Source organism: Sceloporus occidentalis, unplaced genomic scaffold, assembly GCF_023333645.1.
Source record: "Sceloporus occidentalis isolate IW3139 unplaced genomic scaffold, rSceOcc1.0.p SCAF_6, whole genome shotgun sequence".
Classification (NCBI taxonomy): domain Eukaryota; kingdom Metazoa; phylum Chordata; class Lepidosauria; order Squamata; family Phrynosomatidae; genus Sceloporus; species Sceloporus occidentalis.
Genome location: NW_028316986.1, coordinates 40,422,403 through 40,476,121, shown reverse-complemented (window position 1 = coordinate 40,476,121; position 53,719 = coordinate 40,422,403). Strand labels below are relative to the sequence as shown.

The 53,719-nt window shown below is 43.1% G+C and overlaps 1 protein-coding gene across 3 annotated transcripts; it reads left to right on the top strand.

Annotated features, from left to right (window-relative positions):
- The first annotated feature begins 4,200 nt into the window (after positions 1-4,200).
- Positions 4,201-44,393, top strand: HHIPL2 (HHIP like 2). Of its 3 annotated transcripts, XM_089528333.1 has the most exons (11): positions 4,201-4,851; positions 4,929-5,216; positions 5,838-6,052; positions 15,512-16,164; positions 18,101-18,244; positions 19,729-20,060; positions 21,487-21,613; positions 34,226-34,371; positions 36,333-36,414; positions 40,972-41,054; positions 43,467-44,393. In XM_089528333.1, the coding sequence occupies exons 2-11, from the start codon at positions 5,063-5,065 to the stop codon at positions 43,847-43,849; spliced, it is 2,319 nt and encodes a 772-aa protein (XP_089384459.1). In that variant the 5' UTR covers positions 4,201-4,851; positions 4,929-5,062; the 3' UTR covers positions 43,850-44,393. The 3 variants fall into 3 exon arrangements, with proteins under 3 accessions (XP_089384459.1, XP_089384460.1, XP_089384458.1); XM_089528334.1 differs by having other exon boundaries at positions 4,201-5,216; positions 5,907-6,052; XM_089528332.1 differs by lacking the exons at positions 4,201-4,851; positions 4,929-5,216 and having other exon boundaries at positions 5,672-6,052.
- The last annotated feature ends 9,326 nt before the right edge of the window (positions 44,394-53,719 follow it).

Sequence of the window (53,719 nt, the reverse complement as noted above, 5' to 3'; positions counted from 1 at the left end):
GTGTCCTATTTGTACCATTCTCTGGCTGGAATCTTATTGGTTAGTCTCAACTAGGTAGTCCCATTAAATTGATGGTTGACTGGTGAGTCAACATGTAAGTAAGTGCAACAGAGACATTGACTCTGCTCTAGTCAGGATGACCAATAGAATAGGCAATAGAATCTGTCATCAGGATGGTCGGGACCAAAATTTAGCTTTTGCTCGGTTGTGAAAGTATCTTAATATTATTGACATCCCATTCAGCAAGTGAACTGCAAGACTCTTCAGAGTAATTAATGCTGCTTCAATATATCAAAATAGAGTTTCGTTTTGTCTTTCGGTAACCCCAAATTATTATGATTCCCTGAAGCTATGACACATCTTTAAAGAAATGACAATCACTAAGGCCAGGGGCAGTGAAGCATGTTGGGATGATAATAATAATAATAATAATAATAATAATAATAATAATACTTTTTATTTATATACCACCTTTCCAAATGATCAAGACAGTTTACAAATTAGATAAACAAATACATCAAATAGTATTTGATATCTGGGATATCTGTAGTACTAATAGGCAAAATACTTAATCTCTGTTTTCTTGTTCTGTTTTGTTATTCCTGACCTGTTGGTGCTTCTGAGTCCTGACATAAGTGAGACTAGTAACAATCTAATATGCATACTGGTGGATCTTAAATTATTTGTGGTAGGCAGTGGAGGATTACATCTTCTTCATTCTCACTTGCTTCTCAGCTGCACAACAGTAGCCAAGAGATTTCTGATCACAGTTTCAGCCCTCTGGCCACTAGTTAGATGTAGGAGCAGCAATAAATAAATCAGTTGAATTGTAGATTCTGCTAGAGACAGTAGAAAAAGTATGAGATTGATGTCTGAATGTCAATTCAGAAAGGAGACACAACCACCTTCCCCTTACTATGCTTTCATTTAACCAACTTGAAAAAGTGAGCAATTTTTCCCCTCCTCTTTTGACAATCTGGGCTGGAGTCTGCTAGAGATGTGTGTGTGTGTGTGTGTGTGTGTGTGTGTGTGTGTGTGTATCTGAAAAGTTCAATATGAGTTAATGAATGTACAGTAATTGGTTCCTATATTATACCATTGAAAATGGTAACAGTTATTTTAATTTTCTATGTCTTTGTTTTCTCATTTATTTATTTGAAGATATAATCTTGTTCCTGACTAAAGCCCTTATTACCAACCGCACAAAACTTTTTTTCCCTGTTAAATACACACTAGAATAATGCCTGTCTCAGGCTTCAAAATGTGTTGGGCCAGCTCTAATTGTAAAAGAAGCATTGGAAATGGGTGTGAAATCTTGGTTTTACTACATTTCATCCAGTTTAGATTTTTTTTAAAATGTATTATTTCTACCTCTGTATAATGATTGAATCAGTTTTGTATACTATTTTGATACCTTAGGTTGTGCATTTTTGTGAAACCAAGAGACAGTGCATGTACATCACAATGCTTGGGTTGTGTTGTTAGTGTTTTCATATATTGTGACCCACCTTGTGGATTGCCTCTGAAATGGAAGGATGGGATAGAAATACTTTTAATGAATGAAAAGTTAAAGTGTGAAAGCAGCCCTAGTCAGCATCTTGGTCTTGCCAAAAGCAGAGTACTGAAGCTATATTATAGAATAAGAAAATATTAGATCAAACCAAACCAAACCCCTATTTTGTAGATTATTTAGAAATTACATTGGGTGTTAGGCTTGCCAGTTCAGGATTGTCTCAAGCCCTGGGATTTCTTGGCCAAAACTTTTGGACCTAGGGATGATCCCTGGTGGTGGTCATTAAGCATTATGTACCAACCACAGTTGCTCATGAGAGCCAGCATGACATAGTGGCTTGAGCATTGGACTACAGACTCTGGAGATCAGGATTTGATTCCCTGCTTGACAATGAAAACTCACTGGGTGACCTTGGACATGTCACACTCTTGATCTCCAAGGAAAGCAAAGACAAATCCCTTTTAAACAAGTCTTGCCAAGAAAACCCCGTGATAGGCTCACCTTAGGGTCGCCATAAGTCAGAAATGACTTGAAGGCACAGGACAACAGTTGTTCACAACTTGTAATTGAAATACATATCCACAGAACAATCCTGCTTCCATATTTTCCTTTTGGAAATTAGGACAGAAATTGTAGTGAAAGGACTGTTCTCAGATCTAAGTAAAATGAAGGGAATATTTCCTCTCATTTATTTAGGGAAACAAGATAATGGACATTTAATCTAGTTTACTAGCCTCTAGCCAGAAGGTGACCCCTGGCACTGCAATGACTAGAGGAAAGGAGGACGCTAAGTAAATATATAGCACCCCCTCCCCACCAGTCTTTGCAGTAACAGACTGCTGCTCTGTTAGGTTGACATTTGCACACAGTCCTTGCCAGGAGCGGAGCCCCCAAAACTCAGGAATTAGCATCCTTGTTGCTTGTCTGGTGATGATCCATAAAAACTGGAGATTCGGGCAACCCTATATATATTCTTTAGCAACCAATACAAGAGACCTAATATCTCTGGAACTGGAGATGACATACAACTATTCTGATTGCTAGCAAGTGATCGCCTCCATTAATTTATCCAGTCCCTTGGCAGTTGTCATTGCAACATGCAGTAACAAATCCCACAGTTTAATTAAGCACTCGGTTCAGCTTTTCTAGATTACCTAGGCATCTGTTACTATAAAAGTGGAAGAAAGGCCCTGTACAGATGGGCCTAAAAGGCTGGCTTATGCCCTTGAAAGGCCAGATCGGGGCCGCAGCATGAGGTTGCTGCGGCCCTAATCTGGCTAGGAAAGGGGTGGTGTCCGCTGCCCCTTAGGGGTGGTCTGTCAAACCCAAAGGCAGGTTATAAACCGCCACTTTGCGGCGATCTGCCGCCGCCGCTGTTTGCTCCGTAAGGGAGCCGCTGCAGCCAAACCGCGCAGCTCCGTTACGGAGCAAAAAAGAAGCTCCAAAATGGAGCTTCTTTAAGCGGCGCCTCTATGTCGTTGCGAGGTGCCAGGGGCAGACTCGCGACGTCATAGACGCCGTGACACATGCAGACGCACAGCGTCCGATACGTAAATATGGCGGCAGCCGTGTGGAACGGCCGCCGACATATTGTACATACAGAATACGTACTAGGGTTAGGGGGGTGCGGAAGCACCGCCCCTTCCTAACCCTAGTACATATTCATTACGTACTAAATGGCGGTCTGTAACCCGCCAAAGTCTCTTGATCCACTTTTCCACACCATGCAAAGTTTTATACATCTTCATTGTGTTTCCCTTTGCCTGTTTTTCTTTTAGAGGCTAAGGAAGCCCCAGATAGTGTACCTTTCTAATTCCTTTAGCATTTTGGTTGTCTTTTTTGCACTTTTCAGATATGATTTATGCCTGAACCATGGGTTGTCTGGATTAAGTAGCCGAGCCAGAACTGGTGGCTTTTATAGCAGGAGCAGGCAAAGCACAGTTTCCTAGCTATATGCAGCCCCTCAACTACACAGGGGAAATTCAAATTCAACCTGCTGGAAGTTCAGTGGCAAATCACAAAATGTAATGCTGGCAATTGAAAAAGGAAGTATTTAATTTATTTCCAAATAAATAATCAGATGTTTTTGTGGGTAATTATTTTATCTTTTTGAGGCTTATAGGACACTATGGATCCCCCTTGATCACCTGATGGATCTGCAGTGTCACGTTCTGTCCGTCTGCAGGGGTGGCACTACAGAGAGAAGCCAGAAACTCCCTCCTCTGGCAAACAGCCATGGTAGCACAGAGAATCCACTGCATGCTCTGTCCTTGTTTCAAGATCACACTGCCTGTCACAGAGCTGAGTCTCTTAAGCAAAAATTAAAGGACAGTTTAGATTAAGGCTTTATAATTTCCCCCTTCCTAGCAATACAGTACTTCATTGCTGCTATGATGAATTGCATTTGGAAGGCAAATGGTAATTAAGATAAGAACTGCTGCCATCTGGGAAATTTAACTCTCCAGAATGGTCTAAGTGTGGCCCTCCAGATAATATTGGCCTGCAACTCCCAGCATTCATTACCATTGGCTTGCTGGTAGACCTAATGGGAACTGTGGTCCAACAATATCTGTTAGACTACACTTTGCTCAGAGCTCATACTTCCCAAATTTCTGATTAGTATGGCTCAGTTTCATAAATAAAGGTTAGTTTATTTATTTATTATTAGTGTAGTGCTTCTTAAACTATCTGATGTAGTGGGGGCTGCAAGGAACTGGTACGATGGTTGTACTAAGTGATACAACTGCTCCTTTCTATCTTGGAAACTTTCCAGGGACCGGAACTGGTCCACAGACCACCACATTGAGTAGTACTGGATTAGAGTTGATGATTTACTACTTCCAGTAGTAAAACCTACATTGATCTGAATGCTGATTTGCATTATAAATATCTGTTTAGCATATGCAAATATTGGGTGCAGTATAGACATATCTTTCCAGATTTTTTAATGGTGTTTAGGAGTGTTACACTAATTTCTTTTTTTTCCAATTGCAAACAAATCCTTCCATCCCTTCATATTTCACTGCTAATCATGGTGCTGTATGCTTAGATACGCCATGATTAGTATTTTGGTGATGGAGACAGGGCACAGAATGCAAGTTGGGGAAAAGCCAGTTTGTCCCCTCCCTTTTGTAGCTGTTGTTGCTGTTGCTGTTGTTGTTGTTATACTGAACACACTCCTGTTTTGGTTCTGGTCAAATGTAGTGCTTTTGGTCTTGAGGAAAGAAAATTCCTAGAAAAAAATTGTGAAAAGGTTCACCTTAAAAAAAGCCCAAACCTCTCTGTCCATCTCTGAATATGTACAGTATACCCCAAGTTGGCAATAATAAAATAAACAAGTAAGTAAGTAAGTAAGTAAATTACACAAGAAGAAGGAAATTATAGCAGTACTGATGTCTAATTTCCCATTTCACAGATCTTCTGAATCGCCTCTGGCAAGCTGGTTTGTATGTTCCAGTTTCCAGTGGGTAAAAAAAAGACATCTGTTACACTGTAATTTTTAAATACTATTGCAATATATTACATTACTGTGAGTCCAAGGCTGTCGTAATGGGAAATGTATTATTCTGGCTTGCTGATTATCAAAATCCTATTTTTATTTCAGCATTCTTAAGAGCTGGGGAAGGTGACAGGGGGAGAAAATCCTACTTCATTCTTTCAGAACTTGATCTGAGTTTGACTAAGCCCAAGTCAATTAGAGTGGGTACGTAATGGATGAAAGTGATTCATCTTCTTTCCCAACTATTTTGCTGAGTTTTGGTATCTTGACCTTTGTGAATGGGAAGAATAATCCTTTCCTATAGCTAGTCAACCAGATAATATAGAATGCCTGCTATATTTGCAACGTTTGTATAATTTCTGTCTTGGCTGTCTCTCTCTTCCCTCCTCTCTCCCCTTCTTCCTACAGACATAGTAGGTTACTTAGTGACCTATACCTCCTTCTGTGTTCTTCAAGGGGCAGACAGATTTGCAAAAAGGGAGGTGTGGTGGGTTCTGCTGTGTGAGGCGTGGAATAGCAAAGAGGCGGGCTGGAGGGTTGCTTCTTAGCTTGCCAATAGTAAAGTTAATGGGAGAGTGAAAGAGAGAGAGTGTATGTATAAGCAAAGCTGAGCAAACACTGTGATCTGTGCTAGCTGGGATGCTTCATATATTCAGAAGATGAATAATCCTAGCCTTCAAGGTGGTCACATCTCAGAATTCTCTGCGCTCAGAAGGACTCTGGTCAAGAAGACTACTGTTATTGCTCATAAAAGTAGTAGCTTTAGGGTTTCCTTCCATTCTTCCAAATTTATTACTTATATCTCCTTTGTCCTGTTCTGCCAAGCTGGGGTCCTACTGGGGCATCCCCAGTGCCTTGACTATGGGCCTCCATTCCAACCACCTTTTCATCTAGAATTCTGTTCTGCCTACGAGACGTTTGGCTGTTGCGACCAAGACAAGGACAACATGATTGCAGCCAAATACTGGGAGATCATGGATTATATTGATCCCCGAGCCCACAAACTGTGTGGAAGATACATCAAAGATATCTTGTGCCAGGTAAGATAGTGGCTATGTGCCATTTGGTTGGACTTTAGATTATAAACTATTGTGGCATTTTTAATTTTATTTTGACAAGTAGGGGATTCTTTTTCAAATTGGTATACAGTAAAAACTAAGTGATTCATTTTGCATCTGAGATTGTTGGAGGAATACATCAATGACATCTGCTAGAATTACACTCAAACTAAGGAAGCTCCTATTTACAGCCTCACATTATAACATAGCTTTTAAATTAAAAAACAAAAACATTTGGCAAGATTTACATAATTATTAGAATAATTTGAGGTTAATGCTTTGAAGCCTCTTAAATTTGACTAGTTTAAAGCCTCAACATATTTGAATCTAATCTTGAAATGGAGAGAGATGGTAATTTACTTTTCCTTGTCACACATTTGAAGGCATCTCAAAGGAGAAATTATTGCTGGTGGTTTTTGCATTAACTGGCCACTGGTAAACAGATTTTGTGGCTCTGTGAATTGTTGGAAAACCTTCAAAACCTATTGAACAGTGGTAATGATGTGGTAAAAGAAATGGATGTGTATACTTTGAGAAGTAAAGCCTTTTTTAAAGTGCTTTAAAATCTTGTAAGTCTTGGTAACTAAGTGTTATTGGCCAAGTCACTGTTTATCAACAATTTAAGCTTCCCTCTTTGCACAAGGGTTGTTGTGATGCTCCTTACAAACTAAAATACTATATCTCCTAAAAGGTGCAACAGAAGCTATTCATAGTGACAATCTGTTGTTGTTACTGTGTGCCTTCAAGTTGTTTCTGACTTATGGCAACCCTATGGTGGGGTTTTCTCTGGTCTCTAGTCATAGTACAACATTCAAACCACTGTGCCACACTGGCTATCAGGGTGACAATCTAGTTTCACATAAAGAAACAGGGTTGTCCTCTGTTGCTGGAAAGGTAAGGAAAGGAACAGGTTTGTGTCTGGAAACAAAAGGATAATTGATTCTTCCATTTGTTTTGCAAATGTAGACTGGGTCACTCAGCAGCATATAGGTGATGGAGGGTTTTTAACTTTTTTTTTAAAGCGGCCCATGGATCTTAGTGTTTTGATTCTCAGATGCCATGAAAGATCTGTTTAGATTGCATTCCTGCCTAGTGCTCAGCCAAAGTCCTGAAAGCAACTTCAGATCAAACAGCTGGCACTCACACCTCTGGAACAGTCTTTCTTCACTCTCAGCTACTCCTTTCCCTCTCTGCTTTCTTTTTAAAGTCTGCCCATCTGGCTGAAGGGAGCAGGCAGAGCAGCAAGCAGGAAGAACAATGAGTGAATAAAGGGGAGCCCCTTCTGGCCTCCTGCCTATCCTCCTATTACCAGGCCAAGAGAGTTCCCTTTTTAACATTTAGCTGTGGAGGTCTTTTTCAGGCTTGCCAACACAAAGCAGCCAAAACACACACTCTAGGCAAACCAGGAAAACACTAAATATTCTCCCAACTTAGCTTCCTTAGCCCTTCAATATTATCTGTGCATACTGACTATGCCTTCTTTAAAAAAGGGGAACTGTTAAGATTGTGAAGTCAAAATAAACACTCAAAATAGACAAGTTGGGATTCAGTTTTTCAGAATTGGTTTTAAAAAGCACTTTTGTAGCTAAAGAACTCTAAAATTCTTCATAAAAGGATACTGTAGGTGGGGGAAATTGGGAAAAGATAGTCTAAATTAAAACCTATTTTGGTGGGGAACTAAGTGAATAAAAGTGGGGGCTGCTGGCATTATGATAGTTTTCATGAATACTCATTTTGTAGCCAAACTAGGCATAATTTTAATGTGCTTTGGCATCTAGCATGTCTTTTCTTAAGGCATGCTAATAAGGAATTTCTTTCCAAATACTAGCTTCAGAGAAAAAGTTTTCATCAGGATTGTCTGTAGTGAGGAGGAAAGGGTCAAATTCCTTCCTTCTCTGCTCTGATTCAGATCCCATTAATTATGACCTCCTGAAACACTAAGCTGATGTGATCTGTGTGTTTTTTTTTTAAAAAAACAAGCTACCCATTAGAAACTAATGATTACTTGCAGAGAAGGTTTAACCACATATAGTCATGTCTGGTTTGTCCCTTATTCATGCTTGCTATGTCTGAGCAGAACAGCCTTCGTCAACCTGGCACCTCCAGATGGGTTGGATTACTATCCCTACCATCTTCCTCTTTTGATTGGGGATGATAGGAGTTGTCATCCAGTACATCTGGGGGGTGCCAGATTGACACAGACTGGAGGACATTGTACAAATACTGCATAGATCTGTATTAGTATGCTGTATTTTTGGTAAAATGAAGCCTCAGATATCAGAGGTGCTTCATGCATGTATGTTTTTGTTTTAACTGCCCTCGAGGCAATCCTGACTCATGGCAACCCTTATATGAGACATCACCAGGTTCCCCTATCGGACCTATCCTCTACTGCCTTACTCAGATCTTGCAGATTCACACCCATGACCTCCCTGAGTCCATCCATCTGGTGTGCGGTCTTCCTCTCTTTCTTCTACCTTTCCTAGTTTTACTGTCTTTTCTAATGATCCATGCCTTTGCATTATGTTGGCCAAAGTATGACAGCCTCAATTTGTCTTCCAAGGAGATTTCAGGCTAAATCTGTTCAAGGACCCAATTGTTTGTCTTTTTGGCTATCCACAGTATCCTAAGCATCGAATGAGTACAGAAACAACTTACTTAGAATTAGGCAGAAAGGAGTACTAGAGCTGGGTATTATTAGCATACTGGTGATATCTGACCCCGAAACTGCATACATTCTCTCCCGACAGTTTCATGTAGCTATTGAACAGCATAGGGGACAAGACAAAACCCTGAGGGACTCCAAAGGTCAATGGTTAAGGAGTCAAACAGGAATCCCCTAGTCCCACCTCCTGAGACCACCCCTCCAGAAAAGAATGGAGTTAGTGTAATGGTATTGAAAGCTACAGAGCAGTCTTCCAGAATGAAAAAGGACACATTACCCTGGTCCAGTTCCTGGTGTAGGTTGTGCACCAAGGTGACCAAAGCTTTTTCCATAACAAGGCATGAAACCAGAATGAAATGGGTCTAAATTGCTGTATTAAATTTAGAAAAAAATATGTATGACAGTCTAGGTACTTATTTAACTACTGAATATCAAGCTATCTGATTTAATAAGACGACCCCCAACCTTTCCAGTTAAAATATAGGGTTTGGGATATACTCGCCATATAAGACTACCCCTCTTTCAATGCACACCAGATAAAAATTTAAAAAACATCAGATTTGATTTCAATATTGTAATTTTAATTCAAATGCTTATGATATGCACTTACTTAGCAGGAAAACTTGTTGTATACAAAGCCTGCTTGCATTGGTCAGCAATCCCTGCCTGCCCAGCCCTCCCTGTCTCCAAGACTATCAGAGAGGTAGTGCAAACACGGCTCTTTTTTCCATACCCCACAGCCGTTTTTGAGCTCCCCCCACCATATGCTGCGACCGCAGATTCTCCAGTCCAGCTCGGAGGTTTCAGCACCTGCCCTATAAGACGACACCCGGCACATAAGACGACCCCCGACTTTTGAGAAGATTTTCTTGGGTTAAAAAGTAGTCTTATACACCAGAAAATACAGTAATTATTTGAAAGAGCACTGTTAATATCACCCCCATGGCCTGGATCCCTTAGTGTATAGACACACCAGCACTTAAAAGATTCTTTAAAAAGAATTATTACTTTGCAGCCTCAATTGGTCCTGGACTGTTGAATAATGGACAAAGCAACCAGGTGGCAGGGTGGGGGCAGAGAGGCAGACAATCCAGCAATTCTAAGATGTCATATGTGGGTTGGTTTCTCCCCACAAAACTGACAACAGATTTTGGCTCTGTTGAATCCCTACTACCAAACCAATGGGGAAAATCACTATGTCAGCTTCAAATTAGTGTGCTTGATGGGTTTCTTGAGGTAGTGAAAATAGTTTGCATCCAGTCAATCCTGATCTTTCTCTGACCCTTCTCTGACAACCCTCTGGAAAGCCCCATTCAGCTTTGGTAATCTGCTGCTGGATCAACACCCTATACTCATACCTTTTAAGATGTGTATGTGGGTTTAACACTGGCTAGCCTAATCCTAATTCCCTCCAGCAAGCAGGTAACATGAAGAATTACCTTACTCAGAAATGATCAAAGTGTGGCCCTCCAGATGATGTTGGACTATAATTCTCGGCACTCTTCACCATTGTTGTGCTAATAGGTCTAATGGAAGTTGCAGTCCAACAGGTCAAAATTGTTTGATTAGTATATCAGATCAGTGATCCTCAACCTGGTGCAGAGCCAACTGTGCTGGCTGGAGGATTCTGAGAGTTTCCCCCAAAAGTAATTTCCTCATGTTCTGAGGTCCAGGTGTCTTCTACCACCTTAAGGCAACATGATCAATTGGGTTGGAAATTATGGGGGAAATATTCAACATTCTAGAAGGCAATATCACTCTTTATTAACTGATTACAGCCTGCAGTCCTATGGGGACCTGATCTCTTGGTAACAAATAGTATATGCTTCTATAATGCTCTGAAATCAAATGAAGGAATTTATATGAACATTTGAATGCAAAGAGGAGGAAGAGGAGAAGAGGAAGGAAGGAAGGAAGGAAGGAAGGAAGGAAGGAAGGAAGGAAGGAAGGAGAACATGTTTTAATGGCTGATTTATCTGTAATTTCCACTGGTAAATTGGGAAAAACAGCTAATTCTCTGTATCTGTAGGCTAAAGATTATGTAGAAGCAACTTTTCCAAGAGGGGATGAGGTCATTATACATTGGCAGACACAATAGTCATGGGAACTTAAAGACTTCATATTTCATCAGCTCTCTGAGGTAGACGTTGGAACAATTTGCAGTGCACCCACTCATTTGCAATCTGACATTGCTAATGAGTGACATTGCAAATTTAGATAATCTGCTACGTTTCTATAGACCCCAAAACAGCTTTCCTCAACCTAGTACCCTCCAGTTATGATATGCTACAAGTCCCAGAGATCCACAGAAAGAATAGCCACTCTAACATATGTGGTAAGCACAAGGTTGTGGAAAAAGAAATGTTTTAAGTAATATTTGCAGCACACAGCTATTGATGCCACTTTCTCATGGCTCCATTCTAAGGAATCCTAGGATTTACAGCTTTAAAAGGTACTAGGATCTGTATCAGAGAATTCTAAATGCCTCCCCAAACTGCAGGTCCCCAAAATCCTTAGAATGGAGACATGACATGAGATTGGTTTCAAAATGCTATGTGGTTACTTTAGACATTTTTACCTTCAGTGGATGGTAGCTGCATTCTTTAAAAAAGTAACAAACGCAGAGATGTCTCTGTCTTTGGAGGTGCTTTGTGTGTTCCTGTATGGCAAGGGGTTGGACTGGATGGCCAATGTGGACTCTTCCAACTCTATGATTCTATGATTCTGTGATTCTATATGGTCTGGACCTTGGGAACAGATGGGAGAAAGGTCCTTTTTTTCATCAGAACGACAAATCGTCCTTCTTTTGTTGACTTGTCCTTCAAAGTAGCACACTGAGAATTTTGAGGACTCCCAAGGATTTAGCTAATTTCTTGTTCTCAAAAGATACCACTTGTAAAGCTTCTTAAATTAAGGCCTTAAACAGACCGGCACTTTGTGCCAGCCTGGGACGAAAAGTAGGGCTAGATAGGGCTGGGTGTCCATGTGCGTCCAGCCCTATTTTTGCCTCCCATGTGCCATCATGGCGTCCCCCCGTTTACATGGGGCATGCCATGATGATGCATGAGCATCAGAGTGTCCAAGCAGCGCTTCGCAGAAGGGGCTTCATGATTCGTGAGCGCCATAATGGCACCCCTTTCAGGAAGCTGCTTTTGGCAGCTTTTTTTTTGTTCCCGAGAGGGAGCGGATCTTTGCCACGGCATGTGGTCGCCACGCAACGATCCAGATCAAAAAGGGGTGGCTGCAGGCTGCCCATGTGTCAAGCCCCTATGTTGTGGCTTAAAAGAGCTTGGAGGGCTTATAGCAAAATATCCTCTTGGGATCTGCATCTGTCCTAGCCCAACACATTTTTCTGTCCAAGTCAGAAAAGCAAATTATATTTCCCCAAATCCACTGAAGATGAGGTGTACCATTTCCAAAGCCAGCCAACTTATTGTGGCATGGGAGGCAGAGAATCCCATAGTTAAAAACAGTAATAAATTAACAACCTGCTGCCCTTCCATGACACCCATATCGCTTGCCTGAGGTGGCTGCCTTATGCTGCCTGATGCCTATAAACTATGGTTTCACTTATGACTCTTATATCTGCCAGTGGACAGTTTAAGGTGGCAACCTGAGGCAGCAGAACATGGGTAGTTGAGAGCCTGTTGGGAAGCAGAGCTATGTGTGTCCCTTGACCTTCGCTGCATCCCAAAAGGTAGCCTGTCTGTACCAGGCCAGATTAGTCATGGCAGTGTGGGGATCACAAAAAGAAGCCTTGGGGCCCACATTTGCAGAGCCATACTTTGTTCATTCTTATCATTCAGGAGCTTTTGAGAGAAAGAGGCGCTGTCTCTCAGTCACTGAGGCTGCATCTACACTGCACAAATAATCTGGTTTGACACTACTTTAACAGCCATGGTTCAGGCCTCAGAGGGAGAGAAGAACCACTGGACCACATCCCCTTTCCCACCACCATTCCCTTCTCCTTTTGTGTTGTGTCTTTTAGATTGTAAGCCTGAGGGCAGGGAACCATCTAATTAAAAATAATAATTGTAAGTTGCTCTGATAGCCATTAGGGCTGAAGGGCAGGGTATAAATACCATAAATAAATAAATAAATAAATAAATAAATAAATAAATAAAGTGCCCCAACAAATTACCATTCCCAGAATTCCATAGCATTGAGCCATGACAGTTAACGTGGTATCAAACCAGATTATTTCTGCAGTGCAGATGCAGCCCAAGTGTGAGGTTCATGGCTGACTGCAGAGGCACAAACCCCAGTCCTTGTCAACAACACCCTTGACTCTTACATTCTGGGTGAGCCTAAGGTCCTGGCTGCCTGGTAAAGACAAAGGATAAGTGGATGCCTGTTTCCCTGCCATTCTAGGTACAAAAGCCAGTTGAATCTTGGCAGTGGGAGCCTGAAGTGAGCACAGCACTTTGCCTTTCAACATGTTGCCACTGTGTGGAAGTTTGTATAAGAACCATACAAATTTTCTCTAATGGGGTCATTATGCAGAGGGAAAGAAGAAGAAGAACATAACTACACATGTTACCCTAGGTTCCTTGGAAGAAGAACAGGATGATGATGATGATGATGATGATGATGATGATGATGATGATGATGATGATGATGATGAACCAAACAAACAAGGCACATGCCCTTTTACTTCATATGCATAACAGAAAAAATCAGTCTATGTAGCTCCCATGAAGTTGGCAAACCAAATGCCCAAGTTCTGGAACCTGGATCTACCTTCTCACATCAGCTCCCTCTAATGTCCTGATCTTTTCTTCTTGTGATACAGTATTCTCTTCTTGGTCTTTCTACCTTGGAATGTGGTTCTTTTGCATATAATACGAGGTTGGCAGCATGTTTTCTTTTGCAAGGAACTCTGAACTGTGGGACATTTAAAACTACCCTTAGACGCATTTCTGGGAAACTCAAGATCATTATTCCATAACACAGATTCCAATTTTTATTAAGCCATACTTTTTAGAAAATCCTACCTGGAATAATTGTTATTTCTATTTTATCCTTTCTCTTGAATCTAACCTAAGGCCCCATTCTCACTGGGGAATTTGCCCTGGGTAGAACTGGGATGAATTTGGTAAGCTGGTACCAAATCTCCCCGAAAAGAAGTTCCCACTACCCTTTACCTTGATTGATACAATTTGCCCCTCTGAAGTTCACATTTGCAGTAGCGCTTTAAAATGGAGCCTCCTTTGTTGTCAGTCAAATTCACTTCCGCTTTTGTCAAAGGTGATATGTCTTATAACAATTGGCCAACAGAATGGGTGCTTTCCTCCCTCCTTTAAAAAAAAACAACTGGCAGCTGCGTTCGCATATTCTGTCAACTTGTCAAGGTGTGTATGTGCATGGGCTGAGTGCCTTTGGGTACTTTCAGATTCCCTCTCCTTTGCATCCTCTGCTTTCCCTCCATTTCCCACACATATGTAGCACAAGCATTCACACATTGTATCCATTTGCCAAATTTGAAAGGGAAAACATGTAGTACAAGCATTCACATATTCTGTCACACACAAAAAACCAATAATTTTTTAAAAATGCCACTTGCAAAGTGACATGCTGTGCCAGCAGCAAGCAAACAAAAGGGAAATGTAGCACAAGCATACATATTCTATCAATATGTATCAGTCTGTAGCACAAGCATTCACATAATCTGTCAAAAATAAAAATTACAAAAAAGAGAGAGAAAATGCCGCTTGCAAAAAGCTGGTGCGAGAGGGGAGGCATGTTCCGCCCACAGCCCACCCTCTGACCTAAATCCCTCCCCTGAACTTGACTCGATCATGACCAGGACCAAGTTCACATTTTCCGGCAGCAGGGAAAAACCTGGTATTCCAAAAAGAAACAGGAAATAACCCACTTTCGGAAAATTCTCTCTAAGGGAGATTTGCCCTGGATCTGGTGTGCAAAACCCTGATCCGGATGTGTAAAAACCAGCGCCAGTGGGAACTTCCCACTTTTAATCCAGGTTACAATTCGGTGCAAAAGGTAGTCTGAATGGCCCCTAAATCAACTAATTCCTTGATATTTAATATGTAATAATAATAATAATTTAATAATTTGTTTTATCTATATACCGCTATTCCAAAGATCATAGCGGTGAACAGCAAGTAAGCTAATTTGCCCCCAACAGTCTGGGTACTCATTTTAGCGACCTCGGAAGGATGCAAGCCTGAGTCGAGCTTGGGCCCTTTTGCTGGTCTTGAACTCGCAACCTTGTGGTTTTGAGTGAATGGCTGCAGTACAGGCATTTAACCACTGCACCACCAGGGCTCCATACATAGTGTTTAATGTTTTCAAATCTAACAATTTAAAGCTAAGTTTCTACAGTATTTACTTGATGACTTTTCAGTTACATGAGGGTGACATATTTTGCCTGTGTGTACACTGGATTAGAGTTTCAATGGGTTTAAGTTAGCCAACATGATTAGCACAACTAAGTCTGGACTCACCTCAGTGATTCCTCCTACATTTCCCCTTATTGCAACAACCTTTATTGCAACAGTGGAGAACTTTTGGCTTTTCAGATATTTTGGACTACAAATTCCCCAAGCCTACTAGCCATGTTGGCTGGAGTTTCTGGTAGTTTGAAATCCAGATGATCAAAGGATTCCTACCCTGCTTACAAAAGAACAGAGTTTGGATTGCATTGTCTACTTGGGGGTGTCCTTTTACTGCTCTGTTTGCAAATGTACAAGCCCAGACAGCAAGCACACAGGGTCAGTTTCACTGCTAACACAATGTTTTTAACCCCCTAACAGGAATGCTCACCTTATGCTGCTCACCTCTATGATGCTGAAAACCCTCAGACACCCCTTCGGAACCTCCCTGGTCTTTGCTTTGACTACTGCTCAGAGTTCCACCTCTATTGCCATTCTGCGATCACTTTGCTTACTGATGACAAACACATCCAAGAATGCTGCGAGAAGAATAAGACCCGTTTCTGCAACCTCCTCAACATCCAGGATGAAGACTATTGCTTTCCTGATGTACTGAAAAATACAGATCTTAATCGTAACCTGGGCTCTGTGGTGGCAGACAGGAAAGGCTGCCTTCAGCTGTGCTTACGAGAGGTGGCCAATGGATTGAGGAATCCGGTGCTGATGGTGCATGCTAATGACAACACCCACCGCATGTTTGTAGCTGAGCAGGTTGGCATCATCTGGGTCTTTCTTCCAGATGGAAATCGTCTAGAAGAGCCCTTTCTAGACATTAAAAACTTGGTCTTGGCAACCCCCTGGGTAGGGGATGAGAGAGGTTTCCTGGGCATGGCCTTCCACCCCAAATACAAAGAAAATGGGAAATTTTACATTTACTACTCTTATCAGGACAAGAAAAAGGTGGAAAAGATCAGGATCAGTGAACTGAGAGTCTCTGCATCAGACATCAACAAAGCTGATGCGAACACAGAAAGGTAACATTTATCCCATGGCTTGCTTCTTTGCTGAGATAGTTTCCTGCTTTATTTCAAATGTTTCAGGCACATCTTCCATTTCTATCCTCATAACCATTCTGTTATGTGGTTTAGACTAAAATACAGGAATACAGGAAATACAAATCCAACCCAGGCATTGGGAAACATAAGTCTATATGGTATTGAACTCAATTTCCCATTAGACCCAGCCATCTGGCTAAAGATCATGGATGATCAGAGTAGTGTTTTTTTTCTCTTGAGGCTCATAGTTCCCAAGCTATTGGGGGGGGGGGGATACTTGGACCATTTTAGCCGCAGGAAAGTCATTTTTAACAGCAGGAACTGACCAGTCTTTTTCTCAAACACAAAGTGACATCTGGTCAGTTCCTGTTGTTAAAAATTGCTTTCCTGTGGCTAAAATGGTCCAAGTATCCCCCCCCCCCCCAAAATATAACAAACTATAACACGTCCCCTAGAGGGCATTGGGGGCAATTATGATTTTTTAATTTTATTTTTACTGTGCTTTGAACAATCACAATGATGGAACTCCAAATAACATGTTTCAAATATCAATTTTCAAGATGTACTGTAAGAAGCAGAGCACAATCTTGGAATTATCATCATATATAATAAACTATCTTGAGCCTTTCCTTGTAATATCATCATCCCACATGTTCACATGCAATTTAAGAGAGGCAACAAAGGTCCAAAACACACTGCAGAAATAATCCAGTTTGAGACCACTTTAACTGCCCTGGCTAACTGCTAGGGAATCCTGGAAATTGTGGTTTGTTGTGGCACCAGAGCTCTTTCTGATAAAGAAGGCTAAATGTCTCACAAAATTACAGTTCCCAGAATTCCCTAGATTGAGCCAGGACAGTTAAAGCAGTCTCAAATTGGATTATTTCTGCAGTCTGTTTTGGACCCAAGTCAGTTGAATGATTAATAATAATCAATAAAATGAATTAATAAAGTAAATAAAAGGAATAGTTTTTTGTGGGTTTTTCAGGGTATGTGGCCATGTTCTAGAAGAGTTTCTTCCTGACGTTTCGCCAGCATCTGTGGCTGGCATCTTCAGAGAATGCTTGCCTGGAAAGGATTTGGGTATATATAAGGAGTTGGTACCCTGGTTTCCCAGCAGACAATGAGCACTAATCAAGCAGACACTAATCCTCTTTTGCAGACCCTCCCACCCTGAGGCCTGCCATTAGGAACAGAATAATCCACATGCAGCTCCCTCAGGCCCTTGAAATTGTCCACCCTTGCTCTAGAGTTTATAGCCCATTGTACCAATGGCTTCTAATAAAGAAGCTTCCCGAGATCCTGTTATAAATATTCCTTCAAGCATACTTAACTGCTGAAGATGTACAAGGAAGCACAAGGAAGTACCATTGTACACTGTACATTAGACACAGTGCATCAGGAATGATCTGATGCAGAAGGATATTACACAGAAAACACTCCAGACTCATACATACAGCAATGATGTGATTCCACAATCTTTCTCTTTTTTGGCTGTGACTTGGCACTGCAGGATGTACAGTCTTGTGAAGGGCAATGACTTCTTAACAGTTTAACAGACACAAGCCTGTAATTTATTGTCCATCCCATAATCACTGATACACCCATGATGATAGAGACAGTGTCCTGACATGTCTTATCTCCTGAGAGGACAAGCTGTGGTGCCAGTGATGTACTCACGACAGCCAATACATTTCATCCTAAGGACAGAATTAGCAAAGGAATGTTAAGGACCTTTTTTGCTTAGTCTAGGAAAAGTTAAACATCAAACATTATGCAGATAAGATGTTCTACTTAATGAGTAATATGCTTTTGAACTCAGAAAGGCCTTGAAATTCATCCAAAAGATGCAACTGTCTGCCACCCCATTCACTTCCCCATGTTTTGTGAATTGTTTCCCCCCCCTCCACTTTAGGACCCTCTTAGAGATCGAAGAACCAGCTGCAAATCATAATGGTGGACAGATTCTTTTTGGCCTGGATGGTTACATGTACCTGTTTACAGGGGATGGAGGGAAAGCTGGTGACCCTTTTGGTAGATTTGGGAATGCTCAGAACAAGTAAGTCACACAAGTACTGTTTGTTCTTTTTAAATACGTTTTTGTTACATGTAAGAAGCAGCTAGATTTGTTTTCAAAAGCAAATTATGTTATTATTTTTTTACATGCTCTTTTAGCAATTTCTGTTCAGTTATTTTATTTTGCATCTCTGCATTTATTTAGAAAACTGTTCTTTAAGCTGCAGTATTATCACAAAGATGGGATGTGAAGCTTTTAAATCAGAGATGATGAACCAGTGTTTTTTCAGATGTATTTATTTGCTTTATATTCAGTCTATCTTCCAGTGTGATTAAACATAGCTTAAGGCCCCAAGTGTTGGGATTGTAATTCCTAACAACCCTCACCATTAGCTACCAAAGAAGGAGACTCCACCACTCTCTGAGGGAGTGTGTTTCACTGTCAAACAGCTCTTACTATCAGGAAGTTCTTCCTAATGTTGAGATGGAATCTCTTTAGTTTGCATCCATTGCTCCATGTCCTAGTCTCTGGAGCAACAGAAAACAGGCTTGCTCCATCCTCAATATGACATCCATTCAAATACTTGAACAGGGCTATCATATCACCTCTTAACCATGTCTTCTCCAGGCTAAACATACCCAGCTCCCTAAGTCTCTCTTCATAGTGCATGGTTTCTCCCTGCACAATGGCAAACTTTTATTATAATTCTTAACAATTGACAAGAATGTCCTCAACACTAGGAGTGCCAATAGCGCCCAACTCCAATTTCCCCTGAATCTTCTGCTTGCTCACTCCCTCAGGTGAAGTAGAGCTGGTTGACATGTTGAAATAAGATTCAAACTACAAGAAAAGAGATTTCACCACAACATCAGGAAGAACTTCCTGAGAGTGAGAGCTGTTCAGCAGTGGGAATACTGTGTGGCGGAGTCTCCTGCTTTAGAGATTTTTAAACAGAAGCTGGAAAGCCACCTGTTGGGGATGCTTTGATTGTGAATTCCTGCATGGCAGGGGACTGGACTGAATGGTCCTTGGGGTTTCTTCCAACTCTGTGATTCTATGATTTATCTGCCAGTGTAACTTTATCCTGGATATGGAGTAGGATGCCATTTTGTTTTTTGGTTTGGGGTTGGTTTGTCTTGCCTCATGCAGCCTTTAGTCAGCCATAGTAATTTTGGTAAAAACCTCAAAATGATCCATCTTTAAGCCCTTTTAACATTCACCCCTCTGTGTCTTCTGTTTCTTTGTCGCTGTTCATCATTCTCCCACATGAGAATGTGCTCCCATCAGATTTGTGACAAGTTCTCAGTTTTGCTGCTTTTAGGAAATGTCTGAACACATATCTTTTCTTCAGCCTGTCCTTTGAAATTGTTTTGATGCTTACTGGTTCTTAATTTTACAATTGTTATAGTTTAATTTCCTTTTAGCTGTTAGCTGCCCTGACGTCCTTTTTTCATGATAAAATGTAATAGAATAAAAATAAATAAATGAAATTAATGGTCTTATGCCTTGATTTTTTTCTCTCTCAGGAGTAGTTTATTAGGAAAAGTTTTGCGAATAGATGTGGATGGAAGAAGCTCCGATGGGAAGCCTTACCGCATCCCCCCTGACAATCCTTTTACCTCTGACCCTAAAGCTCTACCAGAAGTCTATGCCTATGGGGTGAGGAACATGTGGCGGTGTTCGGTGGACAGAGGCGACCCACTCACTCATAAAGGAAGGGGAAGAATATTCTGTGGAGATGTTGGCCAGAACAAGTTTGAAGAAGTGGATATCATTGTTAAAGGTGGAAACTATGGCTGGAGAGCTAAAGAAGGCTTTGAATGCTATGACATCAAGCTTTGTCACAATTCATCCTTAGGTAAAAGATTTACTGGTTCCTTGAAACCACCTCTCATCTTTGTAAAAGTATTTGGCCAGCTGTTATACTGCACCTGTCATTCTTTTACAGCTTTGTGCATATGTGGGAAGTGTATAGGCACTTAATACATATTATTATTACATACACTCCAGTTCTCCAGAAAGCCAATGAACAGTTGAAAAATGAGTGTGGGGAGAGATTTGGATTGAGGAAATCATGCCTGAAAAGGAATTAAGCATTTCCCTCTCCACACATTTGAAGTGTTTAAAATCCACACCATCTGAAAATGGCTAAAAAGGAAACAGTCAAACAAGGGGCCTGGGGCATTATATATGCCCCTCCAGATGTTTTGGATATCAGCTCCCAGTATCCCCAGCTGGCATGGACAATCATAGAATCATAGAACCATAGAGTTGGAAGAGACCACAAGGGCCATCGAGTCCAACCCCCTGCCATGCAGGAAATCCAAATCAAAGCATCCCCGACAGATGGCCATCCAGCCTCTATTTAAAGACTTCCAAAGAAGGAGACTCCACTACACTCCGAGGGAGTTTGTTCCACTGTCGAACAGCCCTTACTGTCAGGAAGTTCCTCCTAATGTTGAGGTGGAATCTCTTTTCCTGCAGCTTGGATCCATTGTTCCTGGTCCTGTTCTCTGGAACAGCAGAAAACAAGCTTGTTCCCTCTTCGATGTGACACCCTTTCAAATATTTAAACAGGGCAATCATATCACCTCTTAATCTTCTTTTCTCCAGGCTAAACATCCCCAGCTCCCTAAGTGGTAAGGGAATGTGAGACTTTCAATCCTAACACATTTGGAGGGGCCAGAAAGTTTCTTGCCCCAATTATATGTGTTAATGTGTAATGCAGGGATGGGTAACTGTGCCCCCCTCAGATAGTTTTGAACTACAACTTCCATTAGCCCTAGCCTCTATAGCCAATGGTGATGGATTATTGGAATTGCAATCCAGAGACACCTGGAGAGCAGCAGTTCTCCACCCCACACTCTCACCAATGTAATTTATATTTCCCCCCTTACTTTGTATGGTCCTGGTGGCCTTGAGCTCTCTGGAATAAAAATCAGGTGCAAAATAGGTTTAGCAAATGTCAGATTTTAACATACAAGTCATATGAAAACACTTTTCTCTTTTACTCAACTATCAAAGAGCCAGAAGCCTCGTCCTCTTTTTTTTTAATATACTGTGTGTTGTATGGACTGAAATAACAGTATGAGAGACTGAGGAAAGGGTTGCTTAGAATAGTCAATGCAGATGATATATATCTTGAAGCACAATCTCCTTTTTTGGTGGAGTGGGGATAAAGATCTCTTCTCCTGATTTGTTTGCTAGCTCTTCATTTCTGCACACTATCTCTAGGTTATCAAACAGTCTTAATAGAGTAGACTGTGTATTCTCTATTGCAACAGATGATATACTTCCGATATTTGCCTATGGACACTCTGTGGGAAAATCAGTCACTGGAGGATATGTCTACAGAGGGTGTGAGTCTCCAAACCTCAATGGCCTCTACATTTTTGGTGATTTTATGAATGGGTAAGGAAGACATTTGGTTCTATTTATATTTAAATAAGTTATACTGAGTTCTGATGTGCAGTCAATTTTTTTTTTTGGGGGGGGGGTCTTCAATGAATTCCAGAAATTCAGGGTTTTTTTTACCTTCATTATACACTTGTTAAATTCTGTCCTTTCCACCAAATTTCAAGAATTAAGTATTAGGCCTTTTTTAAAATGTTGTTAGTAGGTTTTACTGATGGCTGCCTAGACCAATGTAGCCTTCAACTTTTTCAAACCCATCTTTAATCCAAGCGTGCATTTTGCCAAAAAGCTAGTAAAGTGTGGGCTAGAGTGTGTGACTATTAGGTGGATTTGTAATTGGTTGACCAACCAAACTCAAAGGGCTGAGCAATGGGTCCTCATCCTGGAGAGAAGTTACAGTGGGGTGTCACAGGATTCTGTCCTAAGCCCAGTGCTATTCAACATCTTAATCAATGCCTTGGATAGATAGTCATCTTGAATAGAGGACATGCAGATGACAACAAATTAGAAGGGGTAGCTAATACCTCAGAGGACAGGAGCAGAATTCAAAATGACTTTAACAGATTAGAAAGCTGGCCCAAAACTAACATAACTAAAAATTAACTAACTAACATAAAACTAACCTAAAATGAATTTCAGTGGGAAGAAATGTAGGATACTACACCTGGACAGTAAAAATGAAATGCACAGATATAGGTTGGGTGACACCTGATTTGACAGCAGTACATGCAAAAGGGATCTAGGAGTCTTAGTGGACCATAGGCTGAATATGAGTCAGCAATGTGACAAGGCAGCTAAGAAAGGCTGCATCTATCAGAAAATAGTGTGTAGATCGAGGAAAGTAATAGTATCACTCCATTCTGCTTTGTGTTCTGGAATACTGTGTCCAGTTCTGGTCCCACAATTCAAGAAGGATGTGGACAAAGTGGAGCATTTCCAGAGGAGGGTGACTAAAATGGTGAAAGGTCTGGAAACCATGTCCTATGAGGAGAGTCTTAGCAACCTCGGTATTTTTAGCCTGGGGAAGAGAAGGTTAAGAGGTGACATGATAGCCATGTTGAAATATTTGAAGGGATGACAATACCAAAGATGGAGCAAGCTTGTTTTCAGCAGCTACAGAGACTAGGAGATAGTGGATTCAAGCTACAGGAAAAGAAATTCCACCTAAACATTAGGAGGAACTTCCTGACAGTAAGAGCTATTTGAAAGTGAAACATGCTTCTCAGAGTGGTGGAGTCTCCTTCGCTGGAGGTTGTTAAACAGAGGCTGGATTTTCATCTGTTGAGACTGCTTTCAATGTGTATTTTCACATGGCAGAGGGTTGGACTAGATGCCCTTGTGGTCTCTTCCAACTCTGATTCTAAGAAATGTTATTACTTTATATTAGTATGTTTGTGCCACAACCCAGTAGTGCAGGGATAACCTGCTGCCCCCTGTATATATGTTTTGTTGGACTGCAATTCCCATAATTGTTGACTCACTGTCCATGCTGGCTGGTTCTAATGAATTCTGTAGACCAAAGCTTCTTCTTCGTGGTCTCTGCGAATCATACAAATGGGTTTCACTGCGCCTGCGCAGTGCTGCTCGGAACCTACTGGAATCACTGGGCAGAGTTTTACTCTGCAACATATTGAAACTTTTTGGCGGTAACTCCGCCCACCCGTTATAAGGCCCCTGCCTTCCCGCTCTTTTCCCCAGTTCCTTTTTTCCGCCGCGCTAGCTGCTTCAGAGGAACCTTCGCTTGCTTTGCTTGCTTGGAATCACTTTCGTTTTGACCATTCTTTGTCTCCTGCCCCTGGTAACTTCGGACCTTCGGACTGTTGACTTCGTTTTCGGATCTCCCATCGACTTGGCGACTTTGAAATGCCTGCGGCTTTCAAGAAGTGCGACATTTGCAAGGGCAAGATGCCCGTTCAGGACCCGCACTCCACCTGCTTGCTTTGCCTTGGTCCAAGCCACGATCCCAAGGCCTGCGCACTCTGCAGATCCCTCTCTTCCCAGGCCCGGAAAAACCGTGAGTCCCGGCTTACTTCGGCGATTGCCCTGGGGAAATTGCAAGAAAGGGGTCCGCGGTCTTCTTCTGTCCCGCCTCTGCCACCCCCCGCTTCATCTTCTCGGGCAAGTGTCTCCAGCGTGGGATCGGGGAGAGCCGCCGTCCCCAGCGTGGTGTGCGTCCCGGCCGGGACTCCTTCCACCACCTCCGATGTGGCCCGTGGCTCCAAACCGCCCAGTGCCACCGACAAACCCTCCAAGCGCCCCCATAAGCCATCGGGGACTGAGGGTACCGAACGGGCCTCCAAGCCAAAGGAGGGATCGGAGTGCCCCCGTTCCAAGGAGGCTCCCAAACCGGAGGTCCATCTCGCCTCGCCTTTGTCCTCCAAGGCATCCAAGGGATCACGGCATGCGATGCCTAGCGACCATACCGAACCGGTGCAAGGAACAAGGTCCCCGAGGCCTTCGTCATCGACACCGACTGCTGTCCTCCTGGACCTCCCGGACAACCCTTTCTTCCCATCGGAGGAGACTCCCAAGCCTGGGAAGAAGAGGCACCATGACAAGGCTGACCGTGATCCGGCCCCTAAGAAGGCCAAGCCCTCCAAGGACCGGCCCACCACCGACCCGCTGAGGGCAAAGGACAAGGAGCGCTCCCACTCCAGACAGGCCCGCGCCTCCGCCTTGCCAGCTCCATACCAGGAGCCGACGCCGGTAGACCAGGGGACCCCAGTTACATCCCTGCCTCCCCCGGCCTTGGACTTCATCCACGGGACGGATGACGCCCCTCGCTCTCCTGATCATCGGTCTCCTTCCCATCCGGCGACCGATGATGAAGGTCACTCGGCCCACATACAGGGGATCCCGGACCTCTTCTACGACGTGCAGTCGCGCCGCTACTACATGTCGGTGCCGGAGGACAGAGCCCTGAGGGAGTTCACCAGACTGAACCCCCACCCCGTAGACCGAGCCGACCCGGCCAGATCGGTTCCCACCGTGTCGGTCTACGAGAGGTCATCATCGCCGCCCCGTAGACGCGAGAGGTCGCCGTCTCCACTCCGTACTCGTGAGAGGTCGCCGTCCTCAACCCGCAGACGCTCCCGATCATCAGTGGACTTCGTCCGCCCGAGATCCCAGGTCAGGGTGACGGACCCCCTCTCCTCCGACCTGGATTCTGAGGACGAACCGCTGCCACCTTCGGAGGCACCCTCGGACGAGGATGTCCTCTCGGGTTCGGCCTCCCCTCAGAGGATGCACAACCCAGGGCCGTCTTCGCCGTCGGACGACGTCAGGGCCTTCACAGAGCACGTGGTCAGGATGTCACGGGCCCTCGACATCGAGCTCGCAGCTGCGGAGGACGACGCAGAGGACCCGGTCGAGCGTAGGGTGCATGGACGGGTCCCCACTCCGCCATGCCTTCCTCTCCTCCCCTCTCTCCAGACCATCGTAAAAAGGTCCTGGGATGCTCCGGCCGCCCTATCGGCACCCTCCCGCAAGGTCCAATCCCTCTATAGGGTCGCCCCGGCGAGTTGCTCCTGGTTGGCAGAACACCCCAGACCAAACTCGGCCATTGTGGAGGGGGCCCAGCACAGCTTCGTTCCGAAGCAGGCTACTTCCCCTGTCGACAAAGAGGCAAAGAAGATCGATGGACTGGCAAAAAAGGCTTATTCGGCTTCGGCTCTTGGGGTCAAGGCCGCCAACTACACCGCCTGCATGGGGGCCTACATTCAAACCCTCATGGAACGGATCTCTTCCATGGTTCCGGACGTCCCAGATGACATCCAGAGGCAGCTGGTGGAGATCAGAGACGAGGCGCACTCCATCGGAAGCTGGCTAATCACCACTTCCAGGAACATGGCGGACTGCTCCGGGAGGTCCATGTCAGCTGCCATGGCTCTTCGGCGCCACGCGTGGCTCAGGGCCTCCGACCTCAACCCGACGGTTAGAGCGGCCATTGAGGACATGCCGCTCGACGGGACCGGCCTCTTCCACGCCGAGACCGACGACCGCCTGAACCGCAAGTTCAGGATGAAGGCGGCGGCGAAGAAGCACGGCATGTCTTCAGCACCAGCTTCTCCGTTCCGGAAGCGACAGCGCCCGTGGCAGCCGCAAGGTCAGTCACAAGGGATCTTCTCCCGGGACCGACAGCCCCAGCACCAAGGCTCTCAGAGACAGCGCTTCCCTTCGCAGTCTTCCTCCTCCTCTGGCCGTCGCACCTTCCCGCCTCGGTACCGCAAGTCCCGCCGGCAGGATACCGACCAGGGGAAGAAGAGAGCCTGAAAGGACGCAGCGCGCTTCGTCTCCCCTTCACCCCTCTTCTTTATGGACATCTTGAGGCCCTATTTTAACGCCTGGGCCTCTATAACATCGGACTCGTGGGTTCTTAACATCGTCCGTAGGGGTTATGCCCTCGAGTTCCAAGAGCTCCCTCCAACTGGAGCCTTCATGTCCACTCCCCCCTCGGACACCCTTCTCGACGAAGTGCGCACCTTGCTTTGTAAGGGGGCAATCTCCCCTTTACCGCCCGACCAACATCCTCGGGCCTTTTTCTCCAGGTACTTCACCGTACCTAAAGCTGATGGGGGCGTTAGGCCCATCCTGGACTTGAGACAAGTGAACTTGTTTTTGAACTACCGTCGCTTCCGAATGGTAACCATGGCCTCCATTCTGCCTCTCCTCCACCAGGGCCTGTGGTTCGCGACTGTCGACCTGAAGGACGCCTATTTCCACATCGGGATCCGAGAATCCCACCGGAGATTCCTCGCCTTCGCTGTCGGCTCCGACTCGTACCACTACAACGTGCTCCCGTTCGGCTTGGCCACGGCCCCACGAGTCTTCACGAAGTGCATGGCGCCGGTGGTGGCATACCTTCATCAGAAGGGCTTCATGGTTTTTCCCTACCTGGACGACTGGCTGTTTGCAGCCGAATCCCAGGAAGAGCTGCACGAGGCAGTCTCATTCGCCTTGCACCTCTTCGACTCCCTTGGGCTGGTTGTCAACAGGGAAAAGTCCCACTTCACGCCGACCAGACAGGTCAAGTTCATCGGGGCCATCCTCGACTCCGACAACTGCCTAGCCTTCCTTCCTCCGGACCGGTTTCAGGCCCTGGCTACATCCCTCAGGCCGTGCATCTCACACAGAAGGATAAGAGCCAGAGACGTCCAAGTCGCCCTGGGCCACATGGCATCGACGACATTCGTCACCCCCTGGGCAAGACTGCGTCTTCGTCCTCTCCAATCCTGGTTCCTCTCCGTCTTCTCTCCGTTGACGGACCCACCTTCAAAGTGGCTCACGGTACCCAGACCTATAGCCGCTTCCCTCAGATGGTGGCTAGACGGCTCCAACGTCTGCACCGGGATGCCTTTCCATCAGCCTCAGTCACAGCTGACGCTGACAACCGATGCATCCCTGGAGGGATGGGGCGCCCACCTGCTCGACCTTGTCGTCAAGGACAGGTGGTCCGCACAAGACAAGCTCCTCCACATCAACGCTTTGGAGATGCTCGCAGTGGAGAAGGCTTTGAGGGCATTCGAGTTTGCTGTCTCAGGAAGAGTGGTCCTCCTGAGGACGGACAACACCACCGTAATGTACTACATCAACAAGCAAGGTGGTACCAAGTCCAGGACCCTGCTCGACCTCACGCTCCGCATCTGGAACTGGTGCATCCAAAGACGTGTCCTCCTCCAGGCGATTCACCTTCCCGGAGAGGACAACGAGCTGGCAGACCGCCTCAGCAGATCTCCATCGGTGTGCCACGAGTGGAGGCTCCATCCCGAGACGGTCAGCGACCTCTTCGATCGGTGGGGAACCCCCCGGATCGACCTCTTCGCGACCAGCTGGAACAGCCACTGTCCCCAGTTCTGCTCCAGGAAGCGATTCGACGGATCCCTTGGAGACGCATTCGCTTTCCTCTGGACGGGGGAGCTCCTCTACGCCTTCCCTCCGTTCCCTCTCATCGTCAGGGTGGTGTCCAAAATGACAATGGACCGCTCGCAGGCGATCCTGATCACCCCGTGGTGGCCGAGACAACCATGGTTCGCATCCCTTCTCCACCTCTCCGGGAGATGCTTCCTCCGTCTCGACCCGCGTCCGGACCTGCTCTCGATCCAGGACGGACGAATTCTCCACCCGGACATCGAGAGCCTGCCGCTGGTGGCCTGGAAGATCCGGCCCTGACCGCCTTGCCGGAATCGGTTAGGACGGTGATCCTGGCTGCCAGAAAACCTTCCACCCAGCGTTCTTATGCCCTGAAATGGAGGAGATTTTGCCTCTTCCTTGACCAGAAGGGCTTGTCTCCTGCACAGGTTTCCACTCCAGTGGTGCTAGAGTTTTTGATGGCGCTTTTGAACGGAGGGCTGTCCCTCACATCCATCAAAGGCTACCTTTCTGCCATTTGTGCAAAATATCAGTTCGGGGGGAGGGTGTCTTTCTTTAAGGATCCCTTGGTGAAGGGCTTTCTGAAGGGTTGTGCCAACCTATATCCTCCTGTGTCGGTACCAACACCGGCTTGGAGCTTGGAGTCGGTACTGTCCGCTCTCCAATCCAAGCCCTTTGAACCCATGGCCTCAGCGGACTTGAGACTGTTGACTTGGAAAACCGCTTTCCTTGTGGCCATCACCTCTGCCCGCCGTGCGGGCGAACTCTGTGCCTTACGGAGGGACGAACCATTCCTGAGGTTCCACAAGGACAAGGTGGTCCTCCGTATGGACATCACCTTCTTGCCAAAGGTGGTGTCTGCTTTCCACATGTGCCAGGACATTGTGTTGCCCACTCTAGCATCCGATCCGACGTCGGACGAGGAGCGACGCCTACACTCCCTTGATGTCAGGAGGGCGCTGGCGTTTTACCTGGACAGAACTGCTGCCTCCAGCCGGTCCGAGAGACTCTTCAATGCTACTCGGAACCGAAGAAGGGGTTGCCCGTGTCTACGCAGAGGTTCTCCAAATGGGTGGCCAGTACCATCCACCTCTGCTATGAACTGCTGGGCAAACCTCTCCCTGGCAGGGTTCGGTCACATTCCACAAGAGCTGTGGCGGCATCCTCAGCATTCCTGTCTGGGATTCCTTTGGAGGATGTCTGTAAGGCTGCTGTCTGGTCCCAACCTCTCACTTTTATTAAGCATTACAGGTTGGACACCAGGGCCATCCGAGACGCAGCTTTCGGGAGGGCTGTGTTGGTTTCAGGGTTGCATTGATTGCACTACTGATGTATTTGTGTTATACAGTTTACACTGTTTATACTGTTGAATGTTGATTTGCACAACTCCTATGGGATCGGTCTTGCATGACCTCTGCTCCCTTCTCAGGTTTAGCAAAGTTGTTGCTGTTTTATCTATGCATGAACAAAAAGACTGACTCTTTATGGTTCAGGATGTTTATTTGTAATAAATATACCTTTGGTTTACCATAGCTTTGGTCTCAGGACACTCCCTCCGCCACATACCTAAGCTTGTCAGTCTAAACCCATTTGTATGATTCGCAGAGACCACGAAGAAGAAGGACAGGTTGCTTACCTGTAACAGTATTTCTTCGAGTGGTCATCTGCGAATACATACAAATCCCACCCGTCCGTCCCCTCAGTGTCCTGCTCTCATTGGCTCTCTTCCTTCGCCTGCTTGGCGGAAAAATTGCGGAACTGGGGAAAAGAGCGGGAAGGCAGGGGCCTTATAACGGGTGGGCGGAGTTACCGCCAAAAAGTTTCAATATGTTGCAGAGTAAAACTCTGCCCAGTGATTCCAGTAGGTTCCGAGCAGCACTGCGCAGGCGCAGTGAAACCCATTTGTATGTATTCGCAGATGACCACTCGAAGAAATACTGTTACAGGTAAGCAACCTGTCCATCTGGAGGGTACCACATTGCCAACCTTTTCATTATTGGGTCTCGATACACTTAGCAATAGAAAAAGAAAGTACATTTCTATACTGCTTATCAGTGCACTTAAGCGCTCCCTAAGCAGTTTACAAAGTGTAAGCTAATTGCTCTCAACAATCTGGGTACTCATTTTCGCAACCTTGGGAGGATGCAAGCCTGAGTTGAGCTTGAGTCCTTTTGCTGGTATTGAACTCGCAACCTTATGGTTTGTGAGTGAGTGGCTGGAGTATAGGCATTTAACCACTGCGCCACCAGGGCTTGAAGACCAATTGCCTAGTAGAGAAATAGGCTTGGTGATATTGCTCCTAAAGCCTCTTGTTTTTCTGCTTTTGGTTGCTTTAATTAAGCCACATTCCCTAGCTTTGGTCTTGACAACATTAATTAATTAACTAATTATGGTATTTATACAATGATCATGTAGGAAAGCAGGAGTGTCTGGGAGTACTTCCATGTGCAGATACTCAGGTAGCTCTTTTATAAGATACTGGGAGTTATTAGAGAGTGAATGACCTCAGGTGCAGGCAGATTTGATGTAGTTCTACCTTTTAAAACTTTTTTACCATGGAGGAAACCCTTGGAAAAAATATTCAGCCCTAAGGGACCTCTGTATAAAATTTATTGTATCTACAGTACAAAAAAGTATTGCTCCTCCCACTCAGTCATGATCTCACCCAGAACCTTTAGCATCTTCTCATGGAACCATAGGGTTTCAGGGACCCCGCTGGATGAGAGATTGTTAAGTAGCTGGTCTAGTTAAAGAATCATAGAATCATAGAGTTGGAAGAGACCACAAGGGCCATCCAGTCCAACCCCCTGCCATGCAGGAAATCTCAACCAATCTCATCCCCGACAGATGGCCATCCAGTCTCTGTTTAACAAAGACCTCCAAGGAAGGAGACTCCACTACACTCCGATGGAGTGTGTTCCACTGTTGAACAGCCCTTACTGTCAGGAAGTTCCTCCTAATGTTGAGGTGGAATCTCTTTTCCTGGAGCTTGCATCCATTGCTCCAGGTCCTAATCTCTGGAGCAGCAGAAAACAAGCTAACTCACTCCTCAATGTGACATCCCTTCAAGTACTTAAACAAGGCTATCATATCACCTCTTAATCTTCTCTTCTCCAGGCTAAACTTTTCTAAGTTTACTAAAATCAGCTCCCTAAGTCGTTCCTCATAGGACATAGTTTCCAGACCCTGCACCACTTTAGTCGCCCTCCTTTGGACACATTCCAGTTTCTCAACATCCTTTTTGAATTGTGGTATCCAGAACTGGACACAATATTCCAGGTGGGGCCTGACTAGAGCAGAATAGAGTGGCATTATTACTTCCCTTGATCTAGACACTATACTTCTATTGATGCAGCCTAAAATTGCATTGGCTTTTTTAGCTGCTGCAATGCACTGTTGATTCATGTTCAATTTGTGGTTTACTTGGACTCCCAGATCCCTTTCACACGTAGTTTAGTTCAGCCAGATGTCACTCATTCTATATCTGTTCATTTCATTTTTTCGCCCTAAGTGCAGTACCTTACATTTCTCCGTGTTGAAATTCATTTTGTTAGCTTTGGCCCAGCATTCTAATCTATTAAGGTCATTTTGAATTTTGATCCTGTCCTCTGGAGTATTACCCACTTCTCCTAGTTTGGTGTCATCTGAAAATTTGAAAAGTATGCCCCCAATTCTTACATCCAAGTCCTTGATAAAGATGTTGAATAGCACTGGGCCCAGTACAGAGTCCTGTGAGACCCCACTGGTCACCTCTCTCCAGGATGAAAAGAAGCCATCATTGAGCACCCTTTGGGTTTGGCCAGTCAACCAGTTACTAATCCATGTAACAGTTGTCTTGTCTAGCCCACATTTCACTAGCTTGTTTGCAAGAATGTCATGAGCAATCCTGTCAAAGGCCTTACTGAAATTAAGATATACTATATCCACAGCATTCCCTTCATCTCGCTTCTGGGCCCAATACAAGGTGTTGGTTGTGACCTATAAAGCCCTAAATGGCTTGGGCCCAGAGTACTTGGAGGACCGCGTCTCCCCATACAATCCACCCCGCACACTCAGGTCAGGGGGGGAAAATCTCTTGAGCGTTCCTAAGACTAAATATGTATCAACAGCGCAAAGGGCATTTTCTGTGGCAGCCCCGCAATCTTGGAACGCTCTCCCTGAGGAGCTCCGCTTAGCCCCCTCCCTGGAGTCGTTTAAGAAGAACCTGAAGACTCATTTATTCCGTCAAGCTTTCCCTCACATGTCCTGACTGTATTTCCCCTATGTACTGTGTGTTGCATTGTATGGATTTTTAGATTGATTAGAAATTTTGATTGATTCTATGTGGATTTTAATGATGTATAGTTATGCTGGTTTTAAGTGGGGTGTTTTTATTGTGAAGTTTGTTTTTTAACTTGTATTGTACTGCATTTGTATTGCTTGTAAACCGCCGTGATCGTGGGAACGGCGGTATAGAAATAAAATTTCAATCAATCAATCAATCTACCAAGCTGGTAATTTGATCAAAAAAATGAGATTAGATTTGTCTGGCATGACTTCTTTCTCTGAAACCCTTGTTGACTTTTTGTGATTATGGCATTGCTTTCTAGATGTTCATAGATGCTCTGTTTAATGATCTGCTCTAGAATCTTTCCTGGTATAATGTCAGACTAACTGGATGATAATTGTTGGGATCCTCTTTTTTTCCCTTTTTGAAGATGGGGACAACATTTGCCTTCCTCCAATCTGCTGGGACGTTTCCTGTTCTCCAGGAGTTCTCAAAGATTATTGCCAATGGCTCTGATATTACATTTGCCAGTTCTTTTAATACCCTTGGATGTAGTTCATATGGTCCTGGAGACTTATATTCGTTTAGATTAACCAGATATTCCTGTACTATCTCCTTACTTATTCTGTGCTGAAATTCCCCTATTCTGTCCTCTGCTCCATTATCCTCAGATTGAGCTCCTTTTTCCTTTTCTGAGAAGACTGAGGCAAAGAAGGTGTTGAGTATTTCTGCCTTTACTCTGTCTTCTGTTAGCATTTTGCCATCTTCTCCACGCAGTGGCCCTACCGTTTCCTTCTTCTTCCTTTTGTTGCAGACATATCCAAAAAAGCCCTTTTTGTTGTTCTTAACCTCTCTAGCAAGCCTGAGTTCATTCTGTGCTTTAGCTTTTATGACTTTATACCTACATGTGCTCGCTATTTGTTTGAATTCCTCTTTGGTGATTTCCCTGTTTTTCCATTTCTTATATATGTTCCGTTTAAAACCTAGCTCAGTTGAAAGTTCCTTAGGTGCGTTACAGACTGCCTGAAAGTGGTGGTCTGCTGCCGCCGCCATTAACAGCGCCGAGGAGCCCCAGCGGCCAAACTGTGATGCTCCCCGACGCCGCAAAAAAGAAGCACCAAAATGGTGCTTCTTGTTGCGGCGTGCTAATGATGGCACAAGGCACGAATGACACACTCGCGTAGAACGGGCACTGCCATTCTGTACATCCCCAGGACGTACTATGGTTAGGGGCATGCGTAAAGCACGCCCTTTCCTAACCCTAGTACATCCTGGGGACGTACTTTATGCCTGTGCGGAATGGGCCTTAGTCATCCATCCTGGTTTCTTGAGACATCTCCAATTTTTCTTCCTTATTGGAACTGTTTGAAATTATGCCTTCAGTATCTCCATTTTAAGAAACTCCCATCCATCTTGAACTCCCTTCTCTTTTAGTATTCCTGACCATGGGATCACCCCCAGTATTTCTCTAAGTTTACTAAAATCAGCTTTCCTAAAATCTAGAATGCGTGTCTGACTATGCCTGGCTTCTCCTTTCCACTGTATAACAAACTCCAGGAAAACATGGTCATTTCCACCTAAGGATCCCACCCCTTGCACTCCATTAACTAGGTCATCCCTGTTGGTTAGGATCAGATTCAAAATAGCTGATCCCCTTGTTGCCTCTTCCACCTTTTGGACAATGAAATTGTCTCCAAGGCAAGTGAGGAATTTGCTAGACGTTGAGCATTTTGCTGAGTTTGACTTCCAGCAAATATCAGGATAGTTGAAGTCACCCATCACTACTACATCTCTCCTTTCTAGATGTTCTAGAAAGACATCATCCAATACTCGGTGTGTGTGTGTAGGTGCGCACATACACAGGCACGCACATTCACCTCCAAGGTGCTTGCAAATTTATTGTGACTCCATGAATTTTATAGCGTATTCTTAGTCAAGGAATAGTCAGAGGTGGTTTTGCCAGTTTCTTCTCTGAAATATTGCCTACAGTACTGGGTATTCATTGGTAGTTTCCCATCAGGATTAACCCTGCTTAGCTTCCAAGATCAGATGGGATTTTGTGCCTTTAGGGTTGTAGGAGGCAGAAAATACTGAGGAGGGAAGACCTGAGTCAATGGATAATGGGGTAGGGCAAGGACAGAGAATCACTGGAGCTCCAGTTGTTGATGAACACCAACTCCAATTTACTAGAGTAAGCAATCAGGGATATGGGAGCTGCATAGGTTTCTTACCCCAGGGTAGTGGAATAGGGTGCAGGACTTTAAACATTTTCTAGCAATGAGAATTAGTTAAAAAAAATATGTTAGAGCCACTGTTGATCAAGCTTACTTCTGCTGAAGGACGTTAAGATAGAGGCTGGGGAGGGATCCATCATCATTTCCTTCCTAGGCATGTATCAGCAACATTTTCCCCTCATGCTTAAGCTCCATGGAACTATGAAACCATGAAACATAAGATTTTGTTTTTTCATCCAGTCGACTTATGGCTTTGCAGGAAGACGAAAGAACAAACAAATGGAAGAAACAAGACATTTGCATTGGCAGCACTGTAGCCTGTGCTTTTCCAGGGCTGGTCAGCTCTTATAGCAAATATGTTATCTCCTTTGCTGAGGATGAAGCAGGTAATGTTTGCTGCTCTGTCTCTTTGCTTAATGAAATTGTTTGATGGAGAAGATTGTAATAGCAGCCCTACTGCAAGCAGTATAGCTTTATGGTGGTGGTTCTTTCTTTTAAACAAAACAAAACATAAACCCAGAAGAACTTAGTAAATTATTAAACAGTATTTCCAAGCCTATTTATTATGACACCAGTGGTGTGATCATTAACAATCAACTCTTGTTTTTCTCCTAAATGTAAATACCGTAATTACTCGTCTATAAGTAAAAAAAATTATGTCCAAAAATTGATCCCAAAATCCAAAGTCCACTTATTTACAGGTCAGTATGGTAGTGTGATAGCAGCTCTTTCATATTTCCTCATGTTGTGCAGAGAGCAGTGTCATTCTCTCTTGAGCCAAGCAGAAAGAGTCCTGGGTGATTGATTGCTGTTAAACTAACAGAGTTGTTCTCCTGCCTACGCTGCTGCTGTTTCAGTGAAAGTTGAAACAAAAGCTGAAACTCTGAAGCAAAAAGTCTCAGTTAGAGTCCCTCTTGCCACATGCACACATACATACACTGAAGGAGCCTCCAAGTTTTACCCTCAACTTATCCATGGGTCATGGCAAAATCCATAATTTTGGCCCCAAAACCTGCCCTCGAGTTATACACGAGGTTGACTTATGGCTGAGTATATACAATAAGTGTGGAGGTAAGTGGGATAGTCTTTGGCATTACAACATGTGCGAATGGAGGAAGGTAAGGTTTCCCTCCCATATTGCGATTTCATTAAATATTGCCTTCCCACCCAACTGGGGGGAGAACCTCCCATTGATGCCAGTGGGAGGCTCTCTCTCACTCATTGCTGCATGGTGGTGGTGGTGGTGAGGAAATATTTTTATGGAAATCGTAACAGAGGACAGCTCCCTTCACCATATCTTGCGATGCCCACCGTGCCTATGTCCACCATGGTTATGCAACTAAATACTAGTTCTTGGGAGAAATCATGGGCAAGAACTATTGTCTCAGGACCCACATGTAGATATCCTAGAAACATCTAGCTGGTCATGGTGGGATGCTGGAGATTGAACCTAGTGGACCATTGGTCAAGTCATTTGTTACTGTTATGTGCCTTCAAGTCAACTCTGACATAAGGCAAATCTATCATAGGGTTTTCTTGGCAAGATTTATTCAGAGGAGATATGCCATTAAGGCTGAGAATGTGACTTGCCCAAGGTCATCCTGTTGATTTCTATGACTGAGTGGGGATTCAAACTCTGCTGTCCCAGAGTCTTAGTTCATTACTCAGTGTACCACACTGGCACTCAGGCTCTTCTAATGTGCATATCACATCAGGTCTGCTCAGCCTAAATCCTATCAAACCAAATACAATTTACCAGGCATATAAATTGCCCTACCACAAGTTGTGTAAGGCTTCTGTTTTTATGCTTGCCTGAAACTGTAGAAACAATAGAATGTCAAAGAAATAGATGCTTTTCAGGTTATAAAACATGGCTGCATTTACCTGGGAGTTTACAACTTGTGCCAGCCTTGATGATATAGAAAAGAGTTGGGCAACAGGGTTGGTCAGAGAACCAATGTTCTGAGGCCAAACCATGCCAAAAATGAGAAAAACAAAACCTGAGGTAGACTATGGGTTTTGAAAAATTGGTATTGTTAAATGGTAAACAGTGTGTGTGTGTGTGTGTGTGTGTGTGTGGGGGGGGTGATGTTGGGAGCTGCAACCTATTCCAAGAGGGAATTACTGCTCCTGGAGGCTTCCAGAAGAGAATGCAGTGGGGGGGGGGTGTGCAGAAAAAAGGTGGTCCAGGAAGTTTGGAAGGATCAAGGGCTACAAAAACACTCTTGGAGAGTGATACTTTGCCTACCTCTGAGGTAGGGGAAATGCAACCTACTCAACTATTGATTGAAGTTTTGCCTGAAATCATTCATGTCACTGGCTTTCTCTCTTCTTCTATTGCCTCCAGGTGAACTATATTTTATGGCTACATCTTACCCCAGTGCCTATGCTCCACATGGTTCAATTTACAAATTTGTGGATCCTGCAAGGTTGGTACTCATAGTATTCCTTAGTATTCATGATATTCCTATTAGGCAGATTAGGCTGAATGTTGATAGGTGGCCTAGTGACACTCAGTGAACTTCCTGGCTTAGTTGGGATTTGCACCTGGGTCTCCTGAAACCTACTCCAAAACTCTAACTAGACTGTAGTGTTTCTTTGAAAAGAAAAGAAAAGCAACAAGAACCACCCATGTACGCGGAACTAAGTATGTTCAGAAAATTGTTACATTACTCTTTCACAGCATAATGATTTATTTATTGGAATAACACTTAGGCTAAACCCAATTGTCAGTGTGAACAAGAGTAGAATTACTGAATCAAGAGAAACTTTGTATCTGTGATTATGTGCATTCCATTGACTCAATGGAAATAGACTACTTGGACCTTATTGGGCCTTAGGCTGCAATCCTGTACCAGCAACCTTGGGAAATAAGCACCATGGAACTTGATGTCTACTTAACTTTGACATGACTATTTGCTATGGGATTCTGGGAGTAAGATGGCCTGCATGCAGTGCACAGAGAGTACCTCTTTCTGGGTTACTATAATTAAATATTGCAAACAGCATCACAATTTTAAGTCTCTCTCTCTCTCTCTCTCTCTCTCATATATATACACAATACCACAGATTGTATATTAAATTTGAAACATAGGTATTGTTCAAAAAGTTTTATGCATCTGATGTGCAAGACTTGATTGAAAGACTCTTCTGTCTGCCCTGCTCATAGTATTGCAACAGTTGGATGCAGTCTTAAAGCCATAATAATAATTTTAAAAAACCCAAATTAGATGTAATCCCTCTCTTTCTGAATTCAGCTAGCAGGTACAGCTCCTTCCCTAGGACTTCCCCACCCACTGGGTCAAACCAATAATGCATAGTGCTCCTTGGTAGGGTGAGGAAAACAACTTGCCTTCTCGACCCTTGCCCATCATGGCTGGCCATCCGGGGGGGGTGCATTGAGGACGTTCCTTATGGATATCATCAGTGCGCTTTTCAGAGAAGGACATATTCCATCCTGTTTGAAGGAAGTGGCTGTTAGGCTGCTTCTGAAAAAACCTTCCCTTGACCCCCTGGATATGAATAATTACAGGCCAGTCTCTTTACTACCATTTTTGAGCAAGGTGATCAAGAGGGCGGTTGCTCTTCAACTGTCTTGGATGAAACTGATTATCTAGACCCATTTCAAACTGGCTCCAGGACAGGCTTTGGGGTTGAGACTGCCATGGTTGCCTTGACCAACGATCTGTGTCTGAGCATCGACAGGGGCAGTGTGACCCTGTTGGTGCTCCTAGACCTCTCAGTGGCTTTCGATACAATAGATCACGGCATCCTCTTGGACCGCCTGAGGGGGTTGGATATCAGAGGCACTGCATTGCAGTGGTTCCGGTCCTTCCTCTCGGGCAGTTCCCAGAGGGTGCTGCTCGGGGTCAGCTGTTCCAGTAAAAGGGAGCTCACGTGTGGGGTTCCACAGGGTGCTATACTGTTCCTGATGTTATTTAACATCTATATGAAGCCACTGGGTGAGATTATTCGGAGTTATGGAGCTGGGTGTTATCAGTATGTTGATGACACCCAGATCTATTTCTCTGTGTCTCATTCGTCGGCCTCGAATTCTAATGGCATCTCCTCTCTCAATGAATGTCTCCAAGCAGTAATGGGCTGGATGAGGAAAAACAGATTGAAACTGAATCTGGACAAGACAGAGGTGCTCACGGTAGCGGCCCCGAAACCAAGAATTGGATTGCAACCTCCAGTCCTGGATGGGGTCACACTCTCCTCTAGTGACTGTGTTCGCAGTCTGGGGGTACTCCTTGATTCGTCGCTCCTGATGATAAATCAGGTAAATGCGACAGTCAAGAGCGCCTGTTATCAGCTTCAGCTGATACGCCAACTGTGCCCTTTTCTGGAAGTAAGGGATCTCGAGACTGTTGTACACGCGCTGGTAACCTCATATCTAGATTTCTGTAATGCGCTCTACATGGGGCTACCCTTGTGCTTGAGTCGGAAACTGCAATTAGTGCAGAACATGGCGGCCAGAGTAGCGTCAGGAACTTCAAGGAGGGACCATATTATTCCGGTATGAAAGTCCCTCCACTGGCTGCCTATTAGTTTCCAGGACCAGTACAAGGTGTTGGTTATCACCTTTAAAGCCCTAAATGGCTTGGGTCCAAACTATCCCAGGGACCGCCTCCTCCCATATAATCCTCCCCTCACACTCCGGTCCTCTGGGAGGAATTTGCTACAGCCTCAAAGATCTAGGCTTTTGGCGACCTCCCGGAGGGCTTTTTCTGTTGTCGCCCCCAGATTATGGAACGACCTGCCAGACGAGATCCGTCAATTGACATCTTTAGACAGCTTTAAAAAGACTGTCAAGACAGATCTCTTCTGGCAGGCCTTTCTGGGATAGATAACCCCGGCCTCAGGAACCCTCTTCTCATGAGAGTCCCCAAGGTCCTCCTTGGATATGCCACCGTAGTTTACTATTTTGTTTTGTTTTGTTCTGTTTTGTTTTTGTCTTGTAATAATGTGTATGTGTTAATGTTGTTTAATTTGTTGGTTTTAATTATAATTGATTTAATAATTTTTTAAGGGGGGAGGGAATTTTGATGTACAATGTATTGTATTTTATTGTTGTTAAGCCGCCCCGATTGACCTCAAAGGGAAAGGATATAAATATATTATTATTATGATTATTATTATTATAGTGGTTACAAAAGCAAAAGTTAGGATTACTGTGGAGCATGAGAGTATTCCTATATGGCAGTCTTTCTCAAATAGTGGGGCGGGCCCCCCAGGGGGGGCGCGAGGCTCCGTAAAGGGGGGCGCGAGGCTCTGTTATGCAGAGGTGTACTTATAACAATTTTATAGACAAATGATACTATTTACAGTCGCGCGGGGGGGGGGGGCGCGCGAAATGTTTTCTTCTTCCTAGGGGGGGCATGACAGAAAATAATTGAGAAGCACTGCTATATGGCAAGGGAGGATAATAGGAATGGCTACACCTAAAGCTCTATCTCTTCTCGATGTCCATGACCACTGCTTCCACTTATTACCAGTACTTGTCTTACCAGTTTATCAGTTTGTGGATACTGAGGGAAACCTGCCTAGGGCCCATCAAAATTTAGAGGAGGATTTGGACAGATGCTTATTTTGCATTTCATTTACTCTGAGCAATCCTTATTTTCCTTATGCCTGTTTGTACATATATAGCCAGTCAGCCTTGCCAATTATTCTAATTCCCATCACATCCAGCTGGTATGGTACATGTGAAAGGTGAAAGTTCAAAAAGGCTGCAATGGGGAACCCTGTCATTTCTCGTGCTCAAGGAAAGTTGGCTCAAGTGTACCTTCAGTGTACCTTCAGTGATCCACAGTCTGGAAAACAGATGAAAATGCATCTTTGTGTGGCACTTATTTTGGTTTTTATTTATTTTAAAGTTGAGACAGAGCATAGAATTCGGCTGAAATTCAAGAACAAGTCTAGTACAAACATGAAAGCTGTTGACAGAAGTTAAAGAGTTAGAGGTTCCAAGTAACTGCAGCCACATTACAAACATCAAGAACAAATCATATTTCATATCCTCTATTTTTGTATTTCTTTTTGTCAGCGGATATCCAAAAGACTAATGTATGAAGCGTTATTCAGAGCATAAAATAAGGAAACACTGCTCTCATCTTTCAGAGAAATACTGAGGCTTTCCTAGTACAGGAAATAACCCAGGAGATAAATATAGCCTGTATTTATGGCATTACTTCCCTGCATGGTAGATGGCTCTGTCCCAGGACTAAGGCATATTTGGTTTTCAAGGAGTTTTGGACTACACTTTCCATATTCCCTTACCATTGGAAATGCTGTTTGAGCCTTCTGGGAGGTGAGGTTTACCTGGAGGGCCCAGGTTTCTCACTCCAGAATGCACAGCTACCATGTATCATATGCAGCTGTGCCCACAAGTAGAGCAACTGAAATATATCAGAACATGGAAAGTTACTTTAAAAACCAATTAGCTATCCACCCACATTAGCTATCAATTTTTAAGAGTAACTCTTGGCTGCCTTGTTACTCAAAAGTGACTGGAAAAATTTCATTTTAGTATTTTTTTTAAAAAAATAACACCAAATGCTCCAAGGTGTTGGCTTGTGGTGCGAAGCATATCTTAGTAGGCCTTACATACCCTGTGGTTATATAAGTAATTAAAACTAGGTTATGCTGCAAAAGAAGTGAAGTATGTGGCACATGAGACAGCATTTGGCAGCAGTGGGGAAGATATAACACACAGAATGACTATTACTTACCTTTCACTTGAATTAAAATTGTGAGTACTAGAGATATGGGTCACTATTATATCAAGGAGGCTACCTATGAGATTTAAGAGAGAAAGTTCCTTCAGGTTTTTTGCCTTTCTTCTTCCATCAGAGCTTCATGATTTAACAGAAAGGTCAGTGTATATGAGCTAGATCTAGAAAGAGTGTGTCTGAAAGAAACCAAATCCCTCACCAAATCTCAGATGTCCACATATGATATTTGTGACTGAATCTGTTTTCTAGGAGAGCTCCACCAGGGAAGTGTAAACAGAAGCCTGTTCCAGTGAAAACAAAGAGCAAGCGAATCCCATTCACCCCACACACAAGTAAGTCAGCAGAGGAGGGTTTTTTATTTTTTGTTTTGATTATGTTGTACAAATATGAAAACACACCAAAAGGAAGGATCTGTTCGTTATTTATTCTAATAATTTATACACGGTCTTTCATCCTTATGGATACCAGACTGATGCACAATTAATACTTTTTATAAATACAAAATGTAATGAAAATATAAGATGAAATCAACAAATATAGGTAAGAGGTAGACAATACAATAAAAGAAACAATACAATAAATGGAACTGCTGACCTTTAAATGTCTGGACAAACAGCTCCACTGTGGAAAAGGAATGGAAAGGGAAAACCTGGTCTAGATGGCTTTACTGCAGAGTTATATAAAGGCATTTAAAGAGGTTCTTGTTCTTCATTTATTAAAGTTTTATACTAACAAACGTATAGGCAGTTAAGATTACAGGTAGCTAGAAGCACACAAGGCTGATATCCATAGCAGATAGATATCCAGTCTCTTGGCTCTTTTCACCACATTTCCCTTTTCAATTGGAATGTAAAAACATTTACACTCAACTACATTAAATAAATAAAATAATACATTTACTTATTCTTGGTTATATTTATCTGAGCCAGACAGGTAGGCAAAAGGAAAATTTGCTACTAAGGGTCCTAAATATAATTCATTATACAGTGGGTGGGAATTGTATGGCGCATGGCTTACATACCATTCTTAGGAGGGGCAGGTGTATTCCCCCCTCCAATTTCCAAAGACCATAAAAAAGCCACCAAGAGCTTTTAGAGCAGGTGGTTTTGCCCATAAAAATTGCCCGGACACTGATAAAACAGCCAAAATACTTTCTAAAATTAACTGGAAGTGGTCACCAGAAATGTCTCATCTCGGTGCTCCCTGCAAAATTGCATTCCCTGGAGTCATTATTTTAGTCAGAAATCACCTTTTTCTGCCGTTTTGAAAATGTTTGGAGAGACTGAGCTTTCCTGGGGCCTTAAAGGGCTCTCTAGGACCTCCAGGGGCCTCACATCATGAGTGGACCCCATGTTTTCCACCCCAGTCATAAAGCTTGGGTTAAAATGCTATTTCCAGCAGCTAGAATAGAAATGGGACCCCAAAGCAGCTGCTCTTAAAGGCTGGCTACAAAGAGGCTTTGTTTGAAAAGCTTATCCCTAACTGCACTTGTAAATGTGTGGTCTCACTTGTGCAAACTGTTCTTTTAAAAGATTCTCCATATGTACCCTCTGCTGATTATTTGAAATTTTGGAAAAGTTTATTCCAATATTCTCCTTTTGCCTAGCAGCCACTATGGCTTGCTGTTGCTGTGTCCTCCTCCTCCTCCTCCTCCTTCTTCTTTTTCTTCTTCTTCTTCTTCTTCTTCACTTTTTTTTTTTACTTTTAACTTTAAATTGTATTTATTTTTTTAAAAATGAAATGCCTGGGTAAACACTTTATACAGATCCTGAAAGGACTGGAGTGTCAATCCAGACATGACCCTAGGACAGTGGTTCCCAACCTGTGGGTCGGGACCCCTTTGGGGGATCGAATGACCCTTTCACAGGGGTCACCTAAGACCATCGAAAAACACATATTTGCATGTAGCGATGAAAATAATTGTATGGTTGGGGGTCACCACAACATGAGGAACTGTATTAAAGGGTTGCGGCATTAGGAAGGTTGAGAACCACTGTCCTAGGAGGCTATCTATACATTTTGCTTAGCAAGGCGAGTATGCAAATAATCTCACTCGCGCATTCCTGATTCGCTGTTCACACTATTTTTTTAAATCGAAACCACATTTATGCACATCTCTGTGAGTAATGTTGCCCACACGTGTCAGCACTGAGAATAAAGATGGAGTCAATAATGTGGATGTGTTCGAAACACGTTCAAGACATGCAGAATTTTATCCTCAGTCTATCTGCACTGGTTATTCACACAGCCAATGGTGTGAATCTTTTAGGAAATCTCAGCCAAACAAACAGACAAACAATCCAAGATCAATTATCCTGGGTTTTGTGGGAGGGGAGGGGGTTGGTAGCCCCCCTAAAAAAAGTTAACGAGATACGTTCAAAATTCATCTTAACAACACAGATTCAACCCACATTCTACTAGGATTATTTACACTGTGAATAACCTTTAAAGCAACTGTCAGGAAGCTTTGGGGACTTATAGAGCAGTCTAGGAATGGTCAGGGGGTTGCAAAAATAATCCTGGGGATCATAAGGTTCTTACACAATCAAGGTGCCGCAGCAGAGAATGCTTTCCTGTCCAGTATGGCTCCTCTTATGACTTTGCTGTCCTACTCCTGGTGGGAAATGGAGGTGCTGGCGAACAGGGAACATTTTTTAAAATGCATTGTCCATTCTGCTTCAAGCTAAGATCTTTGCCATGTGAATTTACCTATATATATTTTGTGGGGGGCAATCTTCTCACAGAGACTGTCCTTGAAGTGCTCAAAGAACGTCTTACGACAACCCAGTCTCCCAGAACAGGCCATAACTCCACTGAATCACCCCCAACTTCTAGAAAGCCTGCATCTCGCAAAGACTCAACCAAACATAAGCCAGAAAAGCCAGCTAAGGCTGATAAAAAGCAGCAAATGCCACAGCTCCCCAAAGCCCAGGTGTCCAAGGCACAAAAGGAGAAGACTCTGCATGCGTCCAAGGCAGCAACATCCTCACCGAAGAGGAAAGGCTCACAGTTAAGGAGAAGCAAAAAGAAATCTCCCCGGGTTCCCAAAACGAGATCAGCAGCTGAGGTGAAAACACAGACAAAGAAGAAAAAGAGAAGGAGGGTGAACCTAGGAAGCACTCCTTGAATTTCCAATGCACATCAAGGAGTCAAATGGTTGGAAGGTAGATGGAATTTCTGGGCAACCCCTATTGCTTCTATTTTCATCTTGCTTAAGAGAATCAGATCAGTGTGTAGTTTTCATTCAAAAATATATACAGTACAATAAATATTCAACCATAGCATAAGACTGTCACCTATAACAGATGCAAGGCATACATTTAATTCCAAGCTTAACTGCCCCAAACAATGTCGAGGTTGTCACTTTCTAGAAATCTATCCCAAAAGTCCATTTTATCAGTTCAATTAAGTAGTCTGGTTACTGTTTACTTTAATGCTGTGACAGAAACTGCAGCTGTGTTAATGGTAATGGGTTGCATCCCTTGTTGATCATCATGGCAAAAAGCAGGGATTTGCATTTGTACAACAAGGAACACAACTGAGAAAACTGCCCAACCTTTTATGTTTTAATTGTAATAACTAGGCAGTTTTAATTTCTCTTATCAGTTGTAACATACTTTCTAAAGAAGACATCTTCTCTCTGTTCATTCAATTAAATATTATTGGATAAAAATAAAAATATTATTGGATAAAAATAAAGATAAGTCTGTTTCTTTGAGTCTCTTGTCAGACAATAATTTTTAATTACAAGAAATGTTCTACTTTCCATCATGAAAATGAATGTGCTTCTACAACACACTAAGGATTATGCTTATAGACTAGTATTTTGCACTTGGCAATTGCAAAGATGACAAGAGAACCTTTCAAATGTTTGGAAAGGTGAATGCCTGGATAGAAAGGGCTCTCCCTTCATTGCTGTTTACTAAACAAAGGTAAGCATCACAACTGAAGCTCCACTTCCCTTCTTATCAGGGTTGGAAAAAGCCCCCAGTTTTTCAAAAACAAACAAAAAAACTTTTGGGTAGGGTTGGGGGGTTTGACTTTTTACTATAGTTTTTTGTGATGTTTTCGGGCTATGTGGCCATGTTCTAGAAGAGTTTCTTCCTGACGTTTTGCCAGCATCTATGGCTGGCATCTTCAGAGAATGCTTGGCTACCAGTCCTGAAGAATAGCAAAATGAGGACTCGGCAAATGCAAATTGGAAACCACTCAGAGTCAGGGGCTTTCCAGCAGATGATGATTACCAATTATCAGACACTAATCCTCTTTTGCATTAGCCTCCCAGCCTAAGGCCGGCCATCAGCACAGAACAATACACATGCAAATCACTCCTGCATTCCCAGGCTCACACAGTATATATATATATACCCAACATTTTCCAGGCAAGCATTCTCTGAAGCTGCCAGCCACAGATGCTTGCGAAACATCAGGAAGAATCTCTTCTAGAACATGGCAACAGAGCCTGCAAACCCCACAAAAAACTATGGATGCAGGTAGGGTTGTCATAAGTCAGGACCTCCAAACTGGGACAAATGTAGGACAAATGTAGGACAAGATTTTCAAATGTAGGGCACATTTTTTTAAATGGAGGACACACGAAAAAATTGAGGCTTTTTTAGAAATGTTAATATAAATGCATGTTTCTTAGGCATGGTCAAAATGGAGGACATTTTGACATTATTCGTAGACAGATCTCAGAAATGTACTTCCCTTTCTGGCCACCCCCTCTCTCCATTCCAAACAGCACATTTGGGCATTGAACATGGCTTTATTTTAACATTGCCTCTTGCATATTTCAGAGGCTTATTCCACAACCAAACCCTTTGGGTTTAACACTGAACATGGGTTAACATGGCTATGCATATAGAACATGGTTAAACAAAAAGTGGATTTGCCCTCGGTTTCAGGTGTCTCACCAAGTATACTTCTCAGAAGTGTGTACTTGGTCAAGGGACTGGTTTTTCTTCATTTTGACTTGTTTTGTCTGTATTCCTCCCGACTAAATAAAGAAGACATGAAAGGGAGTTAATGGGTACAAGTTGTTAAACAAAAAAGTCTTGTGAGACTCTGTAGGCAGGAGGTGCACCATGTTAAGAACTGCATTAAGCACACTTAGGCTGCTGCCACACTACTTTCACTCTCATCACTCCATCCTATGGAATCCTGGGATTTGTAGTTTGTTGTGGTGCCAGGGCTGGGCTTTGAAATCTCAGGCATAAGAGAGGCAAAAGGCTTGGGCTGCATCTACACTGGAGAAATAATCTGGTTTGAGACCACTTTAACTGCCTTGGCTGAATGCTATGGAATTCTGGGAATGGTGGTCTGTTCCAGCACCACAGCAGAATGGCAGTTAAACCCCTGGAAAGCTCTCTGACCAAGGTGACCAATGCCCTCACCCCAAAATGTAGGGCACCCAAGCAAAAAAATGTAGGACATGGCCAACAATAAAAGCTAAAAACACCCATGTAATTATAAATCCATGCTTCTTAGCCATGATCCAAATGGAGGACATTTTGAAATTTGACAGAAGAGGGCATGTCCTGGAAAAGGAGGAGGATGCCTGGTCACATTGTCTCTGGTCCAAAATACACTGTAGAAATAAAACAATGCTGGACTGAAATGCCCAGAGTTCCTCACCAAAGCTGCATCCACACTGAGGAAATAATCCAGTTCGAGAGTGACTTAACTGTCCTGGGTTAGTGCTGGGGAATGCTGGGAATTGTAGTACACTGTGGCCCCAGAGCTATCTCTGACAGGGAGTCCCATAACCCTCCAAACGTAGTTGAACTGCAGTGCCCAGAATTCCTCCCCTGGTGCATCCACACTGAGGAAATGGTCCAGTTTGAGACTGCTCAGTGCTGGGCAATCCTGGGAATTGTAGTCTATTGTGGCCTCAGAGCCATCACTGACAGAGAAGTCTCAATGTCTCCTAAACACTAGCATTCCCAAGATTCCCTAGCATTGAGTTAAAGCAGTCTCAAAGTGGGTTATTATTCCTGCAGTGTGTGTGAGAGATATAAAAGCTAGGGACTGGATTCATTTGGAGGATCTCTGTGTCCAAAACACACTGCTTGGACTGCCAGGGCTCAGTGCTATGGAATCCTGGGAATTGCAGTTTATTGTGGCACCAGAGCTCTCTGTCAGAGAAGGCCAAATGCCTCACAGACACCAGAATTAATTTCCAGAGCATTGAGCTTTGGCAGTTAAAGGGGTCTCAAAGTGCGGGGGGGGGGGGGGGAGAGAAAAGCCAGGGAGTGTGAATGAGCTCTTTTTTTTTTTTTTTTTAATAATAATCTTTATTTGGTTTTCTTACAAAGATAAAAAAGAAAAGAAAAAAAAAGTAAAAAAGAGAAAAAAAATCAGGCTTCTTTTAACATTTTCAAAGGTGAAGAAACAAAGATGTTATTTCTATTATTACCATAATTATATTTATCTATATTATTTTCCCATGGTATTAACTACTGCCCTGTTCTTTTTTCTTATTCTCCCTTATAATATTGACTGACATAATATGTTTATCATACTTTCCCCCATTGCTTTCTGACTACCACTCTCCTTCTTAACACCAACTTTTTATCAATTTCCCCCATTTCTTTTCGAACTCTTGCTTAGTTTTTCCTACAATATACATCGACATTTTATCCATCTCCTTTAGTTCCAACACTTTTACTTTCCATTCTGTTACGTTTGGGATCCTTTTTTGTTTCCAATATCTAGCGTATACCATACGCACGGCCGATATTAGATATAGTATCATACTATTCTGTGTTTTGTCTAATTTTCCCTGTGGTATTTCTATCATATTAAGTAGAAATATTTCTGGAGACAATGGAATTTTAATTTCCATTATTTCTTGTATTTCTTTATGTATTTGTCTCCAATATTTCTGTATTTCTTCACACTGCCACCATACATGATACATTGTTCCCACCTTCTCTCTACATTTCCAACATTGCCTATCTACGTGTTTTTTCATTTTGGCAAGCCTAGAGGGGGTCAAGTACCATCTGTAAAAGATCTTGTAATAATTTTCTTTCAAAGTGTTTCCTTTTGTAAAGTTTTGAGTAATCCTCCATGATTTTTCCCATGTTTCTAACTGTATTGTTTTCCCTATGTTTTTCATCCATCTTACCATTGATTCCTTAATCGTTTCCTCTTCTTGATCAAAGCCTAGTAACATTTTGTAAATTTTCCTAATTGTACCTTTTTTTTTACCCATTATAATTTTGTCAAATTCTGTTTTTTCTGTTTCTATACCCTTCTCATTTAGGTCTTTCTTTGTTTCTATTTTTAACTGTGCGTATTGTAACCAGTTGATTTTTTTCCCTTCTCGTTCTAGATCTTCCTTTTTTTTAATTTCCATTTTTCCTTTTACATTTATTACATAATCTTCATGTTTTAACCATTTGTAATTTCCCACGTATTCTTTTTTGTGAAATGCTTCTTGTGGAGAGGCCCATTTTGGAATTTTAGTATAGAAAAAATTCTTATATTTTTTCCAGATTTTGAGTATTACCTTCCTGATTTTATGTTTATTAAATTTTTTATCTCTATGATCGTACATTAGGTATGCATGCCATCCTACATTCATGTCCCCCGCTTCCAATTCTAATTGTTTCTTATTTTCAAGAGAAATCCACTCTTTAGTCCATATAAGTACACATGCATCATAATATAATTCAAGGTTAGGCAAGCCTAAGCCACCTTTTTCCTTTCTACCTTGTAATACTTTTAGTTTCATTCTAGGTTTCTTTCCTCTCCATATAAACCTTGTTATGTCCTTATTCCACTGTGTAAAAGGTAATTTGTTGTCTATGATAGGAAGAGATTGAAACAGGAATAACATTTTGGGGAGGACCTGCATTTGTATTGTCGCTATCCTTCCCATAAGCGAGAGATACTTATTGGACCAATTATCTAGCTCTTCTTTGATTTTCTTCCATGTATCTTCGTAATTGTTTTTATATAGCTCCTTATTGTTGTTAGATATTGTTATCCCTAAATATTTACATCTATCAATAAGTTTAAATTCGGTTTCCTTTTTTAGCTTTGCTAAATCTTTTAAACTTAGGTTTTTAGTTATTATTCCGCATTTACCTTTGTTTATTTTGACCCCTGCTATATTGCCGAATTCTACCAAGATTTCCTCTACTCTTTTTATACTTTTTATCGGATCATCCAGAAAAATTGCTATATCATCTGCATATGCTCGTAAATGATATTGAAAGTTTTCTGTTTTAGGTACCTTAATCTTTTTCTCCATTTTTATCTTCCTGCATAATGTTTCTATTATCATAATAAATAAGAGTGGGGAGAGTGGGCAGCCCTGTCTGGTCCCTTTAGATATTACACACCTGTTTGTTTTCCCCCCATTAACTATTATTTGGGTTTCTTGTTTTTTATAAATTTTCTTTATCCCTTGCAGTATTTTACCTTGAATTCCACATTCCTCCATTAGTATCATTAAATAGTCCCAATTTACATTGTCAAATGCTTTTTCTAGGTCCAGAAAGAGCAGTCCCAGTTTTAAGTCCTTATGATTGTTATAGTATTCAATTATGTCCAAAACTGTACGTATGTTGTTCCTTAAGTATCTCCCTGGGAGGAAACCCGTTTGCTCTTCTGATATCCATTCGCCTAAGAATTTCTTTAATCTTTCCGCTAGTATAGATGCATAGATTTTATAGTCTATATTCAAGAGTGTAATTGGCCGGTAATTAGCTACGTCCTCAGGGTTTTTACCTTCTTTAGGAATCAAAACTGTTAATGATTGTTTCCATGTTTGGGGTACGTCCCCCGTGTCGATTTGTTTGATAGTTTTATGCAACCATGAGGATATTTCAGATTTAAATGTTTTGTAGTATTTGGCCGTAAACCCGTCTGGTCCTGGTGCTTTGTCAGTTTTTAGTCTTTCGATTGCTATTTCAACTTCGGATAGAGATATAGGTGCGTTTAATTTTTCCAATTGATGGTCAGAGATTTTTGGAATGTGACATTCTTTAATATATTTCCTTTTTATTTCTTTCTCGCTTTCTTCCCTTTTTTTTTCTTTAAATAAATTTTTATAGTATTGTTCTGTAATCTTCATTAAATCTTTTTGTTGGGTGTGGACTTTATTATTTTCTGTTAACTTTAATATTGTTTTACCTGCCTTTTCTTTTTTTAGCTTATTAGCCAGCCATTTCCCCACCTTGTTAGCGTTCTCAAAGTGATAATGTTTACATTCTTTGATATTGTTCAGAATCTCTTTTGTTATTTTCTGTTCTGTTTAGTTGTGTTCTGATTAATTGTGTTTCTTCTCTTATTTTATTATTCTTGGGGTTCATTATCTGTTCTCTTTCTTTAGATTTTAATTTTTCTGTTAGTTCTTTTTCTTCCTTTATTTTGATTTTCCTCTGTCTTATTTCCTGTTGAATGAGATACCCTCGGATTACTGCCTTTGATGCGTCCCATATTACGTCTATTGGTGTTTCTTGATTTACATTACATAGTTAATATTTATACCCCACAAGAAAGGAAAGCTAAATTTTTTAATGAAATAAGACAAAAGATAAAAAATCTAGACTATGAAAAAATAATAATAACAGGAGATTGGAATGGAGTATTGAACCCAAAGATAGATAGATCAACCAAAGCTAAAAAAAATAACACGCAGGGAGCTCTCCCAAAAGCAGCACATAATCTAATTAAGGAGAATTATCTAATTGATATTTGGAGAGAAAGGAATGAAAAGGTGAAGGACTTTACATACTATTCAGGACGATTCAATTCTTGGTCCAGAATTGATTTTACAGTAATATCCAAATCGTTATGTAAATATATAACAACAACAGAGATCATGCCTAAGATTATCTCCGATCATAATCCAAACTTAGTGCAATTGAGTATAGGGGAAAAAGAATACTCTTGGAAATTGCAGGATGCGCTGTTAGCGGATGAAAAGATAATAGAAAAAATCAAACAAGAAATTAGAACATATTTTGAACATAGTGTGAATGAGCTCTGAGAGGAGGAGGAGGAGGAGGAGGAGGGAGGGAGCCAAGGGAAGTGGCCAGGACCATCCGGAGGAGCCCCTGCTTTTCCTCATCACCGCAGCCTCCTCTCTTCCACCGCAGACTGCTGGCAAGAGGCTCTGCCCCCAGGCAACGCCTCCTCTGTGGACCATTCAGCCTCCTTTTGTCAAAAGAGCTCTGGTGCCACAAGAAACTACAATTCCCAGAATCCCATAGCACTGAGCCATGGATGTTTAAGGGGGGGGGTCAAACTATTTGTACAGCCTTTTGCTACCCCAAAGCCCTCTATTATTTACCACCAAGGCAAAATCTCTTCCTTCACCAAGCCATTGAAAACCAACCCAAGTGGAGGGCTGATTGCTTCTTTCCCACTGGTCAGCTTTGGGAGAAATTTGCATACTACAAGTAAAGGTGTTTAGGGCCTCAAAAACAATCCTGTGATAAAGAATTACAAGAATACTGATGCGGTATACATTTAAAAGATGAGGCATTTAGACTCCCAGTGAAACATGAACGATTTATGGCCTTTTTTTTCTTTTCTCACTGTAACCTGGAAAGTAAGGCCTCTTGCAGGACATATATACCAATGTGGGTGGGCAAAAGCTCTGAGTGGCAAATGTCCTGAAGATCTGCTCTCTAGGCTACGCCAGTGCGCCAGGTGGGGAGAGTGGCGCACAGCCGCGCAGGACGGCGGGGAGGAGGCAGGGGAAGGCCGAGCCGGGGGCTAGGGGCCAAACCGGACCGGGACCGGGAGGGGCCCCCCAAAAGCGGGTTTGTCACGGGGGCTGCCGGGTTATGGCATCCCTAGATGCAGGCCATGAAAACCTTTGACTTCACATTGACTTTTTACTGTGTAGGATTACACCAATACAGGACTAGGTCAGAAAATTAAGTAGCAAAACAGTTCAGATATTATGACAACTAGCTTAAATAATAATTGTTCTAAAAAAGTGCTCTCTCAAAGCAAATGGTGTTGGCTGAACTTGTGTTAATTCAAGGATTTGTTTCTCAGTGGCATTTCTTGCACTATAAAAAAAGATGAATAAGAAGCAATTGACACTGGATACTGGTCTAATAATGAACAACTGATAATAAACCATTAAAATTAAAATGGTTAAATTCAAATAGTCATGTCGTTTCAGTAAGGGTTAGAAAATAGTAATAATAGCCAAACTTTAAAAACAGGGGGGAAAATCAAATAAACCAGGGATAATTGGGGTTTTTTTTAGTTACAGCTCTAGCAAGCTCTCTGAGGCACTGGAAGGGGCAGGGGAGCATGCATTTGCGGCTCCCTCCTTCCTTTTCAAGGCTTCAGGGAGCTCCAGGGAGCTCTCTGAAGCCTTGGAATGCCAAGAAGGATGGGTGCATTTGTTTTCCCCAAATCCCTTCCCAAGGCAAGAGAGCTATCTTTCCCCAGGCAGCTCCCTGTCCTGGAAAAGGGTGGGGGATTATTTTCCCCAAACTCCTTCCCAAGGCAGAGAGCTGCTTGAGGAAAGAGGCAGCTCTCCATCCTGGAAAGGGGTGGGATTGATGCGTGCACCCTTCCCTGCTTCTCCCTCCTGGGCTTTTTCCCTCCCCAGGGGAAAAAGCCCCGGAGGGATGATGATGAGGAGGAGTGCATGCACAGCAGCCTTGACCTAGTGAATTATCAAAACAGAGAGTGTCAAAGCTGCAAATGTCGAGGGCGACTGCATTTGGCTTAAACCAGCCAACTCTTCTTATCACATCCACTGATAGAATAACACTCCAACAGGTTTTGACCAAGGTCATCTGGACTTCAACTGGGAAAAAGATTCTTTAGCCCAGCTACAGAGAGGTACAGACAAAGTATCTGCGACAAAGGTAAGGAATCTTTGGCTTTCCAGATGTTGTACACCAGTGCCCATCATCTCAATCAACACTGCCAATAGTCATGGATGATGAGAGCTGTAGGCAAACAAACTCTGGAGTGCTGCATCCCTGTTCCAAAAGAACCCGAAGTTACGCAGATTTGACATGCGTATGGTTGAGAGCAACTGAGAGAGAATTGGTAGGGTGTTAGTCCAAACAACAAATTAAAATAAAGGTCAGGGAAAAGAGAGGAAATTTACTAGAAGCCCAGACATCTTATTCAAAGTATCTTGAATAAGATGGGGGTTGTGAGGTTAATTTCTCTGTTTCTTGCCAGGACTGTATAGGGATTTTCAGAAGAGGAGAAGGGGGGGGGGGGAAAGGGTAATAAGACCTGTTTTCCTTTACCACTCTTTGGAATCACACATTCAAACACAATTGCCCCTGGTCTTCTCTGTTGCCATCCAGTGCTGAGTTTGTGGCTGTTAGTGTAGAATAACCCACAGAATGGGTCAGAAGCCCCTGAATCTTGTCCCCCTTTCCCCAGGAACTCTGACTAGACTATTCTAGGATGCCCAGAATGCTACTAGAAGTCTTGTAGTCTAGTCAGAAGACTGTTAGAATGGCTAAAACTCTACTGGAATAGTCTTGTAGTCCAATCAGAAAACTATTCTATGGGGCTGTTCACACTACATTATAAACGGGTTTGCAAACTGGTTTAAAAAGGGGTCATTCATACTTGCATTGTTTTTTCCTGTCCTGAATTCAAGGGGGGCTGGGGCAAGTCCCCCTTAAAACAGTTCTTTCGGGAACAGAAATTTCCCCATTTCTTTTCCAAAACACTGGGTTTTATTGGGGTGCTGCCAAAGGGAACTTGCTCGTGATCCCATTGGGGCATTCAGGAGGGAGGGATGTGCAGGGGGCAGATCGTGTCCACCCCTTTGCTCTCTCCATGCCAGCCGAGCACCATTGCTTTTCCCTCTTGGCACTTGGATGTGGAAGTGAAAAAAGCAGAAATGCAGTGGATTCAAACTTCCCACGCCTTGGAAAGTGGTCTCTTTAAAACACAGCACAGCTTTTCTTTTCCTGCCCATTAGTCCCCTTATCAGCACTGATGTCTGATTCCCAGCCCAGAGCTAACCAAAGATAGGGAG

What these genes read in the sequence shown, in the direction of transcription:
- HHIPL2 (XM_089528332.1), top strand. Translation starts at nt 5,672, where the DNA reads ATGAATAATCCTAGCCTTCAAGGTGGTCACATCTCAGAATTCTCTGCG. An exon ending in CTTTGCTGAGGATGAAGCAG is followed by an intron (nt 34,372 to 36,332) that starts GTAATGTTTGCT and finishes TATTGCCTCCAG; the next exon opens with GTGAACTATATTTTATGGCT. An exon ending in AAATTTGTGGATCCTGCAAG is followed by an intron (nt 36,415 to 40,971) that starts GTTGGTACTCAT and finishes TCTGTTTTCTAG; the next exon opens with GAGAGCTCCACCAGGGAAGT.